The sequence below is a fragment of the Saimiri boliviensis genome, chromosome 9, assembly GCF_048565385.1.
Source record: "Saimiri boliviensis isolate mSaiBol1 chromosome 9, mSaiBol1.pri, whole genome shotgun sequence".
NCBI lineage: Eukaryota > Metazoa > Chordata > Mammalia > Primates > Cebidae > Saimiri > Saimiri boliviensis.
In genome coordinates this window covers 120,660,596-120,720,390 of record NC_133457.1, presented here as the reverse complement: position 1 = coordinate 120,720,390, position 59,795 = coordinate 120,660,596, and the positions used below count along the sequence as shown (strand labels likewise).

General features: G+C 45.8%; 1 protein-coding gene across 2 annotated transcripts; it reads right to left on the bottom strand.

Moving 5' to 3' along the window:
• Positions 1–3,686: 3,686 nt before the first annotated feature.
• SPO11 (SPO11 initiator of meiotic double strand breaks) lies at positions 3,687–17,924 on the bottom strand. 2 transcript variants are annotated; one of them, XM_010343141.3, is made up of 13 exons: positions 17,729–17,924; positions 15,819–15,932; positions 14,479–14,567; positions 14,002–14,068; positions 13,684–13,792; positions 13,256–13,342; positions 12,635–12,671; positions 12,188–12,297; positions 10,077–10,176; positions 9,103–9,140; positions 7,999–8,075; positions 5,169–5,280; positions 3,687–4,335 (listed from the first exon to the last, which is right to left on the bottom strand). In XM_010343141.3, the coding sequence occupies exons 1-13, from the start codon at positions 17,857–17,859 to the stop codon at positions 4,216–4,218; spliced, it is 1,191 nt and encodes a 396-aa protein (XP_010341443.1). In that variant the 5' UTR covers positions 17,860–17,924; the 3' UTR covers positions 3,687–4,215. The 2 variants fall into 2 exon arrangements, with proteins under 2 accessions (XP_010341443.1, XP_003932664.1); XM_003932615.2 differs by lacking the exon at positions 15,819–15,932.
• Between the last annotated feature and the right edge of the window lie 41,871 nt (positions 17,925–59,795).

Genomic DNA, 59,795 nt, shown 5'->3' with positions numbered 1-59,795 from the left:
CAGAAGCCTCTATTATGATACAGATTCCTCTATAATACTGGTTACTCAGCAGGCTCTATTCAACTATATAGCCCACTGTTTAGGGTTATATAGTTGACAGACTTCTTTTGCATATACCATCAGTGGAACCACTGATTTGCTCACCCAAATATTATAATTAATATCCCAAGACTCTTCTTACATGAATAATCTCATTTATTCCTCACCATGACCTTACCAAGTCATTGCTGTTATTGTTCACATTTTATGGTTGATGAAACTGAGATCAGGTTGTAACTTGTCCCAGCCACAGGGGCAATGAGTAGAGCCAGAACTGGAATGCAGGCAGCCTGCCCCAAACCTACCTCTGCACCTCCACAGGTGGCAGATTCTGGTGATTCATGTTTCCCCCGCTAGAAACAAAAAGGGAGGTCAGTAAAATTTTATCCATGGGTGTGGCTATTGAGCCATACAATGTAGGGGAAAAATAATTAAACAATAGAAAAATTAAATTTTGGTAGTGACTATCATTCAAACTGGTAAACTTTTCTGCCAGTTTTACACAGGGAGTATTTATGAATGATTACAGTTTCTATTTAATTGCTAGGTGAATAGAAACTGAACATGCCTATAATTTTAGCATTAATTAATTTTCATTTTGAAATTTTAATTAAAGAGATCTAATATGTTGGCTTAAAAGTTTTGTGAATAGTTTGATTGCAAAGAAGCACACATTAAGTGTAGCTTTACAGGGAATCGGGCATCCAAAGCTGATTAACAAAACGGATTCCTGTCGAGTGTATCATACAGAAACCTTCCTGGTTTTCCCCAAACCCTTTTGTTGTGTCTCAAGACTCTTCCCCGCCACTCATTAAGATAGTGACTTGAAAACATTGCAAAGAAATTTCCACCCACAATCGTGGAAGGAGAGAACAATGAGTGTTTGCCAGCAGAGGGCGACCCTGGCTTGTTTATACAGGCTTGTTTCCTTGATACCTATCTGTGTAACAGTGAACAGAAGTTCATTTAGCAAACAAAAGCACACGTTTCTCGATATTTCACTACAAAAATATTCCATTGAAAATATTTTAATGTACATGCAGCTTAGAGAGTCTGTTCTTTTCAGCTTCACTGAACAGATTATCTACATCAACTAGCAGTTCAACTGAGACACTCTGTAAGGAAGTCACAGATGGAAACCCTGGAAGGTTTTCCCTACTTTTGTAAAGTACACTATGCTTTTTTCCCCCCATGAACTCATGACTTCTGAAATCACTGTATCACCAATGATAATAATCATATCTCTAAGAAAGCTGGGGATATAACAAGCAGCTTTTACTTGGTTAGGGTCATTATGAGGAGCCTTAAGAGAAAACCAAGAGTCTCTGAGCACCTTCTTCTTGTACTAGCTGTTGTTGTTTGAAACAAGGTCTCACTCTGTCACCCACGCTGGAATGCAGTGGTGCAATCATAGCTCACTGCAACATCCAACTCCCGGTCTCAAGTGATCCTTCCACCTCAACCTCACAAGTAGCTGGGACTATGGACGTGTGCCACCATGCCCAACTTGTTTTTAAAAATTGAGATGGGGTCCCATTATTTTGCTCAAGCTGCTCTTGAACTCCTGGGTTCAAGCAGTCCTCCTGCCTCGACCTGCCAAAGCTCTGAGATTACAGGTGTGAGCCACCATGTCTGACCTTGTTGTATTAGTTTTTATAAACTTTAATTATAAAGACTCCTGGAGGGGAATATCACACACCAGAGTCTGTCAGGAGGTGGGAGGATGGATAGCATTAGGAGAAATACCTAATTTAAATGACGGGTTGATGGGTGCAGCAAACCACCATGGCATGTGTATACTATTTAACAAAACTGCACATTCTGGGCACGTACCTCAGAACTTAAAGTATAATAAAAATAAAATTGAGATTCCAATCTAATGTGCTTTCTTGATTAAAATTATGTAAATGTCCAAATTAGATACAGTAGATGGTGGTAGATGGCAGGATTGTTGTCAGTTACTATTTTGAATAGCTAAGTATTATGGTAATCCTTTTTAGAAATAAATCTTTAGAATTAGAATTCTAGATGGCTCCCAAATAGCTACTAGCATTAATTTTTCATCTTCATCTAATAAAGATAGGTAGTAATACCAAACTATAGTGTATTTTGCTCTCCTTCCACTTCCATTTCCCAAACAATTGGAAATTATTTTAAGTAAATTTGCAGTAATTAACTTGAGGTGACTTAATTATCCAAACTGGATGTGTCTTTTTCACATTTATTTTAAAATTTGAATGACTATTGTAGATTTGTCACTCCTTTCTATTTTGATAGTATATTCTAATCCAGATGTGTTGTGGGTTAAACATATTTTAAGTTAGTAATTTCTTCCTTTACAAAGCATACCAAAGTTCAGTGATATTGTTACATGTTAAAGGAGTAAGTATGCTGTAAATTCAGGGAAAAATTTTTCTTATGTATAAGAATGTTTTTAGAATTTTGGATAGTCTCACGAGTAAGTAAAATTAACAGTGTACCAGATATGTTCCCTACATGTTTGGTTCCAAAGTGACCAGGGAATGTAACATATTCGTTAGCCATAGACATGGTGTCTGGGGATCTTATTTGACAGCAGCCAACAGTGAGACCTGCAGACCTCTCCCAGCAGCGTGACACAGACCATATGTGAAGCACTTTACCTGGAACCAGCGCCATGCTACCCAGACTCTCTGGATTTAAGTCCCAGCTCTATTGCTTATTAGTTTTGTGACCTTGAGAAAGTCATTTAACCTTTCTGTACCTTTGTTTTCTCACCTGTAAAATGGGGTGATTTTTTAAAAGTATGTAGCTCATAAGGTTTCTGTGAAGAGGCAATGAGTTATTGTTTGTAAAGCACCCAGAAAAATACCTAGCGCATAGTAAGTGCTATGTATGTATTTTCCATAATTATTATATTACCTTATTTAGTCCTTACTACATACAAGTTTTTGGGCAGGGTCAGCCTCACAGGTATCCAACCTGCACAGTCACCCAGGAGCCCAAGCTAAGAAGGCCTCGTGCTTGGTTTAATTCTCTGCTGCTGTCATCTTGAAATTTTTCATAACAAAGGACCCCACATTTACATTTTGCAGTGAGACCTACATTTTCTTGAGGTAGGGAGTATTATTATCCCCTAATATTATTGTGGCTTTGGACAAATAACATCCTCAGTGTTCTCACCTGTAAACTATGGTGTAGTTACCGAGTAATCATAAGGTCCTTGGGAGAATTAAATGAGATACTGAATCAGCAGTGATTGGTATATACAAGTTCTCAGAAATAGTATATATTATTATTCTTGTTGTTACCATTTCTCTTTATAACTAACTTAATATTTCTGTGCTTCTATAAATTCTTATTCTTGCTTATAAGTAAAAGAAACCTTCAGTGAAGTTAAAGGTTTACTGAAAGTACAGAATAAAATCATAAAACTCAACTCTGGCAAAATTAAAATAGGTTTATGAAGGGAAAAGGTCACATCTTTACTGTTAGAGAAGTACCTTATTAGAATCTGAGGCTTCTGTAGATCTTAAAACTGAAGACGTTTTTTGCTCTATAGACCTAGGCTAGAGAAGCATTCAAGACCTTGAAAAAACTTTTCAAATAAATAATATTATCAACAAAAAGTAGGCTCAATACAAAATAAAGCAAAACACTGAAGACTGCATCAACCCAAATATTTATTCATATTGAATTTTACTGACTTAACAAATAAATTAATGGAGTAAGACCCCTACAATATAAAGGCAAAGGAAAATGTAAGAAGAAACTACTGGAAGCCACAATTCACTTGCAACATCTCAAATTCAGATCATTCATATTTTTGTTACCAGTAAGATACATTATGCTTTAAAATTAGTTATATCATATAAGGTAAATAAAATATTTTTGTAGGATGACATGTATAAAATATTATTTTTTCAAACATAATTTGAAGGTCAAAATAACATATTATTTTATAATTTATTTTAGAAGATAGGATTGAACTCTGTCTCTACAGAGGATAGACTAAGGCCTTCTAAAGAAAATTGGAGTATAACATTTGTTTTAACAAAAAGGTATAATTAATGGAAAATTATTTTATTTGATCTTTACAGAATTAAGAATATAGTATGTTCTTTCCACAATAGTATTTGCCAATCAAAACAAAACTAATGAAAAGCTCTGGCAATCAAAAGTTCTTCTGACTTATTTTTATATCCATCCTCCAAATTTTAGTTTGTTAGGTAAGTACACTCTAGAAAGATAATCTGATGATAGGAAAGTCAAAGCTTGAATTTCTGCCTTCATTTTAGAGTCTGCCATTATTTCCATCTGTCAATAAAAGTAAAATATACTCATACCAGAGTTCTTATCTGCATTTCTGTCAATTCAACAAACTAGTAATCTAGAATTGCTTTATTCTCCAAAACCATGGACAATAACCTTAAGGGTCAGCCAGAATATTCTAAAGCTGATACAGCTAAAAGTATCTGGAGTGAGAATACTCTGTATGCTGTCTTCATTAACTAGGAATAGTCTGAGATCTTTATGATGATTTCTTCTTCCTTTTCTTAATCCCACAAACTATGACACAGCCATCAAGAATGTGTATATAGGCCGGGCACGGTGGCTCAAGCCTGTAATCCCAGCACTTTGGGAGGCCGAGGCGGGTGGATCACGAGGTCGAGAGATCGAGACCATCCTGGTCAACATGGTGAAACCCCATCTCTACTAAAAATACAAAAAAATTTAGCTGGGCATGGTGGCGTGTGCCTGTAATCCCAGCTACTCAGGAGGCTGAGGCAGGAGAATTGCCTGAAACCAGGAGGCAGAGGTTGCGGTGAGCCGAGATCATGCCATTGCACTCCAGCCTGGGTAACAAGAGTGAAACTCCGTCTCAAAAAAAAAAAAAAAAAAAAAAAAAAAAAAAAAAAAAAGAATGTGTATATAACTATGATAAGGATAAAAACCGGCCAGCTCCATTCACTGATCTCATCTATTAGCATTTATATTACTCAATTTCAACAACTATTTACTGCCAAGCAACACTTACGTTAGTCCTGTCATAAAATTTCAAGAGATCTTTTCAAAATACGACATGAATAGCCACCACTAAAGTCAAGTCAATTAAACATACAACACTTGAATTGTAAAAAGAAACATACTTCTTTTCTCCAAAATGGTTGGCAGGTAACATAAGGTCTCCTCAGGATACTGTCAAGTTTCATTTGGTCACTTTTTGTCAATGGAATCAAACTATCTTTAGGTACATTTAACCTGGAAAAAAGTACGTTAACAAAAATCAGTAAAAAAGTGTTCCTGTAACTTGAATGTCATGTATTTTGCCTATATTTATTGTACTACTTTAAGAAACTCCAAAATAAGAAAATTAGTACAGGTCTGCCTCTTACATCCAGGATTAAGGGGGTCTGTCATGTCTTAGACCAAGGGATTTTGACCATGACACACATACACTTAATTGAACACGTTCATAGCAGAAGTTTGTGTTTCCACAGTAAGTAAGGTTCTCAAGTTTTTGTTTTCCTTCATGTCATACCCGGGGGATGGTGACAGGAAAACAGATGTTGATTATTAAACAAATGCCAATAACACTACCATCATGTATATAGGTACCAGGGAAATTTAATAATGTACAGTTAAGTCTCTCAGAGCTTCACACTCTTCTGGCAGTGAGCTACGACATGCATGGCCAGAAGCTGAGATTCGCTGAGGGACTGTAGGTTCCACTGAATATTTAATTCTTCATAATTCATTGAAGATTCTGGGCCATGGAAGTTAGTCTCTCACTTTCATTACTTTGCACACACCCACACCCCTCCTCCCTACACACTCTTACCTATCTAGTTTTAAACTTGAAAAATGTGGAATATAACTTTATCATGGTATGTGTTTTAAAAATAGAACATGAAAGGTCCTGGATTTATGGTCTGGTTTACCTTTTGAAGTCACAAATCCTAGATTTCCCAGGAGAGTCTTTTTCAATGTGTCCATAATTATGACCATTTGCCAGTGGCAGCTCTTGGACAGGGGTGACAATTTGATTGAAAGGGGGGCCTAGAAGATTTCCTTTGCAGCCAGGGTTCCGTAGCTACCACAGTGTTTTTCCTTCGATCGTATATTATTTTGGAGTGGCTTTTGCATGCACTGATAGAATTTATGAGATGCAGCTAGAGCTTCTTGAAACCATTCATCTAATAATTATCAGATCTTATGTCTTGAATTTGTGTTAAAATGGTTTTTATACGAACGGATCACCCCCAACGGATTTTGATGATGACACACATACACTACATTGAACACATTAATTCACTGGAGTGTAAATATTCAAAAATAAAAAATGAAGTGTTTCCTCTTGCACCCTCGTTTTGTGGGGAGGTGGCTGATCACCCAAAACCTGTTCCCATTCCGTATTTAGGAAACGAGCGCCTGTTATCAAGGATTGCTCACTGCTTAAAGAAATTCAACAAACACCTTCGAATTCATTCTTGCTGGCCAATTACAACAATGAGAAAACATTTAAAAATATCACATTAGCAGAGATGAAAACAAATGTTAATGCCGTAAGCTGAAAGACAGGTGGACTCTAACTCTTCAGGGAAAGCAAGCTCCTTAACCTATCCAGACAGCAGTCAAACCTTCAATATGGGGATCCTCTTTGACCCACCAGTTCTTCTGGGAATTCAGCCTAAGGGACTAATTAAGGATGTGGGTAGAGATTTAGTTACAAGAGACTCCATCAAAGCACTACCTATCAGAACAGAGATTTGGAAACCACCTAAATGGCTGTGAGGGAGTGGCTGGACAAACACTAGCATATCTAGAATTAAAACTCAGCACCAAAAGATGCTAAAATAAGAAATGTACTTTATTGACACGGAAAAGTGATCACATTGTGTTGTGTTTTTAAAAAAGCAGATTACAAAATAACAAGAATATAATCTCAGTTTTCTGAAAAAGTTATGACTATGCACAGAAAAAAAATCTACAAAGGTAAGGCTGCTGATCCGTAGGTGATATTTAACTTGTTACTTAATATTTTTTTCTATAATGAACAAATATAATACACTTGCCAAATTTGATGTTCTCAAATTTTAATAATCTTAAAATGAGATTTTTCTTTTGAAGTTAAAAATTTAAATCTAAGACAAAATTGATTCATATGGCAAATGATGTTGTCAATGGTTATGATTTAATTTGATTTAATGTAGCGTTCCTTTTTTTTTTTTTTTTTTTTGAGGCAGAGTTTGGCTCTGTCAATCAGGCTGGAGTGCAGTGGCGTGATCGTGGCTCACTGAAACTGCTGTCTCCCAGGTTCAAGCAATTCTTGTGCCTCAGCCTTCCCAGTAGCTGGGATTACAGGCAAGCACCACCACACCCAGCTAATGTCTGTAATTTTAGTAAAGACTAAAAATGTTGCCCTGGCTGGTCTCAAACTTCTGGCCTCAAGTGATCCACCCATCTTAGCCTCTCGAAGTGCTGGGATTACAGGCGTGAGCCACCACATGCCCAGCCTACAATGTATTGTACTTTTAAAGTATAAAAAGTGTTTAATAGCTATTCAGGAGGCTGAGGCAGGAGATTCACTTGAATTCAGGAGGTGGAGGTTGCAGTGAGCCGAGATTGCACCACTGCATTCCAGCCTGGGTGATAGAGCAAGCTCCATTTCCACACACACACACACACACACACACACACACATACACAGTATATAAAATGTTTTAATCATAAGAGTAAAACAAAAAGACTTTTGAGATAACTGAAAGTGTAACACATTAACCAAATTAATGTGTTATTTTAGTAGTTGAAACAGAAACATTAATGAATTTAATTCATAATTATATAATCATAAGTTATAGTGGACAATATAAATAAAAAACATTAGGAACTTTTCCTTGTAGTGACTTTTTAGGCTTATTATTACATATGACAGTGAATTGTCATCATAAATATCCTAGTTCTGCTATACTATCTAACCTTTTAAGATCAGAAGGGAGAAGACCAAGCCATCGAATAGCTGGAACTGTGAGATGATGAGCTTCAAAAGCCATAGACTAAAATGAAAAACATAAGTATATTAGGTGAGGCTAAGTTGCAGAAAACTAGCATTCTTGTTTTTCAGCCAAACTGTTCACTTATTAAGAACGACAAGTACTAAAGCTGGCTGCACATGCCCAGAGCCCACAGAAGAAAAAAAATCATCAGGAGCCACACCAAGCTAGGCTTTCAGTGAAGGTGTTAAAACTTCTCTGGGTTGGGTGCAGTGGCTCACGCCTATAATCCCAGCACTTTGGGAGGTCAAGGCAGGAGGATAGCTTGAGCTCAGGAGTCCAAGGTTGCAGTGAGCTATCACCGCACCACCGCACTCCAGCCTGGGTGAGAGTGAGACCCTGTCTCAAAGCAGCAACAAAACAACTTCTATGTAGTGTTTCTGTATTAATTTTCTAAAGCAAAACTATAAGTGAAGCTCTTTGACCTACATTTCTTATTGTTTGTAACTCCCCATCTTACGCCCTGCTCCACCATCCTTTTCATCTGCTATACATTTTACCATGCATCATAATCCCTTGAAGAAGCCCACCCCGTGAGATTCTGGCTCAGTAGTTCTGGATAGGGACTGAGACTGGCATTTCTAAGAATTTTCCAGGTGAGGCTGTTGCTGCTGGCTTAGGACCATACTGTGAGACCACTGATATATGGTAACTGTAGACACTAGTGGTAACAGTCAGAATTCAAGGCTCTATGCAATATTTCGAGTATATTTGGTGATCAGACAGCATTGTTGTTACCCTGAAGCCTCACAGTTACTTTGGCATGCCCAGAGTGCAGGATAATAATGCCTCTTGGCCACAGCTAATCCCACTCTGTCATCTGCGGTTGGATTGGTCTTGCTGGGAGCTGGAGTCACAGCCACCGACACACAGCCTGCTCCTAGAACAGGGTACTAGGCCCTCTGGTATACTTTGGGTACTCTCAGCCTACTTGGGGGTGTAATCACTTGGGGGTGTAAATGCAGAAATCACCCCAACGAATAGAAAATATCTAAATAATAGAAAAGGAAAGTTGCTTTTCTATACTTACCATAGATCCATACTTATAGATGAACATTATTTCTATGCCTGTTAAAAGAAAGTTAACTATAAAATTAGTCTTTTTGCATATTACAGCTGAATTTACAGTATCAAATTTCATCTGCTATCTACAATTTTAATTTTGTGAACATCAATAAAAAATTTATGGTTCTCAGTTTAACATGACGAAATAACAATAAATTGTCTCAAATAATTATAGACCTAATTTTATTTTGGGTTTTTTTTTTTTTTTTTTTTTTTTTTGAGACGGAGTTTCGCTCGTTACCCAGGCTGGAGTGCAATGGCGCGATCTCGGCTCACCGCAACCTCCGCTTCCTGGGTTCAGGCAATTCTCCTGCCTCAGCCTCCTGAGTAGCTGGGATTACAGGCACGCACCACCATGCCCAGCTGATTTTTTTGTATTTTTAGTAGAGATGGGGTTTCACCATGTTGACCAGGATGGTCTCGATCTCTTGACCTCGTTAATTTTAAAGTAATCATTTTCTTTTGAAATGTTTTATGAAAGTGCTCTGAGAGTAGAAAACACAACTCCAAGCCAGGCGCAGTGGTTCATGCCTGCAATCTCAGCACTTTGGGAGGCCAAGGCGGGCAGATCACCTAAGGTCAGAGGTTCGAGACCAGCCTGGGCAACATGATGAAACCTCGTCTCTACTAAAAATACAAAAAATTTACTAGGCGTGGTGGCATGTGCCTGTAGTTCCAGCTACTCAGGGAGCTGAGGCAGGAGAATCATTTGAACCCAGGAGGCAGAGGTTGCAGTGAGCCGAGATTACGCCACTGCGCTCCAGTCTGGGTGATAGAGGGGGACTCAGTCACAAAGAAGAAGGAGAAGGAGGAGAAAGAGGAGGAGGAGGAGGAGGAGGAAGAGGAGGAGGAGGAGGAGGAAGGAGAAGAAGAAGAAAACACAACTGCAAATATGATTTAGTTATGACTATTGTTGTAAATAGTCTAATGATAAATTACCATGTGGATCAGCATCTACAAGAGTGAAAACAGGAATGTGAAATGTATCCCACAGTTTCTTGACTAAAAGTCTTGTGTTTAGATCAGGAACTCCCTTTCCCTAAAAGCAAGATGAAAATTAAGAATTTTAAATTCAGTAGAATGAAATGGTTACAACTACACCCATTAATAATTTAAAAATTAGGCCAGGCGTGGTGGCTCACTTCTGTAATCCCAGCACATTGGGAGGCCGAGGTGGGTGGATCACCTGAGGTCAGGAGGTCGTGACAGTCTGGCCAACGTGGTGAAACCCTGTATCTACTAAAAATACAAAATTAGCCAGGTGTGGTGGTGCATGCCTGTAATCCCAGGTACTCAGGAGGCTGAGGCAGGAGAATTGCCTGAACCCAGGAGAAGGAGGTTGCGGTGAGCTGAGATCATGCCATTGCACTCCAGCCTGGGTAACAAGAGCGAAATTTCATCTCAAAAAAAAAAATGACAAAAACAAATATAAATAGCCAAAATATCTAACAACAGGGGTGCGGAGAGGCCGCGCAGTACAGTGGAGATCTGCAGTTGCAGGGCTACGCAGCCTGAGTGCCCCCAACTCACCAGTAGTTTCGTTACTCATTCAAGCTCGTGCTGCTAATGAATAATTTAATAAGGAATTAAATTATTTAATAATCACAAAGCACTTAGAAGAGTACCTGGCTTAAATTTAGGGTTTAATAAAACTTAAATGGTGAGATAATATTATGAAGTCATTAAAATAATAATTATGCAGCAAAGTAAATTGAAGATTGTTACAACAATGTTAGGGAAAAGCAGAAAATCAGATAAAACAGAGCAGAGGAAGAACTCAGAGTAGCCCTAGAGATTAAGAATGGGCTTTGGATCAGGCAGCTCTGGGTTTGAATTCCCTCTCTGCCCATCATCAGTGGTGTGATGTTGGACAAGCTGCTTAGTCTCTTTAGGACATGGCTTTACCTATAAAATCAGCGTAAATATGCCTGTCACACTGAGTGATGGCATTATAGCAACATGCAGTTCAACCATTCAAATCCAGTCCTGGTTTTGAGCAGTCATAGAGATGTGGTAAAATACGTCCAGCATTCCAGAACCCCATTATTAAAGTGGGGATGATGTTAGTACCTACCTCATAAGGCCGTTGTGAGCCTTTACAAGTTGATGTGTGATAAACAGCAATAAATGTGAACTCTTATGGCAAGTGCTTAGCAGGGCTCCTAACTCATCATAAGGACTTAGCGTATTTTCATAATGTTCTTTGGGAAAAATAATAGCACATGAACACGGTAGAGGAGTCAGATGGTATTAAAGGACATATGGTCAAAAATGGCTCTTCCTAATGTGGCCCTCGAGTCCCAGCCCCCTCTTGAGGGGGCTTTGTGAGGGACGCTTGTGGAAGCAGTGAGGAGCGCTGCCCTAGAGAGGAGGCAGAACGGAGTCTTAGACCTAAGGACTGACCAATTCCACAGAGGCATCCCGATTTAGAGCAGAAATATCAGACAAAACCGAAAGTTTTTGAATTGGCAAGGAAGGAAATGACTAGTACTGGTGTCGCAGGGAATCAGTTAGGTACAGTGAGAGATCACTGGAATCACGGGCCTGTCTGGAGGCTATCAGGTGGTTGTCTTGTGTAAGAATGAAAGGGGAAGGATGAGGGAGAAAGGACTGAAATTGGAAGAGATTCCCAAGGCCAATTCAGAAGGACTTGCTGATCACAAGAGGTGAGGAGTGAGCCAAACTGACTCTGATGTGCAGGCCTTGTTGCAGTATCCGCAGTGATAGCCACAGGACAAGTGGCAGGAACACTCAGCTCTTCAAGTAAGACAGATTTTGAGTATGGTTTTAGAAATATGAACTTCTCATGGTTATAGTGCTCTATGATTATACCACGGTATTCAAGCCTGGGCAACAGAGGGAGGCCCTATCTCTATTTTTTTTTTTTAAATGAACTTGAAGTGATAGCCAGATTTGAGGATTTTAAATAAACACCTTGGAAATTCCCATTCTATGATCCCAAAGGATGCATTCTATTGAAAACAGGAACTGACCAATCACCGCAGCAGCACATGTTAGTCCTGGAATGGTAGTAAAGTTAGATAATATACCGTAATCATGATGCATGGAGACATTTTGTTGCAAAAGTTGTCGTCTAGGAGCCGCTGAAATGTTGCATCTTTTTCTACAATTAGTATGAACTTTGCATCTGTAACTAAATCTGTGAAGTTAAGGCTGATAAATTGAAAGCATGAGTATTTCAGTTTAATCACCAACTAAATTAAGGGGCCATATAAATAATTCAAAAGGAGTTATAGATATAACATTTTAATTTGTGCCTTCAAATACAGAAACATATCTGTTCATATATTCAGATATCTGTCTCTGCCACTAGATGGTGAGCTCCTAAAAGAGTCCTAAAGAAGGGACCATGGTGCGTTCATCTTGACAGCTATGGGTCGAACTTGTTCCTTACACATTATGAAGGCTTGGCTGATCAAAGGAACAGATGAATGAGCATTCCAAAAATTTGCATAGTTTTCCCACTTAAAGGATACTCCAAATTCCTTGAATATTAGATGGCACAGCAACAGCCTATTTTTTAAAAAAAATAGTTTTTATTTTACATAAAAAGCAAAATAACCACATTTTTCAGTTTACCACAAAGCCCTCTGTTTTCAGTTTTCCTTGACCATACCAGTCATCAGACTTATCCTTCAGTTAAAAAATAGTAGAAAACAGCTTTACCCCTCAGTAGAAAACAGGCACGTGACTCACAGCAATTCTCCCAATAGGAATACTAAGTCTAGTACTATGGGCTCTCTGTACCAAAGCCCAGCAGATAGTTTAGTATTAGAAATATTACTCCCAGAACCAGAAAATTTTATGAAGATTACTAAATAACCATGTTCAAATAATCAAGCCACACTTTACCTGAAAATAGTAGTGCATTTTTAAAGAGTTGTATATGTATGTTTATTTCAATCTGGCCTTTGACGATTAGCATATTTTGAAACTATGTAACGTACAGTTCCTAAAGCATATGGCTATTCATCTTTCAGTTTTATTTTGAAATCTTAAGCTCTAAGTTATATAAGAAAGCAAGAAATAAAATCATGCTTCAAAACTGAAGGAGCTAGAAGAGTTAAAGCTATGAAAACATTAATGATGCTTCTCACTGTTGCACCACAGGTACAATTCACTTTGGTACCGTCTTCCTCGATATACCTTAGGTTGCCAGCAATTAAACCTTTCGATGTAGATAACTGAAAAAAAACAGACATATTTGAAACCTGTTTCACTAATTTTATGCTATTAAGTCGCTCTTTGTGCTTATCTACTAAATTATTTGTATTTTTGCTCAGATTGAAATGTAAGAGTTGAAAGAGAAAATATGTGAAGATATTTAGGAATTAAAAATATTTGGGAATTCATCAGTTTGGTCCATTCACCCAAAGGAATATACTGAGAATATATGATTTAAATTTATAGTGAGAAAAACCCAGCATCAAATAATATCAAAAGAAGACAATATTATGTTTTAAAATTATGTTTTATACAAATATTTTGTTTTAAAATAAAACATTTTGTATTAGGTACTACTTACTATATGCAGACTCCTCCTTGACACTTTTAACATACAAGAAATGTCATTGATAATATTGTCCACAACAGTCTGGTTACCAAAGAGTTGGCTGTCAGTGTAATATATGTCTCTATGAAAATGTAAAATACATATTTTTAATTAACCATATTCTCTTTGAATATGACAAGTATTAACTGGATGAAAACACAACATATAAAGAAAGTAAATTATGAGCCGCAGTTTAGTCTCATGTAATTTTTCAAAGCATATAATAAAAGTGAATCCAACTAATTATCACATGACATTTGAAAGAGCAATTTACTAGAACAATATATTTACCTTTTGGTTGCATATGTGTTGCTTTGTACTAATTTATAAATCATGGACAATATTTTAAGGATTAGAGCTGGAAAATAAGATTCAACAAACAGGTTACTCATTATTTCTCTTACTGATTCAAAAGATACTGCTATCAAGGATTTTAACTTAACTTCAGTTAACGTTTAAAAAATTATCTTTCCAAAATGGGAAGGTTAAGTACAGAATAAATTACCTGAAGAATCAGTTAAAATGAATTGCTCGCTGCATGACAGCAAAACTGAGAGGATAATTTTCCATTGAACCACATACCTTGAAAAATATGTTTATGTTGATAACCTACTTCCATTGGCAACAAAAAATTCTAGAAATTTATTTTATGTACAAAAGTGGTCTATTGAAAACAAGTAAAATTATTCAACTAGGAACAAATAAAAGTGAGAAGATAACAAACTGTATTTATTCTTTATTACCCAAAGCTGAGAACAATTAACTTACCAAATTTTTGAACTGATTTTGGTGAATCACTTTTGATTTTTCTTGTGGTGCAATGGGATGCCATCTGAAGACCCACAGAATCTTCAAACCTGTCATTTTGTTTAAAAGCAAAGGAATAAAGTGAAAAAGACAAACAATAATACTTAAGGTCTTCTGCTTATCATTTATAACCCGCATTTCTTTTCAAGGTAAGCACTGAAGCTTTAGGATCAACTGGTTTGAAAGCATAGATCATTCCAGGTGATAACTAGGAAATTAGATTTGTGACCTACAGAGGCACTAAGATAAACTGTTTAACATAAATGAGCTAATACCTTTGATGAGGGGGTGTGGGAGTATGTTTGTATGTGTGTGTGTGTGTGTGTGTGTGTGTGCATAATTTTTCCTGGGAAGACATTTTAGTGTATGTAAAATGTTTTCAAATATTTCACAATTTGTATTTTACTCATTTAAATAATCTACTCATTTAATAATTTTACTCAATTTAATAAGCTTTGAAATGCTTCATTTATGATTTACCTGCAAAATTACATTACATAAAATAACAATTTTATTAGGTTGTTAGGTTGAATTGCCAAGCTTCTCCTAAAGGTGGCAGAAGGCACCAGGTGGATATGTCAGGTGTAAGCGGCTTCAAAGCTAGATAAAATCCATCTTTCAAAACATGATTCAAAAGTATACAGCTTATATTACTTATATAGGTCATAAAACAATAGTGATGAAGGAGACTGAAAACTCCTTTCATTTAGTTCCTGTATCTCTTACAAACTGTGAGAGGCTGAAAGAAGCCTATGTAACTAGGTTCAAGAACTCTGATAAAGTTGTTTATCGATTTTACCTTTTTTGGACACATGACTTAGCAGGGGTAGAGGCTGTGCCAGGAGAAAGCCTTGAATGTGCTCTATGTTCAGGATACTTTTATTTTGGTCTGGTATCAGGATTGGTTATACTTCCCCTGAGCAAGCGGTTTGCTTTTGCAGTGTAGATGAGAACTGCACCCAAGATATCTCCCTCTCTGAGTGCTAGAAAGCTTAGCTCCAAGTTGGGTGCCTATTTTTAGCAAGATTACGAGACTTTATCGCATGCATTTGGAATTCTAACCTCTTCTGGAGCTCCACTCTGTTGGTGCTAGCATTGTTTTTCCTTTGCCTCATCTTTCACACCTACTTCTAGTTGACATGACCTCTCTGTATGGGATGTATTTGGAAACTTCCTAAATCCTTTTTTTTTGGCAAAGTAAAGGCAATAAAATGAATAAAATATGACCAGAACTCTAACTCAAATAATTAGAATAATGACACAGATACTGTGTTTAAAATATAAAAATGCAAAATGCCCACTTTATGTTTTCCCAGCTTGATCTGTTTTCTATCATGAATGCAGGTGCTTCGTTTCTTGCCAAGCTTGTGATTATGTCTTGGATAATATTTTCTATGGATGCAAGAACCTCAGAACTGAAACAACAAACACAGCATGATTCCACCTTAATTATACATTTTGACTTTGTAATATGTAAGATTTTCCCAGATCGATACTACAGTGACTTTTTATTTTACTGTTTTTTAACACTAGGTAATTGGGGCAGGGCTTACACAATGAAAAAGAAAAGACTAGGTACTTCGTGTCAATAATTATCTCTCCCACTAAACCTTTAGTACTGCATTAAAACAACTGTATTTCATTTGCTTGTAATTTTACTTCTCAAGCAATTACCAATTGAAGATCTCCCATCTACATTAATGACTAAATTTACAACCATATTTTTATCTACACTACATATTAACCTACTGTAATCGAGCTGAACTTGAGTACAAACTTGACTTGAAATATTACCAATAAATGTTTTAATTAAAAAGTGATACAATATTAGCTTTGAATTTCTTTCCCAAAAATGCAACAAGAAACACCTTTTGTGGCTACACATCACCCTAGTTGATCTTATGGCTTAAAATCGGCTCTTTGGAAACTTAGCGATACAAAAAAGAAAATGTCTCATCACTACCCTGAAAAGAATAAATTGTGAGTTCTGCAACAAACGGTTGACTTGGCAGCTATACAGCACTCTACAGCAAAATGCGAACACCAAGCCCAGTTTTCTGTCAGCTGACTGTTAATTTCTCAAGCCCTCAGCTTCAAAAAATGTTGTTCTGCTATAAACACGATTAGCCTTATTGTCTAGGAAGAGCAATCAAATAAGCTCAAGAAAAAGGGTAAACTGTTGAGAGTTTTAATTTCCAAAGAAACTTCAGCGCTTTTACTGAAAACTTGTGTATCAGAAAATGAATTTTAAAACATTTAATCTATTCTAAGGTTGGGAGGTAAAAACTGACCCAAATACTCATTTTTCCCAATTTCAAGAAAAAAGTGTTCCAAGACAATACTGTAACCAACTCTGAGATATAATCAGATTCTTCTACATCTGCGATATCAACGAGGGACTTCCCATTCTCCTCCTCCCTCGCTGTCCCAAGTTCTCCCGCAAACTAAGTTCTTTTGTCAGATTTGGTTTGCTTGTAGGTTTTTCAGGGTTTTTTTTTTTTTTTTTTTTTTTTTTTGGCGGTTTGAGCTTAAAAATAAAAGGCTGCAAACCTTTGCTGAGCAATCAGCCAAGAAAGCAGATCAAGGAAACAGAACAACGCATTTCTAAGTGAAACAACTTAGACTTGGTTTCTGTGGATAATTCCAACATGGGTAGCTGGAGGCTTCCTGGAATTGATTTTAAGTCAGTCATCTAAAATATGTTCATTCTCTCCTCTTCCAAAACAATTATTATAAACCACTTAAAATGTGTTGATGTCCTTGTTAATTGAGAAAACCATTCGCTTACTGACAGAAGACATACAACACTCATTTTCTCTTAAAAAAAAAAAAAATTAAAGTTTAACCTAAAATTTTATCAGAAAAAAAAAACATTAAAAAATACAAAGCCCACTGGACCCCAAGCTCCCTAACCTAAAAGGATCTTAGGAAACCTTCCCACCCAGCTGAAAAGAGCCTCCTGGAACATTCTTGAAGGGGAACATTCTAGAAGCCACGGAAGGGAGGCTGCCACCTGGCTTTCCCGTTCGGATCAAAATAACGGTTTGAAGCAGGTGGCGGGTACTCGGGAAGGATCGTTTTGGGGGTTCCAGGCTGGCTGGCCATGGGGCGCCTCCCCGGCCTCAACACCAGGAGGCAGCCTGGGGCCGGGACGGGCGCTGGGACTTCCCTCCAGAGCTGCGGCCTCGTGCCTCGGCTCCAGCTCCTGTACCTGGAGGCCAGGCGGCTTCCGCCACCGGGGGGCTCCCCACCACCTCTCCTCAGGGCAGCCAGCAGGGACTCCCTGTGTCGGTCCAAAACCTCGAAGAACGAGGCCTCGGGCCCCATGGGCGCAAAGGCCATGAGGGCGGAGGGCTGCCGGAAGCTCCAGAGGCGGCTGTCCTAGGCTCCACCCTGGAGGCGTGGCTGCTCGCCTTTCCCGCGCTTTCTGAACAGGCAGGCGCGTGTGCACGCCACGCCCCCTCAAGGCAGGGCTGGGCCGGCGCATGCGTAGAGGACGGCCTTGGAATGCGCAAGCGCAGAGCTCTCAGACGCGATCCCACCTGCGAGGCCCCGAGGCCGGCGCTTCGCTGAGCTGAGCGGGGGTCGTGCAGGCGAGGCCTCAGGGCCTTGCGTGGCTGAGCTGAGAGATGTCTCCGTGGCCTGCTGGGGATACTGGACCCAGAGCCCCTCGAGATGGTTTAATTATTTTGGGGGTGGGCTACTTAGGGACAGCACTATCAGCGATTTGGCATTAAAACGCATAGTGATGAGGATCCAGCCGTATGAGATGACAGTTCTCGACGCTGGGTTCAGCTGTGATGGAGGAAAACGCAATTCCTGCCCTTACGGACGGTTAATAGCAGTTGCCTCCAGAGCCCTTCCCACTCAGGTCCCTTCTTAATTCCCTTAAGAAGCCCAGGAAGTTCCTGATGCATCATCCTCATTTTGCGAGAGCCAGAAGGGTCTGGTCAGGGCAGCCAGGCCCGGGTTCGAATCCCAGCCCTCCCACTCTGCAGGGCAGACCAGTTTAGCAAACTAAAATCCAGGACAGCCAGTTCAATTAGAATTTCAGATAAACAACAATTTTTCTTATTTTTAGGGTAACTACCTCTCCTGTAATGTTTGGGATATACTTTTACTAAAAAGTCATTTCGTAGCCATGCACAGTGGTGCTCCCCCGTAGTTTCAGCTACTTGGGAGGCTGAGGCAGGTGGATGGATTTAGAGGCTCCAGATGTTGGAGGCTGCTGCATGCTAGGATTGTGCCTGTGGATAGCCACTGTACTCCAGGCTGGGCAACACAGAGAAATCCCTTCTCGGAAAAAAAAAAAAAATTGTTTATGTTAAATTCAATCTTAACTGGCATCTTGTATTTTATCTACTGCCTCTCCCTCTGTACCCTGTCGTCCTCTTGCTCCAAGCCTTCTGGAGCAGAAGATGGGAATTCTGAAGTCCCAGGAAAGGAGTCCTGATTCTGGGGAGGAGAAGCCAGTGGCGTGAGACCCGGAACAATGTGTCTCCAAGGCCTTTGGGGGCTGGTCCTGCATGGGTGGGATGCTGGGGGGCTTGGCCCCAGAAGAGCCACTCAAGAACTGTTTTGTTCCTTCCGTTCCTGGTAATTTGTTAGTTTTCCAACTAAAACTAGTTTCCCATCATAAATAGTGGACTCCTTCTGTTCACAGGGGTGGTTGCCTGACTTGATGGCTGTTCTGCATGTGTCACGCACGGTGTCGAGGGTCTCACGTTGCTGTTATCACAAATACGTCTTCACTGTCTGACTTGCACCAGGCAAGGCTTATTACTGAGGACACAGCTGTGAACAAAGCAGCTAGACCCCTTCCTTTTAGGGAGCTCAGAGCCTAAAAGAAGGGAGAACTAAGGGCAATCAGGTGTTTTTTTTTTTTTTTTTGAGATGGAATTTCACTCTTGTTGCCCAGGCTAGAGTGCAGTGGCACAATCTCGACTCAACTGCAGCCTCCACCTCCTGGGTTCAAGCAATTCTCCTGCCTCAGCCTCCTGAGTAGCTGAGATTACAGGCGAGTGCCATCACACCCAGCTGTTTTTGTATTTTTAGTAGAGATGGGGTTTCACCATGTTGGCCAGGCTGGCCTTGAACTCCTGACCTCAGGTGATCCATCTTTCTTGCCCTCCGAAAGTGCTGTGATTACAGGAGTGAGCCACTGCGCCTGGCCAGGTGAACTCTTAAATAATTAAGTTGGCAGGAAAAGAAGCGCACTCAATGACTTTTAAGAGGTGAAAAATGCTACACCCAGTTCACACCAGAAGAAACTGAGGCTTGGAGGAATTGAGTCATTTGTGCAAGATTGCACCTCCAATAAGTGATAGAGCTGAGACTTAATTAACCTTGACTTCAAATTCATACTGTTAACCACTTGGCTATGAGGCACCTCTAGGGGTCTGGCTTGGAGTATATCATCATTTTGTGGGGGCTTCCTTGGTGGTGGTTTTAGTTTTCTCATCTTTCAAATGAGGGTGTCGTGGTAGGTGGGTTCCCAAGGAGGAACAAATGAAAGGCTGTTGCAGGCCGGGAAGTCAGTGACGCCGTCAAGCCTTGTCTGCTGGAAGGTGCCTCTCTCCCGGGACTCAAACCAATTCTGTTCACTTTTCCCTGTCCCCTGAGGACAGAGCCTTTGGTATCACTTAGCATTAGACTCAACCAGAAGCCAGCAGCCTTGCTAGATCTGACACAGAATGAAAGGTCCTGAGCTGGGTGGGGGAATAGGGAGAGGATCAAAACAGTGAAGTGAGCAAACCCGTAATAAACCTGGCATTCCTGAGAGGAGAAACCGCAAGGTCCGACTTGAAAGGGCTTGGCTGGGGTTCCCACTGTGCTGACAAAAGCAGGAGGGGCCGCTCCCCCTCCAGCAGCTGGGCTCTGCTCTTGCCCTGCAGGTAGCCTGCTCTGAGGCAGGACTCGCAGGCCCGCCCCCAGCAGCTGTGTGCACCACCTTCACTTCAAAGTGAGCAGTCGCAGCCCCAGGCTGTGAGCAGGAACCAGAAAAACATATTCTGCTCCTAGCAACACATTGCAAATGAAACTGGCAGATGCCAACTTGCAGGGGAGTCTCAATACTGAGTTCTCCCTGTGGGCCGGGAAGCTTACCCCCAGGACCCCACTAGCCCGTGTTTCCTCCAAACCCAGCCTAACGCCCAGAAACACAATCGAGGGCCAAAACCTCTGTGCAGGTTGGAAAGGAGTATTGTTTAAATTGGGCGCAAAGATCCACCTCTAACACATCAAAAAAGGGAAGAAGGGAGGCAAGGATGGGGAGGCCCTTTCAACAAACCCGATAGGAGAGGACAGCATACTTCTTACGTTTAAACAAGGTGGCTGCTTTAGCAAATATAAGTGAATTTTAACGTTTTGTAGATTCACAGCAGGACGCGGTGGCTCATACCTGTAATCCCAGCACTTTGGGAGGCCAAGGCAGGTGGATCACTTGAGCTTAGGAGTTTGAGACCAGCCTGGGCAACACGGTGAAATCCTGCCTCTACAAAAAACACAAAAATTAGTCAGGTGTGGTGGCCTGAGGTGACAGGATCGCTTGAGTCCGGGAGGCAGAGGTTACAGTGCGCTGAGATTCACGCCACTTTACTCTAGCCTGGGCTACAGAGCAGACTCTGTCTCAAAAAAAAAAAAAAAAAAAGAGAAAAAAACCCAGTAGATTCTTGTTAGACAAGAAGTAGAGAAAATGCCATAATATTTTATTTTCTTTACTTCTTGAGGGTTTATAGCCATTTTTCCTTTGCACTTTTTGGTTTTTAAAAAATTATAAGACACTACATGCTTCTCATAAGGTATTTACATAATTCAGAAGTGTGTGAGGTATAAGTGAAAGAGAAAGAGACCTCCCCTCCCTCTTCCCCATCACTGCAGCTGCGCTAGCTCCATCTTCATGGGTCTTGCTTTATTGTTTTTTTTTTTTATTATTTTTTTCTTGAGATAGGATCTCCCTCTGTCACCCAAGCTGGAGTGCAGTGGTGCCATCAAAGCTCACTGCAGCCTTGACCTCCTGGGCTCCAGGGATCCTCCTGCCTTAGCCTCCCAGTGTGTTAGAATCACAGGTGTGAGCCACTGCTTCTGGTCTGGTCTGCTTTTTACGCTGCAACCTTTGGATCCTGGAATTGCTCCTTCCTGCTCCAAGTCCCTTGCACTTCCCCTTCTCTTAGCAGCTTGATCCCCCCTTGTCCTCTTTCTTTCTGTACTCTCCTCCCTTCGCCTCCCAAATCCAACCTGGCTAACTCTCCTGCAGGCTTCAGATCGCCCTCTGAACATCTTCCTCGGCTATACCCCTGTGTCTTGACTCCTGGTTACCATGTGCCCACAATTCCACATGGCACGTGGAATGACTGAACGAATGAATGACTCCCCATGGGGTTCTCTCTGTTACCTATTCCTTGTATTTTATCCCAGGTACCTTTCTATTCGTGCCCAAATTAGCAACATGTCTGGACTAAGACCTCACTCTGCAGACTGGCATTGCTGTCTTTGGTAATAATAGGAACTGAGATTTGCAGACAGTCAGACACTGGGCCCAGTGCTCCAGGCACAAAATCTCATTTACCCCCTCCCATTTTATAGCAGAGAAAGTTGAGTTCCGAAAGTATAAAAATGGCTGGGTTTTGTAGAGATGCAAGTGACAAGTACCGACGGGAAGGGTTTCTTTGATTTAAGCTGCTATATGATATTGCCTCAAAGTCAAGGTAACTTAGCATTGATGAATTAATTTGCTCTTTGTTTTTGTAGCCAGTGGTCATGTACCAGGATGTGTGATGTAAACCATATAAATAAAATAAAAATAAGTCTAATGTTAAGAAGATCACCAAAATATTTGCAAACCTATGGGTCATCTTATTAACAAAAGCAGGATGTTCGTTCATTTTTAGAGAGAGTACTGTCACGCAGGACCACATACCCAACACCAGCTAGCATGACTGTCAACTCATGGCCAACTTTTTTCATCCACATCCATCCCCTTCTCTACCCTCACACCAGATTATTTTGAAACCAATCCCAGGAATCATATTGTTAATAAGTTTTTCAGTGTGTTTCTAAAAATAAGGACTCAAACACATTCTAATTCCATTATCACACTACACTGTATGTTAGCAATCATTCTTTAATATTCTTTCTGTTGAAACTGCCCCAATTGTTTCAGAAATTGTTTTCTTCTCATGTAAAGAAATTATCTATTCTTAATTGACAAATAAAGATTCTATATATCTATCCTATACTACATGTTGTTTTGAAATATGTATCCATATTTAGCTTGATTAGCTAAATCAAGCTAATGAGCATACGCCTTAGCTCACACACTTATCATTTTTTGTGGTGAAAACACACACAGGTGGTCCTAAAATCTACTCTCAGTGATTTTCAAGAATATAATACCTTGTCATTTACTGTAGGTACCATGTTGTACAGTAGATCTCTTGACCTCATCCAACCTGTTAAGCTGGAATTGTATCTTTAGACTCCTAACTCCCCAGAACCCTAGCCCCAGACTCTAGTGCCCACCATACAACTTTGACTTCTTTGAGTTTGCCTTTTGTAGATTTCACATATGAGACCATGCAGTATTTGTTTCGTTTGTTTAATTTGTTTTCATCAAGATATGAATAAGGCTTATCCACAGACGGCTGTTGGTTGATATGTCTCTTAAGGTTCCTTCATTCTATAGATCTTTTCCATTTTTTTTTCCTTGCAATTTACTTCTTAAAAGAACAGAGTCATTCTTCCTAGAGAGTTTTGTGCAATAGGGATTCAGGGATTGCATCCCTGTGATATTATTCAGTATGTTTTCCTGTTTCAGGTATTCCTTATAAATTTGGGTTGGATTTGGAGGCATAACTGTTTCTGGTGTGATTTTTTTTAATATAAAAATATTTCATAGGTGGTTTGAAATATTTATTTTTTATTTTTAGGCAGAGTCCTGCTCTGTCACCCAGGCTGGAGTGCATCGGAGTTATCTCGGTTCGCTGCAACCTCCTCCTCCTCAGTTCAAGTGATTCTCCTGCCTCAGCCTCCGGAGTAGCCGAGATTACAGGCACCTGCTACCACGCCCAGTTAATATTTGCATTTTTAGTAGAGAAAGGATTTCGCCATGTTGGCCAGGCTGGTCTTGAACTCCTGACCTCAGGTGATCTGCCCACCTCAGCCTCCCAAAGTGCTGGGATTACGGTGCCTGGCATAGAGTTGAAATATTTAGAACCTCCATTATAACCTTCCAGAACTTCTGTGGCTGGGGCTTCCAGGTGGAGAACTTCAGAGCTGGCCTTAGCCTCTCGTTCACTGAAGTAGCAGCCAAGCCTGGGAGGCTAAGTCACGCTCAGCAAAATCCCTGCAGCCTGCAAAATCCCTTCACGGACGACTGACCCAGACAGAGAAATCTGCGGAGGGCTTTAGCAGAAGCAGTTTACCTCTTCTGCACTGAATCGCCCTGGGGATTTGCAGGGAGGTTCCCGACCTGGTTTGCTTTCTGCTTGCTAGCACGCAGGGTGGCTTTGTGCCACGGCCCAGCCTGACTCATCCTCTCTGCTTTTTATTTCTTTCCTCCTCACACCCTCGCTGAGCTGCTAATTGCTCTCCTCCACCCTGCCCCTTGGTCGGAATCCTGAGGCCCTGACCCTGAGACACCCTACCGCAAGTGTTTTCCAGCCGGCTCCAAACCTCTCTGCTTTATTTGAAAATCAGTCAACGTGAAACAGAGACTTGCTGTGATTTAAGGAGACTTTTAAAGCTCTAATTTCCCTTCTCTCCCTTCACTTCTTTTTCTTTTTTATTGTTTGTTTTCCATTTTGTAAACACTTCTTGGCAACTGGTTTTGAGAGAAAACGACCCTTTTGCAAAGGACCAGAAGGCATGTCCAGTGTTCAAACCCAAGGTGACGAAACCCCAGAGGTGTTCCCTTTCGCATCTCTGTCTTCCACTCCCAGGCACACAGCAGAAAGGCTGCCTGATTTACACATCGGCAGGTTTATGATTCATCCAACAAACGGTATAAGCACCTTCATGGTTCCCAGGGCCCTTCTTAGTAATGGAGATTCAACCAAGCTCAGCATCACCAAGTGTCTGCATTCACATTGCTGGGGAAGGCAGATTAAAAAAAAAAAAAAAAGTCCAGGAACAGTGGTTCATTCCTGTAATCCCACCATTTTGGGAGGCTGAGGCAGGAGGATCAGTTGAGCCCAGGAGTTTGAGACCAGGTTGGGCAACAAATGCAAAACATTTTTTTTTTAATTAACTGGACATAGTGGCTCATTCCAGGAGTTCTAGCTACTTGGGAGGCTGAGGCAGGAGGATCACTGGAGCCTGGGATGTTGAGGCTGCAGCAAGCTGTGATCAAGTCACTGCACTCCAGCTTGGATGACAGAGGGAGACTCCATCTCTAAAGAAAAACAAAGAAAGAAAAAAATACACAATTTAAATTCAATCATGATGTGTGAATTTAAATACACAATTTAAATTCAACCTGGATGGTAGGAAAGTGGGGACTGGGCAGGAAAGTGCAGTGAAGCGGGGAGAAAGGAGGGCAGAAGACCCCTGTCTCAGGGGGGGAGCTTGGAGCCAAAGCCTCAGCTATGAGGAGGATCCAAGCTGATGAGCTCCAGGCAGAGGGAGCGCCCCATGGAGAGATTCACTGGGACGGCTTACGGTCAGAGAGCAGGCCAGCACTGCCGGAGAGATGGGCGGGGGCCTATCGGCCACAGTGAGGAAATAGGACTCTTTTCTAAGGCAGCGATTTCAGTGGGGGCGATTTTGCCCCTCAAAGGACATTTGGCAATGTTGGGGAGATCTTGGCTCACTGCAACCTCTGCCTCCAGGTTTCAAGCAATTCTCGTGCCTCAGCCTCCCAAGTAGCTGAGATTACAGACATGCACCACCACATCCAGAGAATTTTTGTATTTTTTTTTTTTTTTTAGACGGAGTTTCGCTCTTGTTACCCAGGCTGGAGTGCAATGACGCGATCTCGGCTCACCGCAACCTCCGCCTCCTGGGTTCAAGCAATTCTCCTGCCTCAGCCTCCTAATTTTTGTATTTTTAGTAGGAATGGGGTTTCACCATGGTGGCCAGGCTGGTCTTGAACTCCTGGCCTCAGGTAATCCACCCACCTTGGCCTCCCAAAGTGCTGGGATTACAGGCATGAGCCACCACCCCCAGCCTCTCAGGAAGCATTTTAAAATCATCTTTATTGAGATCTAATTCACACGTCATAAAATTCATTATTTTAAAGTATGCAATTTAATGGTTTTTGGTATATTCACAAAGTTGTGCAAGCATCATCACAATCTAATTTTGGAACATTTTGTCTTCCCTGAAAGAAACTCTGTACTTATTAGTAGTTTCCTCTCAGTCTCCCTCCCCCAGCCCCTGGAAGCCACTCATCTCCTTTCTGTCTATGATTGTGTCTGTTCTGGACATTTCCTATAAATGGAGTCATACAGTGTGTGGCCTTTCGTGATCGGCTCCTCTCACCGGGTGTAGTGCTTTCAAGATTCTCCCGTGTTGTAAGTATATATCTGTGTTTCATTCCTTGTTATGGCCACATATTTTTCCAGATGGACCACATTTAGTTCATCCACTCATCAGTTGGTGGACATGGTTGTTTCCATCTTTTGGTTGTTAGAAATAATGCTGCTATGAACATTCATGTACAAGTTGTAGACAGAGACATGTTTTTATTGCTCTTGGGTAGATACCTAGGAGTGGAATTGCTGGGTCACATGGTGAGCTCGGTGTTGAGCTTTTGGCGGAGGAGAGCACTCTGCGATCTGGGGATGCTGTCGTTGGCTTGCTCTGCCGTTTCCCTTCTTGTCTGGCCTCTCCTGCTGGCGTCCTAGGTGCCAATCAGAACTTTGCCCCTTCCCAACTGTTGGATCTTGAGCAAGCGATTTACACTTCTTGGAGCCTCCATTTTCTCACCTGTAGATGGGAATAAAGATGAAATGGGATTATTCATAAAAAGAACTTGCTCTAGAGCCCGGCAGTTAATGGGTTGAAGCCCTGTTGTTGCTAGTGGCATCTGTGAGTGCGCATTGTGAGATCTTCTTGATATAATTAAATGTACTGGCAGATGCAATTGCCAGCAGTGTTGTGATGAAGATTCCTGTGCTTGTCTCCTGGGAAGGACACGGGAAATGCACATCTTCACCCCCAGTGGAGTTTGTCAAATGAATCTCTCAAGCAGCGAGCCAATGCACACTCCCAGTGGAAGAGTTTTCACCACATCATTCTTGCCGAACCCTGACAATGCCAACGGCCCTTACCTTCAGCACATTTGGTGGGCGTGACAGTGCCACCTTATGGTTTTGATTTGGATGCCGGATACTTTACCTGGATTGTGTTACTTAGCATTTGTAGACACTTTGTGAGTTTCATACTAATGCGATCTCCATTTTGCAGAGGAAGAAACAGGCTTTAAAAAGTAAAGGGCTGGCCCATAAGATAGGAAGCCAACAGTCTGGTTCCAATGCCCAGGCTCTCCACCTGAGCTTTACTCGGCCTCCCCTGGGGCCTGAGGCTGACAAATAAACGTGAAGAAGACCCCAGGGTGACTACTGAGATGATCAAGGAATTTAAGAACTAGATTCATGCTTTTATTCAGCAAACACTTATTTGTGCCTGGCTCTGTGAACAAAATAGTCTATTCCCAGGGCTTCCAGTCCAGTGTGGAGAGACAGCAAATAGAGCTATGACATCACATAAGCTCTGGGAGAAAAATCAAGCAGGTGAAGGGGCTGCAGGGTGATGTTTATATGAGGAGGTCAAGGAAGGCATCTTGAGGAAGGGACATTTGGACAGAGACCTGGACATTTGGACAGGAAGGGACATAGTGAGGGTGTGAGCCACGTGGCCAGCTGCAGGAAGAGCTTTCTGGCAGACACAATAGCACGCCTGCATGGGGGCGGGGAGCATGATTGGGGTATTCAAGGAATACCAAGGCAGCCATGGTAGGCAGAATTCTAGAGCTGGCCCCTGATTCACATTCTCTGATTATCCAACCAAATAGGAATCCAGGTGCTGCTGCAAAGGGTTGGCAGTAGAAATTAATGTCCCCTATCCTAACATTGATCTTCAGATATGAAGATGACCCTGATGGGCCTAATCTAATCAGAGGGGCCCTTTAAGAGTAGAGGAGCCTCTCTGGCTGGTGCGGGAGAGGTCGGAGGGTTTGGAAGCATGGAGAGGATTCCAGGTGGCTAAAGATAGAGGAAACCACCTGACAAGGAATGCAGGTGGCCACTCCAGGCACTGAGAGCTGCCCCCAGCTGAAAGCCACCAAGGAAATGGGGACTATAGTCCTGTAACCACGAGGACCTGAATTCTGCGATTAGAGAAATTAGCTCAGAAGAGAAGCTGAGCTCCAGGTAAGAACACAGCTGGCAACACGTGATTTCAGCCTAAGCAGAGAACCCAGATGTACTGTGCTAGATTTCTGACCTACAGAGCCCTGAGCTTATAAAACAGGTGTTGTTTTAAGCTGCTAAATCTGGGGCAATTTGTTACACAGCAGAGAAAACAAATATAAAAGTTATATAGCTAGGACAGAGGGCGCAAGGGGCAGAAAGAAGAGGTGAGGCTTGGGAGGGACTGATGGCCATGGTGAGGGTTTTGGTTTTCATGCTGGGCGAGGCGGGAAGCCACCAGAAATGGGTGACTCTCAGGCAGCCTGGCCCTCTGCCAGATGCTTGCCTTCTCGAAGGTTCCATCCTATCCAGGTTTTGTTCCACCATCACAGCCTGCTTCCCTACATTTGTCCATCTATCGATTGATGTGTGTACATGAGTCAGTCAGGCCCTGTTGATTGCAAGGGGTGGGAAACCAGCACAAAGTACTTATTCTCCAAATCCAGGGACTTCAGGCTGAGCTGGATCCAGGAACTCAACTATGAATTTCCAAAGCCTGTGTCCTTCCCTCCCTGCCCTTTGCCCTCTTCTTTGTGCCTGCATTTTCTGGTGGGCTTCGCACACGGAGGCCTTCACCTGCCATCCCAGTGATCCAGGCAGAGAGATCCCACCTTCTCCTCCATGGCTCTTCTAAATGTCTTAGAGATGACATGCCTTGGCCCAGCTGGGTCACAAGGTCACGGTGAAGCCGGTCAGGAAAGCTGGGCAGCCGCGGGGAGAATACATTTAATGGCTGAGCCTGAGCCTTGTGCCTCTTCCAGGAGGCAAGCAGGGCAGAGGGCTCTAGGCCCACCCTGAAACCCCCCGGACTGTGGAAGTGGAGAACGGTTCTTTAGGAGGTCACTGGGGTGCCACCTGTGGCAGGAGAGGAAGCAGATGCTGGTGGCCAAAGCAGCAGATGCCCCTGAGAATGGCCAGCTTGGTCCACGCCTCTGGATGCCGTGCGTGCCCGCACTCAGGCATGGCTTAGAGATTTCTAGAGTGTCGCCCTCTGCTGCGTTCTGATTACCCCCCTTATCTCTGCATCCTATTAGGACTTGGCACAGTCAGAGGGACTTGTGGAAATATGACAGAGCCCTGCCTTTGACCCAGTTGTTTACTGGAGAAATAAATCGAGAAAATCAGCCGAACAGATACTTGGACAGACAGAGCAGCCCAGGGAGGCACATGCAAGACTGGCCTTCGTAAACAAACGTGGCTGGGAAAGTCTGTCTGAGCCCCAAACAAACGAGAGCTGCAGCCAAGCCTGAAGCCCCCTGGAGGTTTCCAGACAGCGAGGATGAGGCCCCCCTGGAGCCGCAGGCCCACTGGGGCTGAGGGTTTGCCCAGGATGACTCAGCCTGTAGGGGTGGTGGGGGTTGACCCTGCCTCTTGCATTTTCCCCTTGCTGTTTTTAAAATGCACTATTGGAAACAGTTCTGGGAGGGGAGGGACTGGTTGGCTTGGAGACGCCCCTTCCCAAATACCAGTAATTATTACAATTGGCCTTGCAAGGGCCTAAGGACTTCATCGGGTCCCCTTCTCCCCGGCACACACATATGACTATCTCGGCATCTTCTCTGCTTGAGCTCCAGCCATAGGGGCCTCCTCGCTGGTCCTCAAGGATGCCAGGTATGATGGTGTCTCAGGGTCTGCGCACCTGCTGTTCCCGCTGCCTGTGACACCCTCCCCACCCCAGCCCTGTGGCTTGGCCTCTTGCTTCCATTAGGTTTCTGCTCAAGTGCTCCCATAAAACCCAGGACTTGTATCAGGCTCCATCTTGATACAGCAGCAAACAGCAAGTACTCCATGCCCCGACACACCAAACGTTTATCTCACACACACAACACCCCCAACTGCATTCCGGGGGCTCTGAGACCCAGGCTGATGATCTCACACACACACAACACCCCCAACTGCATTCCAGGGTCTCTGAGACCCAGGCTGATGGTCTCTCTCACACATAACACCCCCAGCTGCATTCCATGGGCTTCGAGACCCAGGCTGATGGTCTTTCACACACACAACATCCCCAACCGCATTCCATGGGCTCTGAGACCCAGGCTGATGATCTCTCACACACACAACGCCCCGAACCGCATTCCGGGGGCTCCGAGACCCAGGCTGATGGTCTTTCACACACACAACACCCCCAACCGCATTCTGGGGGCTCCAAGACCCAGGCTGATGGTCTTTCACACACACAACACCCCCAACCGCATTCCATGGGCTCTGAGACCCAGGCTGATGATCTCTCACACAAGCAACACCCCCAACCGCATTCTGGTGTCTCTGAGACCCAGGCTGATGATCTCACACACATACAACACCCCCAACCACATTCCGGGGGCTCCGAGACCCAGGCTGATAGTCTCTTGCACACACATAACACCCCCAACCGCATTCCGGGGGCTCCGAGACCCAGGTTGCTGCAGACTCCATCTTCACTTTCACAGCCACGGAGTCAGAGGAAAGGGAGTGTGGCAAGTCACACAGTGACACCTGTCACTTCCATGCACATTTTGTTGGCCAAAGCAAGTCACAGGTATCTGGGAGGAGAGCCAAAACTATGAGTGACTCGCTTAGTGTCACCTCCTTCCTTAGTCACCCTCAGTAAGCAGTACCGCCCTGCTCTAATGCCCTTCCTGCACTGCTCGCCGCCTGACGGTTTGGGTATTTAGCTGTTGTCCCCTCGCTTCCCCCTAGAATATGATGTTCCTGAGGGTGGGGCTTTGTCTGGTTTTGTTCACTGCTTTGCCTGCAATATTTAGGACACTGCCTGGCATTCAATATGCACTCAAATAAGTGTTAGCCAAATGAGTCAGAAGCAGTATGAATAGTTAATATCGATGGGTGCTTACCACCTGCCAGCTGCCATGCTAAGAGCTGTTGGTGCATTTACTCATTTGATCCTTGTCTCCACCTTATGGGGGATGTAGGTCTATATGACCTCCGTTTTTTATATAAGGAAACTGAGGCTCAGAGAGGTTGAGACACTTGCCCAAGGTCACACAGCAAGTGAATGGGCAGAGCCAACCTCTTGACCTACCTCTGAGGGGCCCTCCAACCCAGCCGCTTATGACCAAGAGGGTAGCGTCACTATGTCCAAGCACAGACGTGGAGACGGAGCCTGGTGAGCATTTTCAGAGGGCAGAGGAATAGTGGCAGAAAACAATAAAAGTATCTCAGTTCTTAGGCACCAGGCACGGTGCCAAGGGAGGCACATGCACCTTCTTATGGTCACAAGCATCGCTGGAATCCCCATTGAACAGAGGAGGAATCTGGAGGTGATGTTCCTTTCCAAGGTGCTGCTAGTCTTCGAGAAAGGCTGGGGCCCAGCCGTCCAGAGGTGGAGGCTGGAGCGCTCACCACAGGGCCATGCTACCTCTTTGCTGACCTGTCCATCCAGAGCATTGCAAAAGAGGCATTGATTTCCACTGTCACTGTGCCCAGGGCCCCTCAGCGAGTCAGCGGGCTCTGCTTTCCTCCGCTGTGACTTTCCGAGGCTCCTTGTTGGGGACATCATACAAGCCATTGCCTTATTGCCTAATAGTTTATTACATTCTGTTTTTCCAGCCCAGAAAAGAAGGTGAACTTTGGTGTTTTCCCCCTGTGAATGCTTGTACGTCCAGCCGGGCCTGTCCCTAACCTCTCCCTGGGTTCTGTCTGTCACTCTCCACCCACTCCTTGCCTTTTCTCTGAATGGCTGAGATGAGTAGAAGAGTGTGAGGGCTTCCTGTACAGATGCTGGGGTTTGGCTCTCAGCCCCATCATTTTCCGACTCGGCGCTCCTGAGCGTGTTTCTCAGCCTCTCTGAGCCTCAGTTTTCTTATCTGTGAAGTGGGGATAACGACCGTTCCTACCTCATAGGGTTGAGAGCTAAATGCATCAACCGTGTAAAGACAGGAAATGCGTGCTCCGTCAGTGGAAGAAACCATCATTTCTGAGGCCTCTGGAGGCACCAAATGTCTCTTCTAAAGTGTTTGGGGTCCATGGAAGTTGGCACAATATTACTCATGCCTCACTGTTTGGAAGAGCAAAAAAATCACAAACACTCAAATATTCGCCGATACAATACAAAATTGACTCAATCAATTTTCCCTGTGTCTGCAATGGGAGCCTCTACAGCCGATAACGGAACCACCATATTGCCTGGGGGTACTTCACCTGAAAAAGCTGGTTGTGTCACACACCACATTAGTAAGGTAGATTTTGGGGACGTCACCTTCTGTATTACATATTTCTGAAAAATTTACATTCTTTTATAAGGTAGAGGTTGTTTTGTAGTCAGGAGAAGCGAAAGAGGTGTGAGCCTCATGTAACAGGGTCCACAGGGAGCTTGGGATGTCTGTGACTTTGTTTTTCACTTTCCTTGACTCAGCTTCAAAGAGTTTGGGGCTTCTTAAAGAAGAAACCACCATTACTGGTGTCTTTGGAACTCTTGATTTGCTGCTGAATACAGAGTTCAATGGGTCTGGTAGGTTTGGTTATTGTCTCCTTGTAAGGGCACTGTGAATTTCCCTTCACGTACCCTATACAAATGCTCAGCCCACCGGTCTTCAAATTAAGTTCTGTGCTGCTTAATTTAGTGGCACAGGTGGGAATCACGCCCTTAGCTTCTGTTCGGAGGTAGCAGTGATGGGACTGTGTCCTTCCCATCGCCCATACCGCTTTCTTCTGACTACCTTGAAAACCATATCCATGAAAAACATGGATTTTCATGTAAATCCATGAAAAACATGGATTTACAGTGTCGCCGGCGTTTTTGAAAAGATAGTTATATCTTTGTTAAATGTCAGCAGCATTTTTATGACAAATCACACTGTCTATTTGTCTAAGTGCCAATAACACATTGCCATAATTAGCTTTATAGTAATTTATAGTAATCTTAAAATTTGGTAGTTTAACTTCTTTAATATTGTTCTCATTTTCAAGAATATCTTGGATAGATTATTTTTCATATAAATTTAAAAATCAACTTCTCAATTTCCTTAGGAAAAAATCCTGCCAGAATTCTGTTTGGGGTTAGGATTGGGATTGCACTGAATCTGTAGTTCAATCTGTGGGAAACTGACATCTTTAGTTTCCTTATCCACGAACATCACAAACCTCATCACACACTAGGGCCTGTTGCGGGGTGGGGGGCTAAGGGAGAGATAGGAGGGAGTGGGGGGATAGGAAAGGAATAGCATTAGGAGAAAAACCTAATGTAGATGACAGCAGGATGGTTGCAGCAAACCACCATGGCACATGTTTACCTATGAAACAAACCTGCACATTCTGCACATGTACCCTGGAACTTCAAAAAAAAAAAAAAGAAAGAAAAGAAAACCATATCCATGCGCTTTGCCATTATTTTCTTAGCCCTACACATGGAGGTAGTGCTGGCAGTGGGCAGCCCCTTGAGTTCGATTATTCCGATGCCACTCTGACCCCTACACATTTCCTGTTACGTGGGTTTATCTGCTAGTGCCAGCTCTTCCTTCTATTGAGCAAATGGGTTTCATTAAGAAGCACCATTGGCTCTGAGACCCAGGCCGAGGCAGCCTCCACTTCTGCTTGTACTTTTGGGGTCACGGCATCAGAGGAGAGGGAGTGTGGCAAGTCACATGGTGACACCTGTCATTTCCATGCACATTTTCTTGGCCAAAGCAAGTCACACATGTCTGGAAGGAGAGCCACACAACAGCAATTCAGGCCTTCTCAATTAACTCCTTAGTGTCTTGTTGAGACAGGATAACTTCTGGAAAGAAAATAGCAGGCAAAGGGGACTAGTCACCAAACCTCTTACTGGAGACCTCTGGGATGATGGTTCTATAAGCACTGGGCTTGCAGCGATCAATCGCTTTTATCTCTACCACGTTGGATGGGGAGTCGGCTTGGCAGATCTTTCAAACGATTGGTTCGGGCTACAATCCCATATGCCCCAATCCTAGCAGATGAGACCAGCCGTCATGACCAGGGTCCCTGAGATTAACTCCCCTTCCCAGCTACAGACAACTCATGTTGTTCCTGGTGGTTAATGGCACAGAATCTGCAGCCAGTGTGCCTGATTCACACCCGAGTTCTGCCTCTCCCTAGCTGTGTAGCCTCGGGCAAGTTCTCCATCTCCTTGGGTCTCAGTTCTTCTATCTGTAAGATGCTAATGGTAAGGTTCTCACCTCACCATTACTGTGAGGACTAAGTGAGTTCACACATGCAAAGAGCTTAGACCTAGCACATATTAAGTGCTCAGTAAACAAACATTAGCCATCGTGATTGTTAGTACTGTTATTGTTGTTTTTTGTCTTTCTGTTGTGGTGACGACGCTGGTCACTACAAGCTCATGTTCAAACTCTGCTCACATCTTTCTATGTCCATTTTCATCAATTTAACAACAAGGTCTGTCTGTATTGGCCAAAGGTGACATTCACCGCCTTTCACGGTCCTGGAATTTAACTGCAAAATCAGTTTTGCCTCCCTAGAATGTGAGAATGCCACACACTTATTCGGCTTCATCCATTGCCTGTGATCTCCCGTGCCAGGCCCTTGCACCCTCACTTCGAATGCCGCCCCCCATCCTCTGCTTTGATGGGTGCTGCTCATTCTTGGGGATGACCTCATCCATGCACCCCTCTGCACCCTCACTACCTCTGCCTCTCATGCCCACAGCTCCCAGTGACTCACCACCATCCCTGTGAGCACTTGGATAGAATCTTCTACTGACAGCCAACCATAAACAACTGTAAATAGGTCTCCTGCCTCTAAATAAGGCCATTGGATCACACGGTTGTTAAGGTCCTGTTCACACCAACATGAGTCTTTGGAACATAGCTAAGAAAAGATTGATGATACCTGCATGGAGGAAATCTCAAAACGTGATTTAAGGACATGAAAGAAGACCAGAATCAATTGAGATATATGGCCATATTCATGGATGTGAGGTCACTATTATAAAGATAAGAATGTATCCACATGTACTAAAATTCAGTGAAATTGCAATAATGGCTTTTGGATGTCACATTTCTCTTTTAAGTCCAGTCAAGTGAAGCAGTGGGAGTGGAGAAGGAACAAGAAATCTGTAACTTGCTGTGATCAATTAGTTGTAAACACCGCGGCACATCCTGGACCAGCCAGGATGTTGCATTTCTAGTGGAACTTAACAAGTGGATTCCAAAACTCATTTGGAAAAACAAAGGTGAAGAATAATTCACACAATTTGAAGAAGAATACGTAGGGAGGACATGCCAGGCATCGAGTTGTTTACAAAACTCTAGTTGTTGAGAGAGGCTGATACTGAAATAGTGATAGAGAAATAGATGAATGAAACATAATGGAAACTTACTCCATGACTCAGGTAGCCTTGAAGACAAGGGAAAATAATGAATCATTCAAGAAATAATGCTGGGACAGCTATTTTTTCAGACCTTAAAAAAATTGATTCCAGCCATGTATCATACTCAAAACTCAGTTCAGGATGGATTAAACACCTGTGTGAAAACCAAAACTTCAAAAAGAAAATGTTGGAATATAACTTTTGGGGAGGGAAGGATTTCTTAAATACTTCAGGTAGGAAAGGTAAGGAAGATAGTGGGCAGGCTGTGGGTTCTGGAGTCATCCCAGCTGCCACCTACCAGTAATGTCACGTTGGACATGCTCTTCATCTCTCTGTGCCTCAGTTGGTAAAATGTGGGTGTGCATTTCGGAAAACTAAATCTACTGCTGCCTTTCCCCATTCTTTTTTCACCAGCAAAGTCAGTCCAACTCCCACTGTGTAAGATCAGTGCTCTGGCGAACTTTTTTCTAGTGAACTGTGGAGCCGCATCAAGGCATATCCCCCAATCCCAGCAGTTGAGACCTGAGGGCCTATGTACCATGGCCTATGCTCCCTAAGAAAGAGACACACAAGAGCAGACACTTTTACCAGCAGGTCGTCCAGACTAAACACAATACCTGGAACTGTAGCAGCTCCCTGTTTCCATGAGGGCTTCAGCTGGTGGCATAAATCGGGGAGCACAGAGGTGGAAAGAGCCTGGGTCTCTGAAGAGTTTATGGGGACACTGGTCTTAGCTGGGACTACATGGACATCAGACATCACATTCTGGGAGAAGATACATTGTCCTTATCGTTCAATCCATGAATGCATGATCTGTGATCTGCTGTTAGATTCATTCTGACTGATGTATAACAGTCCTATGTCATGATTCCTTGTAAGAATTAAATGAGGCAGCCAGGCCAGATGGCTCATGCCTGTAATCTTAGCACTTAGGGAAGCCGAGGTGGGTGGATTGCTTGAGCCCAGGAGTTCGAGACCAGCCTGGGAAATGTGGTTGCCCATCTCTACCAAAAATACTCCCCCGAAAAATTAACCAGGCATGGGGTGCAAGCTCATAGTCCCAGCTGCTCTGGAGGCTGAGACAGGAGGATTGCTTGAGCCTGGAGTGTCGAGGCTGCGGTGAGCTGGGGCAACTGCAGTCCAGCCTGGGTAACAGAGGGAGACTCTGTCTCAAAAAAAAGAAAACAAGAATTAAGTGAGGTAACAAATGTTTATAAAGCACTTAGCACAGTTCCTAGTGCCTCCGAGAGCTTGCGAAATGTCAGCTGCGTGGTTGCTGGAACATGGCAGCCCCTCACCGTGGTGACTAAGGCTAACGGTCAGTTAGAGGCACTAACTGCAGAAAAGCCTCCGGCTGGTGTTCAAGGGGCATTACCCCACGAGTCCTCATAAAGGTCATACGAGGTTGGAACTATTATCATCTCTATTTAAAACACCAGGAAACTGAGGCTCAGAGAGGTTAAAGAACTTGCCCAAGGGTCTGCAGCAAGACTGCGGTGGAGCCAGGACTGAAATCCAGGCCAGGCTGAGAACCCGCAGAGCTTATTCGTCTGCTTCAGGACACGGTTTCTGCTAGGACAGGAGCCTTGATGTTCCTTCACGGGGTGCTGGGGAGCATTTTCATGTCATCAACAAATCCTGCTGCATGGAGCGCCCCCCCCCCCCCAGCTCCTAGAGAACCCAGCACCGGCCTCAGCCCTCTGCCTCACTGAGTCATGGCTGGCCCTGGTGCACTGGGAGGTGAGGAAAAGCCAAGAGCCCCTGGCCCAAACGCCTCACTAATAGAATTAGAATGTTCTTGTTAAGAAGGATTTCTTTTTTTTTTTTGAGACGGAGTTTCGCTCTCGTTACCCAGGCTAGAGTGCAATGGCGCGATCTCGGCTCACCGCAACCTCTGCCTCCTGGGTTCAGGCAATTCTCCTGCCTCAGCCTCCTGAGTAGCTGGGATTACAGGCACGCGCCACCATGCCCAGCCAATTTTTTGTATTTTTAGTAGAGATGGGGTTTCACCATGTTGACCAGGATGATCTCGATCTCTTGACCTCGTGATCCACCCGTCTCGGCCTCCCAAAGTGCTGGGATTACAAGCTTGAGCCACCGCGCCCGGCCAAGAAGGATTTCTTTTGGGTACAGCCAAGCAAGCAACATGCTCAGCTTTTAGAAGCAAAAGGACAGACATGACACCTTGGGGACTCGGCTGCGGCAGCTGCCACTTCCGTCTTCACAGCAGGGTGTGCGAAGATGGGCCTGTTAGTTGCACATGAAATCCAGCTTCCCTGGGGGAGCTTTGATGATTTCTGAACACTCTGGACTTACTCGCTATGTTTCTGTCATTTTCCTCTTAAGACTTCGGTGGGCAGTCCCAGTGTCAGCTCGAAAAGACCTGGATCCCCAGGATGGCGAGTGGTGGGATGGCCCCTACCCTCCTGGGGAGTTATTGCAACCCATCAGCCCATGAAGGGGAGGGTGAGGTACCTGAATTTGAGGCAGGGACCCCTGGTGAGATCCTTGCCCGTCTCAACACTATCCACAGCCCGAGCGAGAGCCCGGAGTCAGAAAGTGTTGTTTCTGTTGCTTTTAAATCCTAGCCCGGGCTCTCCATGCAGATTTCCTTAGCCAACTGCAAACTGGACACTGCCCAGCGGAGTCCGTGTGGAGGACTGGAGCCGGACGCTAATGAAGTCGCCACTGAACTCTTGGGAGTCTTCAGAGAAGACAGAGAAGCCGGGAGGCAGCAACTGAGGCCACCAGCCAGGGCCATCAGCCCACAGGTCACAGCCTCCTGCAGGCCAGGGGCTTGTGTGCCTTGTGATTCAGTGTCAGGAGATAATTGCCCAGAGACCTGTTTTCCTTTTCTTCTTATCCATTTATCTGCAACACTGAAACTCCCATCCTCTTTTGCATAATTTATGCAATGAGGGAAGCTGTCCCCATGGTCAGGTGCTTGTGAATGGCCATGTGGGTCAGCTTGTCTCACTGTGCCTGGCTGCCATTGCCGGGGGTACAGCATCTTCGCTGTGACCCTGCTGAGATTCCATTTTGGGGTTATGGGTTCTTACGTGCTGGTCACAGATGAATGACTTCATATTTTAGGCTGTGCTGGTCTTTTTACTGCTTACTCAAAAGTAGGCAAAACACAGATCCAAGAGGGCCCTGGCTGAGTCAGCGAAGCTGCTGGTGAGGGGCATGTGGGGAGCCCCTCCAGGGGCCTGGCCTCAGTCCTCATGCTGAGCCCTAGGCTCCGACAGCCAGGGCGAGTGGATGCGGCGTAAGCACTCCAACCCCGGTGCAGCCTCACTGGCCATCTCTTTTGGATGCCATTTCAAAATCCTAGTATAATTTTCACTGCTATATGGTGGCAATTTTATCAAAGTATGACAGACTCGCAAATATATTCCCTCTGGGGCTTTTCTCACTCCTCCTCCCATTTTAAAACATAAGGCATTTGAAACAAACTGTAAATGATTCCCCTTTCAGCTCCTGTCTATGTCTTTCCCTTTGGGCTCTTTATGTTTCTTCGGACGTGTTGTGATGTCTGATGTTACATTGGCCTCTCCAGCTGCTGGCGGCAGTGGCAGCTTGCCGGGGACAGAGGCTTTGCAAGTCTCTTGCTGCTTCTTTCCCTGTGTCTAGAAGAGCGAGTGTCTGGTGCCTTGAAGGAACTCAGTCAGGATTTGGTGACCACTGGCACTAAGCGAGCCACTAAATATTAAATTATTGGACATCCTGTGACATGTGTTGAGTGCTGTGGAGGACATAAGTCATGCCCAGATGGCTACAACCGATGGACGGCGGGGTGCAGAGGCCGCGGGATACCTCCACATCTGCTCGGGGTCGAGCCAGGGAGCAGTGGGGTGTGTGGTCAGAAAGCTGGGCTCCAGTGACCAACCGCCTGAGTTCATTTCTGCCTGTAGCACTTGGTAGATCTGTGACCTTGAGCAAGTTCTTTGGGCTCCCTCTGCGTCAGTTTCCACATCTGTAACACGGGGATAATAGGAGTACCCATCTCATTGCGGTGTTGCCCAGATTAAATGAGTTAACGCACGCCAAGCACTCAGACACCCTGCAGGACACAGGCTTGGGGAAGGCAGCGGTCACTAAGCCGCCCTTTGGCAGCTGAGGAAGCAGGAACCATTAGGATGCCCATTAGCAGATGAGGAAACCAAGGAAGCTGTGACAGCACTCAGCTGGGAAGCGTCCGGCCTCAAAGGGGACCCGCTGTGCCCTCAAGAAGTTTACAGTTTAGCCGGGAAGAGGACACAGTTGCACAAATAACCATGGTATGCAGCGCACTTTCCAGAATGCCAAATGTAGACCACGTGATTCAGTTCCGCTACTCGGATCTCTTCCCTACAGAAGGACCAGATCCAGGGCCTGCGTACCCCAGTCACACACCTGCGCCCTGTGACTTCCAAATGCCTTGAAACAATTCCCCTGCCATTTCAGGGGAATCTTCAGTTATGCAAGGATGCGGGCTGGGATGTGATCTCATGTCTTGTGGGGTTAAACCTTTTACACGAATAGCAGGATGTCTGAAGAGTGTTCTGTGAATAGAAAAAGTTTCAGTAATCTAGATCATAAGCCGATAGCATTCCCAGTGATGGTTGAGGGTGGGCAGTGCTATTCCAATTAACTCACAGGCTAAATTCATTATGGGACTGACTAGTGCCCTGTAGCAAATGTCCATGCGTTGACTGCATTATTTCTGCTGTGAGAGTGCTGAGCCTGGGGACCCAGGACACAGACAGTGTGGCTCCCATGAGCTTCCTATTCCTTAAGCCAGACTGCTCCTTGCAAGGCGAGGCTACTGCAGCCTCACTAAGGAAAGCCCCATTCCTTGCATAGCAAGCTGAAACTTGCCTTAGATTGAAGGCCCATTAGGAGTAGTCATTAGCTGGTCTTTGCTTTGAACCTTGCCAATGCTGGTAAATATTCTTTAAAACGGGCCGAGCAGGCAGGCATTTCATTGGGGTGGACCCTGCTTGAGGAATTAAGTCACCGGCTAACAGAGTCTGCAGATGACTTCACCGCAACTTCCAAGGAGCAGGCCACGGTCTGGTAGCCTCCATTGCTCAAGGTCACCCACAGCAATGAGCCTCAGTGGCAGATAGGCTGTGTACTGCGGAGAGAAGGTAAAGCTTAGCAAAAGTAGTCAGTGTGAACGAGTACTCCCTGTGGGCCAGGCACATGCGCGTAACTCACTGAAAACTTCTCACGAATAGGAATTATTATTATTATTATTTTTGAGACGATGTGTCACTCTGTCACCTAGGCTGGAGTGCAGAGATGCCATCTCAGCTCACTGCAACCTCTGCCTCCCGTGTTCAAGCGGTTCTTGTGCCTCAGCCTCCGAGTAACTGGGATTACAGGCTGCTCGGGATGCTAACTTTTGTTTTCTTTCGTAGAGATGGAGTTTCACTATGATGGCCAGGCTGGTTTTGAACTCCTGACCTCAAGTGATCCTCACACCTCAGCTCCCAAAGTGCTTGGATCACAGGCATGAGCCACCATGCCTGGCCATGAATAGGAATTATTATCCCCATTTTATGGAAAAAAAGCCTGAGTCTCAGAGAGATTAAGAAATCTGCTCAGGTCCAGCAGCTAGAGTGCTTGGTGTCGTGTTGATGATGTCTGGGCTGTCCGGCTCTGGGTCGTACACTCAGACTCAACTAGTCTGCAAGTCTCCCTCAGGAGTGAGGAAGGGCTCGCAGAGAAGAAGAGGGAGAAGAATGGAAGGGGAGAGGAGGAGCACAGGGAGAAGAAAGGGTAGCAGGCGTTGGGGAGCGAATTTGGGCAGCCATGATGATTCGCCCCAGTCTCCCCCGCCACCCCGCCCCACACCTCAGGAGCCTGACCCGCTGGGCAGGAGGGCCAGCTCACAGCCATCTGCAGTACACCAGGGGCAGATCTAGGGGCGTGGCCGCTGGAGCGACTTCAAAAGCAACTATGCGTGTTTTGCCTTTGGGTATGAGTGAGACTCTTTAGTCTGCAAGTGACAGAAAACCTAATCTAACCAGCTCGACAGAAAAATAAACATTAGCTCAGGTAACTGAAACGTGAGAGTAGATGGCTTTATTCAGGCCAGGCTGTGTCCAGGTGTTCACACAGTGCCTCTCCCCATGCTGTCTCCTTTCTCAGGCAGGCACTCTCCCAGGAAGATGGTGGTCTGGAGCTCCAGGTAGGCCCAAAGCTCCCAGTAACCTCGGCAGAGAGGACTGTGTCTCACAAGACTTCCGGAAGGAATTCTGGGACTGAGTGGCATTGACTCTGAGGAACTTGGCCTGGGTCACGTGTCCGTCCTTGAGCCGTCTTTGACCCACCCTTGTCCATCCTTGTGGGTGGGAGGATGCAGTACCCTCTGCCCGGCTCCACCCAGCCCTACCAGACCATGTGGAGAGAGTTTCAGGGTTGGATGGGGGTCTCTGTATTCGCCTACTTGGGCTGCTGTAGCAAAAAACCGTACACCGGGTGGCTTAAACAACAGAAATGTATGTTTTCACCATTCTGGAGGCTGGAAGTCTCAGATCCAGGTGCCAAAATGGTCAGGTTCTGGCACGGGTCCTCTTCCTGGCTTGCAGACGGCTGCCTTCTCACTGTGGCTCACACAGCCTCTCCTCAGTGTGCACGGAGGTGGGTTATCAATGAGAAAACTCTCTGGTTGGTGTCTCTTCTTAGAAGGGGACCACTCCCATCACATCAGACCAGGCCCTCACGGCATCTAACTCTGATCACCCCCCAAAAGCCGCATCTCCAAATGCCCTCACACTGAGAGCACAACGTTCAGTTTATAGTCTCTGAGGAAAAGTTCTAGAAGAAAGAAAGGGTTAACATTCTGAGAAGAGAGGACAAAACCATCGAATGTCCTGTACAAAGATCTTTCTTAGAAATCTCTCATAGTGGTCACCTTCTCCCTTTCTGCTGTCACAGCAGTGGCCCAGGAGCTCTGGCCACTCCCCACCCCCGACAGCTCCCTCGCTTGCAGCCCCGCGGAAACCTACAGGCAGAACACTCTTTCCCAGGGCTGTTCTGGTGTTGTTCACCCCTTTTGACAATGTTTTCTTCCAGGATTATAAAGTAAGACATGACGTAGTGGAAAATATAGAGAAATTGCCCACAACCTCACAATCTCACAGTTGGAGGAAGGCATATTTTTTTTTTTTTTAGACGGAGTCTTGCTCTGTCGCCAGGCTGGAGTGCAGTCACGTGATCTTGGTTCACTGCAATCTCCGCCGCCTCCTGGTTCAAGCAATTCTCCTGCTTCAGCCTCCGGAGTAGCTGGGACTACAGGCATGCACCACCACACCCGGCGAATTTTTTGTATATTTAGTAGAGATGGGGTTTCACCATGTTGGCCAGGATGGTCTCAATCTCCTGTCCTCATGATCCACCCACCTCAGCCTCCCAAAGGGCTGGGATTACAGGTGTGAGCCACCATGCCAGACCCCTGCCAGCTCTTTTAAATGCACCGCAGATAGTTTTATGCAACTGAGGTCTTTGTACTTACACAATTGTATGTGTTGCTGCTTCACTTAAGCAGTACAACTGTTTCCCTAGGTCATTAAAATCTCTTTGTAAAGAACCAAACCCATGGTGGCCGAGGGCTGTGAGTCTTGTGCCCCACACCATGGCCAGGAGATCTGGTCACAGGGATTGGCAGCTGTACCAGGACCGTGGTGGGAAAGCACCCCAGAAAAAAATCAGTTCTCCTGATGGAGAGTGGGTCTGTTTTGCAGATAAAAAAGTACCTGTCAGTACCTAACCTTCCCACTGGCCCACCTCCGTACCCAGCTTCCCACCTGGCCAGAAGACACACTGCTCACTCAGCCTCTCCTGCTGTGCCCCGGCTGCCCCATCCCTGTATTTTTCCAAAGCTGGGGTCATTGTGATGCACTCCCCAACGCATGCCCTGTGTTTCCTGGCTGGGAGCAATCTCACTCTTTCTCCCCTCTCCCTAAAGGCATCATGTATGGTGAGGACTGCTTCATCTCAGGGTTATCTAGGTCCAGTCCCATCTTTCCCCAGCGCTGTTCCTTATGCAGTGGTTACTTAAGGAGAATTTATGAGGATGGGGACTGTGCTCAGGGCTGGTATGCCATGGACAGCCAACAGGCATGGTCTTGCTCTCCTGAAGTCACAGTCTTGAGAATTAGCCTGTATCAGTCTGTTCTCATGCTGTTAATAAAGACATACCTGAGACTGGGTAATTTATTTTATTTATTTATTTATTTATTTTAAGAGGGAGTTTTGCTCTTGTTGCCCAGGCTGGAGTGCAATTTGCAATCTCGGTTCACTGAAACCTCTGCTTCCTGGGTTCGAGCAATTCTCCTGCCTCAGCCTCCTGAGTAGCTGGGATTACAGGCATGCACCACAATGCCCAGCTAAATTTTGTATTTTTAGTAGAAATGGGGTTTCATTCACCATGTTGGTCAGGCTGATCTCAAACTCCTGACCTCAGGTGATCTACCCACCTCAGCCTCCCAAAATGCTGAGATTACAGGCATGAGCCACGGAGCCCAGCTGAGACTAGGTAATTTATAAAGAAAAGAGGTTTAATTGACCCTCAGTTCGGCATGGCCTGGGAGGCCTGAGGAAACTTACAATCATGGCTGAAGGGGAAGCAAACACGTTCTTCTTCACATGGCAGCAGCAAGGAGACGTGCAGAGCAAAAGGGGGAAAAGCCTCTTAAAAAACCATCAGATCTGCGAGAACTCACTCACTGTCATGAGAACAGCATGAGGGTAACCACCCCCCACGATTCAATTACCTCCCACCAGGTTCCTCCCACGATACATGGGGATTATAGGAACTATTAATCACCTTAATACAATTCAAGATGAGATTTGGATGGAGACACAGCCAAACCATATCACAAACACACAAATAGCAATGTGACAAGTGCCCAGCCATGTGACAAGGGCATCCCTTGAGGAATTCCCCTTGGGCAATCGGGGATGGCTTCATGGAGGAGGTGATGTCTGAGCTGAAGTCTGACAGATGAGAAGTTACCTGGTCTGAGTGGCAGAGAAGAATTCCAGGCAAAAGAGACTGCAGGTGCACATGTTCCAAGGAAGCACGGTGACTTCACAAGTGGGTGAGGCTGGAGAGAAGGACAGGAAGCAGGGAGAGGAGGCTGAAGAGAACCGTGGACCAGAGCAAGTGGCACTTGTAGGCCTGGTGCGTGCGGGTGGCGGTCCTTGTCTAAGGGTGGTTGTGAGGTGGGGGTTGAAGGGATCAGTATGCCTCAGGCCTCAGTACTGAACAGCGGTGGATCAGAGGTTAGCTACTCTAGGTACTCCAAGTTTGTAGGGTTTAATCGAGGAACTGGAGGCTTTTGTGGAAGCAGAGGTAGTGAAGGATGGAGATGCTGCCGGAAAAGATCATGGTCTCCTTCACAGAGGGCTCAGGAAGAAGCTCCAGGTGTGCGGCTGCCAGGAGATCACTGGGAAGTCCCTGGGAAACCTCTCGTCTCCCGCCTGGCTGCAGCTGCCTTGGAGATCAGCGGCTCCTTCTTTTCTTCCACTTTCCAGGTTTTTCACAAGCACCTCTCCTTACAAACACTAACCTGAAGCCCATGAAAGAACGATCCTTGGAAACACAGGTCCTTCCTCTGCAAAGCCAGGTTAGCTGGGCATGGACGCAAAGAGAGCCCCAGACAGCCTTCGCGCATGGTGTGCGGTTCACAGCAGGTGGTTTGGAGTCTGAAGATTAGGGTTCAAGTCTTGCTTCTGCCACTTTGGAGACATGGAACTAAAAGCACATTACTTATTGTCTGGGTCTCAGTTTCTTCTTCTGTACCATTCGCTGTGGGTTGGTTAAGAAGCTGAATGAATTAATATACACAATCCCTTAGACCAGCACCTGGGAGTCGCTGTGATTGGCTGCTATTCATGATTCCATAGGTGGTTCTGGCCACAACATGGAGAATGGATAGCTACAAAAGTGATCACAGAAGAGGGACAGCTAGCTGTCCAGGAGGGGCAGCACTGGCCGGGATGAGATGGTAATGACAGGGCCAGAGCAATGCCGATGCCTCTGGGGGATCCTTGGGGGATGAAATTGGCAGAGCGTGGTTGCAGATGGGAAGTGGGGGCAGGAGGGGGAGAAAGAGGCTTCAACGCCAGTTCCCCGGGCTCTGCCTCATGCAGCCCCCACGTTGGCTCTGGATCGCTCTTCCCTTTGAGCACCCAGCTCTTGCTGACAGACTGCTTGGAGCATGGTGGGTGCCACAGTCCCCAAGGGGGACAAGCTGCAGATGTGGCAGCAGGGAACAAGAAAGCAGCCGTGGCGCCTGCCAGCAACACTGTCACAAGAGGCCTGCGTGAAAGAGAGTCATACAGGGTCCTGTGGCAGATGTGAGGGAGGGATTTCTGAGAGCCTGTGAGCAGCTGCCTCACAGCTGGGGCGGGGCATGCCTGGGGCGCTCTCTGCAGCTGGGGGAGATTTGCAACCTCAGGATCACAGCTCTGGACAGGCTGTTCTTGGAGCCTTCCGGAGAAGATGCAGCCTGACCCAGAACGTATTTGTGGACGATTTCGTCCAGAGAGGTCCAGCGTGAGATGGAATCCACATGGGATTACCTTTCAGCTCAAACACGCTGCAGGTTTTAGGGTAAATCCTCCTCCTAACAGGGCCCTGGCCTCCAAAGTGGGGTTGGATATAGAGGACTGACGTCACAACAGGCATGAGTTTAATTCATGATATTCAGTTGTAGGCACTTGGAAAAAATCAAGGTATTTGGTGATTCCTGTTGTTGTACTCAGCGAATGTCCTGTGGGACAGAGAGTGGGAAAACTCAATCTCTTGAGGTCTCAGGATGGCCCAGTTATGTTCTAAGAGCCTCACTTGTCCTAACCCACCTCATTCTGTTTGACTCAGTGAGGTTAGCATTGTTAGTTTTCCTGTTTCATGCAAGGGGCAAAAGAAGCTTAGAGAGAATAAGCACCTTGACCCTGATCACTCAGCCAGCAAGCTGCAGAGGTGTGCGGGGCTGTAAGCCTGGGAGAAGAGCGCACATACAGTGTCCACAGAGCACTGTCCCCGCCGCACCTCCTGTGTGTCCCCTGATGCTGCCCACACTTTAACATGGCCCCAGGTGCAGGGCCATGAGCTTGGTGGACAACACACTGTCCTTTCTCTTGCTAGAGGAAAATCTGGCTGTACCTGATCCCTGGGAGACAGCAAATTGGGTTTTCAACATTGAAACTTCCTGGGAGATTTTAAAAAATGGTCTTTTTTATTTCTTTTTAAAAACCTAGGTGATAGAACCATCTGATCTTTGACAAACCTGACAAAAACAAGCAACGGGGAAAGGAGTACCTGTTTAATAAATGGTGCTGGGAGAACTGGCTAGCCTTATGCAGAAAATGGAAACTGGACCCCTTCCTTACACCTTATACAAAAATTAACTCCAGATGGATGAAGGGCTTAAATGTAAAACCCAAAACTACAAAAACTCTAGAAGAAAATCCAGGCAATCCCATTCAGGACATAGGCACAGGCAAAGATTTCATGATGAAATGCCAAAAGCAGTTGCAACGAAAGAAAGAAAAATGAGATCTAACTAAACTAAAGAGCTACTGCACAGCAAAAGAAACTGTCATCAGAGTGAACAGACAACCTGCGGCGTGGAAGAAGATTCTTGCAGTCTCCATCTGACAAAGGGCTAATATCCAGAGCCTACAAGGAGCTTACATTTACAAGAAAAAAAAACAACCCCATTAAAAAGTGGGCAAAGGACATGAACAGACACTTCTCAAAAGAAGATATACATGTAGCCAACAAACATGAAAAAACAGCTCAACATCACTGATCATTAGAGAAATGCAAATCAAAACCACAGTGAGATACCATCTTATGCCAGCCAGAATGGCGATGATTAAAAAGTCAAAAAACAACAGATACTGGCAAGGGTGTGGAGAAAAAGGAACGCTTTTACACTGTTGGTGGGAGTGTAAATTAGTTCAACCATTGTGGAAGACAGTGTGGTGATTCCCTAAAGATCTAGAGGCAGAAATACCATTTGACCCAACAATCCCATTACTGAGCATATACCCAAAGGAATACAAATCATTCTGTTATAAAGATACATGCACACCTATGTTCATTGCAGCACTACTCACAGTAGCGAAGATATGGAATCAACCTTAGTGCCCATCAATGATAGACTGGATTAAGAAAATGTGCTATATAGACATCATGGAATACTATGCAGCCATAAAAAGGAACAAGATCATGTCCTTTGCAGGGACATGGATGGAGTTGGAAGCCATTATCCTCAGCAAACCAATGCAGGCATAGAAAACCAAACACCACATGCTCACACTTATAAATAGGAGCTGAATGATGAAAACATATAGACACGTGGCAGGGGGACAGTACACACTGGGACCTGTTGGAAGGCGAGGAGGGACAGCATCAGGAAGAATCGCTAATGGATGCTGGGCTTCATACCTAGGCAATGGGATGATTTTGGCAGCAAGCCATCATGGCATACATTTACCTATGCAGCAAAACTGCACCTCCTCTACGTGTACCCCTGAACTCAGAATAAAAGTTGGAGACAGGCCAGGCACAGTGGCTTACGCCTGTAATACCAGCACTTTGGGAGGCTGAGGCGAGAGGGTCACTTGAGGTCAGGAGTTCAAGACCAGCCTAGCCAACACAGTGAAACCCCATCTTTACTAAAAATACAAAAATTAGCCAGGTGTAGTGGCAAGCACCTGTAATCCCAGCTGCCTGGGAGGCTGAGGCAGGAGAACCACTTGAATCCAGGAGGCGGAGGTTGCAGTGAATCAAGACCATGTCCCTGCACTGAAGCCTGGGTGACAGAGCAAGACTCCATCTCAAAAAAAAAAAAAAAAAAAGTAGAAGACAAAAAAAGGAAATTTTACAAACCAAGGTGAAATTTACATAGCATGTAATTAACCACTTTAGAATGTGCAATTCGGTGGCATTTAATACATTCTCGTTGTGTATGTATCACTGCTCTGTAGTCCCAGGACACCTTCATCACCCCAATGAAAGCCCTGCACCTGTTACCTAGCCATGCCTCATCCTTCTCCAGCTGGCCCCCGGCAATGACTCACCTTTCTGTCTCTTCCGATTTGCCTGTTCTGGACATTGCATGTCAATGAAATCATAGATAACCATGTGCCATCTTTGTGTTCACCTTCTTTCATTTATCATGTTTACAAAGTTCATCCGCATTGCAGCATGTATCAGAACCTCATTCCTCTCACAACTGAATAATATCCGTGGCCTGCCTATGCCACAGTTGTTTATCTATTCATTTCTTGATGGACATTTGCGTTGTTTCCACCTTTTAGCTCTTATGAATAACGCTACCATGAACATTTGGGTACAGATATGTGTCTGGGCCCCTGTTTTCCATCTGTCTGTTACATACCTAGGAGTGGAATTGCTGGGTCATATGGTAACTGTTTAACCTTTTGAGGAACTGTCACATTGGTCTGATGAATTCTTTTCATTTGTTATTGTATTGTATTGTATTGTTTTGAGATAAGGTGTTGCTCTGTCACTCAGGCCAGAGTGCTGTGGCATGCTTATGGCTCACTGCAGCCTCAACCTCCCAGGCTCAACCGATCCTCCCATTTCAGCCTCCCTAGTAGCTGGAACTATAGGCATGTACCACCATGCCCTGCTAATTTTTGTATTTTTTTGTAGAGACCAGGTTTCACCCTGTTCCCCAGGCTGTATTTTTTTAAATGGAGTTACAGCGTTTACATCAAGCACACCCATTGTTAGAGAAATAGCTTGATGAATTTTTCCATATATATGGACTAAGAGATAGCACATTCCCATGACCCTGGAGTACTTTCTTGAACCCTTTCCAGGCAGCCCTTCTCCCTATTCCAGCAGAAAGGTAACCGCTGTACTGAATTCTCTCACTGTCAATCAGCTTTGGAAGCTTATGTAAATAGAATAACACAGTAAATGCTCTTTTGAGTCTGTGGAGTCTGGCTTCTTTGTCTCAACACAATGTCCATGAGATTCATTTATGTTGTTGTGGCTATTTTTTATTGCTGTGTAGTATTCTACTGATGAACATACCATAATTTTTTTTTTGGAGACAGTCTTGCTCTGTGGGCCAGGCTGGAGCGGAGTGGCTCCACCTCAGCTCACTGCAACCTCTCCCCACAGGTTCAAGCAATTCTCCTGCCCCAGCCTCCTGAGTAGCTGGGATGACAGACACGGGCCTGTAATCCCCAGCTAATTTTTGTATTTTTAGTAGAGATGGGGTTTCATCATGTTGGCCAGGCTGCTCTTGAACTCCTGGCCTCCTGATCCACCAGCCTTGGCCTCCTAAAGGGCTGGGATTACAGGCTTGAACCACCTCACCCTGCCTACCATAACGGATTTACCCATTCTATTTTTGATTTATCTGTTTGAGTTGTTTCCAGTTGCTGGCTCTAAGGAACAAAGCTGCTCTGAGCGGTCCTGTGTGTCTCTTCGAGCAGATGTGTACGCACTGCTGCTCTGAGCGGTCCTGTGTGTCTCTTCGAGCAGATGTGTACGCACTGCTGCTCTGAGCGGTCCTGTGTGTCTCTTCGAGCAGATGTGTGCGCACTGCTGCTCTGAGCGGTCCTGTGTGTCTCTTCGAGCAGATGTGTGCGCACTGCTGTTCTGAGCGGTCCTGTGTGTCTCTTCGTGCCAATGTGTGTCCACTTGCCTTGCTCTCGCCCTCTAGGAGAGTGTGCACTTAGCGTGAGTAGGTGCTGCCCGGCAGCTGCCCAAGGAGCATCCACCCTGAAATGCAGGAGGGTTCCAACTGTGCCAGCTTCTCATCAACACTTGGTATTTTAAGCTTTCGATTTTGTTTTGTTGCAGCTATCCTAAAAGAATTTCAATAAACTTTCAATACAATTCAACTAACAGAATTTCAATACAAATTATTTAGTACTTTGAGTGGGCAAAACATTCAGACAGTTTCTAGTTCAAAAAGTATATAAAAGTAAACACTGAGAAGCCCCCTCCCACCCCTGCTCCCGTCCATCCACCCTAGCTCCCATCCCAATAGGAAAGCCCTATTAATAGTTCATTGTTTATCCTTCCAGATATTTTTATAGATAAAAGGCAATGCAAATATGTAGATATTGTCTCCATTTTAACACAAAAGGAAGACTATTATGCACACTTTTCTGCATCTTGCTTTTTCCAGTGAATGGTCTTTCAAAGCTCCTTTTACTTTGACACATAAATTCATGAGCAGATATCCCGTGATAAGGCCCCCTTGCTGGAAATATTTAGGTGGTGGTTGATTATTTGCTTCCACAGAGAGAATTGCAATAAATAACCTTGTACGAAAATGATCTTGGTCCCGCTCAAGAGCAGAACTGGCCAGACACGGTGGCTCATGCCTATAATCCCAGCACTTTGGGAGGCGGAGGCCAGTGGGTCATTTGAGCCTAGAAGTTCAAGACCAGCCTGGGCAACATCATGAGATCTGTCTCTACAAAGAATCAAAAACTTAGCTGGGTGTGGTGGTGCACGCTTGTGGTCCCAGCTACTCAGGAGGATGAGGTGGGAAAATCGCTTGAGCATGGAAGGTTGAGGCTGCAGTGAGCCATGGCCACGCCACTGCACTCCAGTCTGGGTGACAGAGCGAGATCTTATCTTAAAAAAATTATATTCATATTTGCTTATTCATTCTTACGTTCATTCAGAAATACCAGATGTACCAGTTGGGGTCCTAGTTAGGTGTCAGGCACTGTTGAAAGTACGAGGAGGGGACGTTTGCAGTGGCTCACGCCTGTAATCCCAGCACTTTGGGAGGCTGAGGCGGGTAGAGGATCTGAAGTCAGGAATTCGAGACCAGCCTGGCCAACATGGGGAAATCCCATCTCTACTAAAAACACAAAATTAGCGGGGCGTGGTGGCATGCACCTATAAACCCAGCTACTTGGGAGGCTGAGGCAGGAGAGTCACTTGGTCCCAGGAGGTGGAGGTTGCAGTGGAGCCGAGATCGCGCTGTTAAATTCCAGCCTGTACAAAAAGAGCAAAACTCCATCTTGGGAAAAAAAAAAAAAAAAAGAAAAAAGAAAAAAAAGAAAAAAAAAAGTACTAGGAGGTATCTCAGGACCTAGAACAATTGGACAGTATGCTGTGCATAAAAAATGCTCGATCTCTTATCCGCTGGGCAGTGACATGAGTCTCTGAAGAGCTTTCCAGCAACACCATTCTTGTTTGCTGGCTGGTTGATTTGTTGTTTGTGACGGTTTCAACACAAAATGAGTTGAAACTCCAGCTTTAACAGTTTGTGAAAATTATAATCTGTACAAACAGTGCACAACTTTATGAGACTTGCAAAATCTACAATGTATTACTTGTCTAACTTAGAAAAAATTATTGAAATTTCTGAGCTTCAGGCTCTGGACTATATGAAGGGGGATAATAATATAACCTACAGGCTTATTCAGGAGGTAGAAGAATGTGTGGCCGGGAGCAGTGGCTCAGGCCTGCAATCCCAGCACTTTGGGAGGCTGAGGCTGGTGGATCACCTAATGTCAGGAGTTCAAGACCAGCCTGGCCAACATGGTGAACTCCGTCGCTAGTGAAAATAGAAAAAAATAGCCTGGTGTAGTGGTGCATGCCTGTAATCCTATCTACTTGGGAGGCTGAGGCAGGAAAATCGCCTGAACTCGGGAGGTGGATGTTGCAGTGAGTTGCATTCATGCCTCTGCTCTCCAGCCTGGGCCAGATTCTGTCTCAAATAAAATAATAAAATAGTGCTTAGTGTGCAGTGCCGTCCTGCAGAGAGCCCTTGACACTGCTATACTGCTATCACTGGTTATGCTTAGGACCTGGATGGCTCTGTGACATCTCGTGAACCCTGAATGGCTGAGGAAGAAGTTGTGTGCAAGGGAGAGGGGAGGAGAGGAGGCGTGCCGCCTTGGCTTTCTGTCTCCCGATCTGCTCTTTCCTCTTTCACTTTGAAGTGGCCACATCTCAAGGAGGCAGAATCTCATCTGTTGCTCCTTAGGCCAAAGTCTCCCTGGTCTGAGCAGCTGGCAGATCTCTCAAGGTGTCCTGAGGGACCTGATGGAGACGCAGATCCCACTCCTTGCCTGCCTGCAGCTCTGATTAGCAACGCATCCCCTAGCACAGCCCTCGGGTCACCTACCTACAGTCACACTCGATGTCCTGAGATTCCTTTTGCAAAGTATGTGACAGCCCTTTCCAGGTCACTGCAGTGGAATTTGACCTCTGGAGCTGGGCTCTCCCCCTTTCCAGAGTCACAGTATTCCATGGTGTGTTCCCACCCACCTCCAAGGACAGCAATCACGGCCACATTTCAACATGCGCTTCTTGGTATGGTATTATTTGTCAACTACAAAAGTCATATGTTCTCATTACAAAAATATAGGAACATAAATGGAGAAAGTAATTCACTTTCTCCAGAAGTGAGCAGTTTATGAAAATTCCTTTAGGATGTATTTGCCTACCCTGACCATATTTTTTAAACTAAAATGGAATAAAGTCATGCATATCGTTTAGTCACCTTCTTTTTCTTTTTCCTTTTTCAACTTTAGGCACATCTTGGACTTATTCCAAATAGAGTCATCCTTTTTTAACAGCTGCAAAGAATCCCATCCTATGCATAACCTGTAACGGGTCTCCAACCCCTGGAGGAGGATTTGCACCCATCTGTGGCCTGTTAGGAACCTGGCTGAACAGCAGGAGGTGAGCGGCAGTGAGCGAGCGGGACTGTCTGAGCTCCACCTCCCGTCAGCTCAGCAGCTGCATTAGAATCTCCTAGGAGCATGAATCCTACTGTGAATTGCACATGTGAGGGATCTAGATTGCGTGCTCCTTATGAGACTCTTAACTAACGCCCGATGATCTGAGGTGGAAAAGCTTCATCTCAAAACCACCTGCCCACCCCAACCCCCCACCCCGCCCAGTCTGTGGAAAAATAGTCTTCCATGAAACTGGTCCCTGGTGCGAAAAGGTTGGGGACAGCTGATCTACAGTCGATTGTTCCCACCCCATGGGTTGATATTTAAGGGGCTGACAATTCTTTGTTATTACAAATAACTCTGCAGCAACAAGCATCATTATACACATATGCTACGACGCTTGAGGAATTGTAAAATTGGAAGTTGAAATGACAATTGCAAAAATAGAATCTGGGCCAAATAATAGCCATAATGTCCATCCAGTGCCCACTGGATCCAGGCTTGATTGAATGTGCTTCTCATTGACTAATTGATTTGATCCTTACAGTGATCTATGAAACAGGCACTGTCAGCCCCATTTCCAGGTGTGAAAACAGAGGCACTGATAGGTTAAGTAATTGAGATCACATGGCCGATAAGACGTATGTTTTGCCTTCTGACCCAGATTCCAGTCCCGACTTCTCCAGGCGTGCTGTTGCCAACCCGGCCTTTCTCCCTCCTCTACAGCAGAAGTAGAACTCAGAGGCCCGAAGCTCACAATGACCGAACACTTTGCGAAGATTCTGCCATTGCAAACCTCACAACCACCCTGTTAAGTAGGAACCCTCGTGACCCCACTTTACTGATGGGGAAACCAAGGCACAGGGGTTCACTTGTGATCAGCCTGCTGGGATAAGCAGATTTGGAGTTATGATCTGTTAAATTAAAGAGAACTCACAAGAAAGTGGTGTAAGAAGTTAATGGGCACCCAGGGCTCCTGGTCTGCTAGGTGACCCCTCTCCCCCAGGCATCCCTTTGCACATTGTTGGTGGATTTGGTGTCATTTGTGGATGGCAGTGACAGTGCCCTTGGAGACCTATGGGGGTGGTTGGGATGACTTCAGCACAGATGTCACAGCTGAGCAGGCTTCCATCTGTGAGAGGGCCAAACTGTCCTCCAGGTGAGTCTTGGACACTCCTTAGTGGGAAGGGAGGGAGGGCAGAGATTCCCCCAAAGGTGAGAAAGGGAGATGGGAGGGATCCTTGCTCGGAGATAGCCTGCAGGTGGGTCCCTTCTGGGGCAGCCACCTGTGTGCCTGTCCCCATCGGCTGTCCCCTCCCCTGCACACTGGTCTGGGTCCTCAGCTTCACTTGAGGCCTGTCACTATCCAGCTCCAGGTGCAGCCGGGGGCCACTCACAGCTTAGTGCCGATTGCTTCACTCAGCTAATTAGGTCAGCACCTCGGCCTTCCCGGGTGCCTCTGGATGTCCAGATGTGGGCTGGAGGCTGGGGAGAAAGAAGGACAGTCTTCTTCCCTCAGGACTTATCGGGAAGGAGACAGACTTATTTCTAAGGAGAGACAACACAGGCCTGGATAGAGTTGGGAGTGGCCAACTGATAATGGGGACAAAGCTGTCTCTGAGAGGGACCTCTGAGGAAGAGCGGGCCAGGAAGGAAGGGGAGAAGGGCAGCTTCCTGGTCACTGAAGAAGGACGATGGGGTGGCGTCAGCCCCTGAGGGTAGCCTAGAGTGCTCAGACACCCCCCCACACACACCAGGGGACCACAGAGCCCTGGGGTGCTGCCTTCCTCGCTTGCAGAGGGCTGCCCCAGCTGGGATGTGACCCCAGCCCCTGTTCATGAGTCTGGTCCTGGGACCCTGCTCCTCTGTGCAGTCTGTGCATGTTGCGGACCCTTTGCTGACTCCTTCTCCATTTTCTTAGAGTGAAGACGCCATCTCCGAGGTGCAGGGAGGGCCCTGAGAACCTGCCCTGGTCCCCTGGCTGCAGCATCGTGCAGTTGCCAGGGCCTGTTCCCCTTTTGTCTCCTGCTTCTGCTACAGCCCCTCATGCCACCCACAGCTCACAGTGGGCACAGGCTCTTCTGTCTGCCCAGAACGACTTTCCCCACTTCCGGGGTAGGGGAGGGTTATCGTCCTGGGAAACTCACCCATCCTTCAGATCTGAGGTGACATTTTCCCCTGCCTCGTTCTGAGTAGAGGGCAGCTGCTAGCCCTCAGCTGAGTTTTAAAAAAGATGCCCCGGTAGGTACCATGATTATGCAAGACGCTAACCTCAGGGGACGCTGGGTGAAGGGTAGACAGGAACTCTGTGCTGGTTTTGCAACCTTGCTGCAAGCCTAAAATTATTTTCAAAATGAAAAAATCAGTAAGCAAAGATGCCCATTCCTCCCGACAGTCTTAGGGGGCTTGATCTCAGCTCCCACTTTCCCGTGCGCAGGGCCGCCTGTGTGGCGGGACCTACCGGCCCTGTGGGTAAAGGTCCCGCTCGTGTGTCCCCCATTAACATGAAGCATGGCCGGATGGGCTGCTCCCCAGGATGCACACAGGTAGGCGCACTCACGGGTGCCCTGGTCTTAGCCTCCGCAAGCTTCAGCACAGGCTGTCTGACTCCTAACCTGCTGTTTAAAACCACTTTGCTAAATGTCTTGGCCTGAGAGCGGTTTCCCTGAAGCAGAGCCAGAATCGCTGATTCACAGGCTGGTGGTTTACTGGGGAAGCGCGTCCAGGAGAAACCGCTACTGGAGTCAAGAAAGCAGAACCGAGAAGGGAAAAAGTCAAGGAAATCTCTGCAACTTTAGGCACAATCCCAGCCTCGCTGGATCCCAGGGAGCTCTGGGCTGTGAATGACACCCGAGCTTCGCCTGCCTAGAGGCAGGGCTGGACTTTCAGTCCCTGGGGAAGGGCTTCGGGGCTTCGGGGAGGTAGGGGCCAGGTGTGTCCTGCTCCCTGCACCTACAGGGGGAGCACCAGGCACGGGTTATGGAAGCTGAGAGAATAGAAAAGCAGAAAGGGGGCCCAGAGGAGACCTGGGCAGGTGCAGGTATGTGGAGTCAGGAGAATGGACAGTTGGGAAAGGAAGATGGATGCAGAACGAGGAGAGGAGGGAGAAGCTGGAGGGGAGGGAGAAGCTGGAGGGGAGGGAGAAGCTGGAACCCACAGCATGAGCTGGTGCCCCGAGGACAGACCGAGGCCCGCATCCGTTCTTGTTGCCTCTCACTGTGGTGACGAGGATGTCTTGCAGCCCTGGGCCCTTTATCACAGGACTGAGCACACACCTGGGCTTGGAGAAACTGCAGGAGGAGGCCAGGGCCAGTGGAGCAACAGCAGGCTGGTGGCTGCCCCGGGCATGCAGTGGCGGTGGAGAGCAACCGAGTGTGCCTGCGAGTGCCCCAAGGGGCCGAGGTGACTTCACCCTCCAGGTCTCACTTGAGTCCCCTTCTCGTGGGTTGCATTGTGTCCCCCAAAAGATTTAATGAGATGCTAAGCCCCAGGATCTCAGAATTTGACGTTATTTGGAGCGAGGGTCATGGCAGGTGTAATTAATGGAGGTAATGCGCTCATTTAGAATAGAGGGGGCTCCTGATCCAGTAGAACTGCCCTTATAAGGAGAGGGAGACGTGGACACAGACACGGAGGGGGAAGATGGTGTGGAGACACGGAGAAGACCGCCGGGTGGAGACGGGAGGCAGAGATTGTGGTGATTCGGGTCAGCCGAAGCCGCCTGGGGCTGCCAGGAAGGCTCCTCCCCTAGCGGTCTGGAGGGAGTGCTGCCCTGCTGACACCTTGATTTTGGCCTCCAGGCTTCTGGAACTGTGAGAGACATTTCCATGGTTTTCAGCCATCCATCCAAGGATTCAGCACTTTGTGACAGCAGCCTGCAGACACAGGCCTCGCAGCAGAAACCCACGTGGGAGGCAGTTCTGGAGGTGTGGCTCAGCCGGGCCCCGCAGGAGATCAGAGCCACCCCAGCCTGAGATGAATGGTGAATGTCTCCTCCTCATGGAGTTTTGCTGAGCTCCTCCCATGTCAGTCCTCTGCCTGTCTCCTTCCTGGTGCCAACCACGGTGGCGATTGCACTGGGGCTCCCTCAGCAGCCCGTCACTCCCTGAGGACAAGGGTAAGGTCTGTTCCCTTCTTTTCATTGCCCCAGGGTTCAGCAAAGGGCCAGATTCCTAGCAGGGCCTTCTGTAACTGATGGGAGGGTAGGCACTTGCAGGGAGAGAGAAGCGCCCATCGCCGGGGTGGCAGTGCAGCCACAGGGGCCCGGCGGGTGGCAGTGGGCGTCCCCTCATCTACCCACGCTGGTCAGCCGACCGACTCGATCAGAGAAAACCCAGCTTTTCTTTCCCAGTCCTGTGGGACAGACAGCTCCAAACCCTGGCCCACAGGCCCACCTTTCTCTGAGTGTTAATTTATCAGGACAATAATAATCCTCCTATGATTTAGGGTTTGGGGGGATTACCAGGCTGTGGTGCTGGAGCTGATAGGCATTTATTACCTACTTAACCATTTAAGTAGAACAAAAAAGAAAATCCTTGTTGCTCAAAAGGTGATGAATGTTTCTGTTAAAACACTCTATTAAAATGATTCATTAACAGGACAAAGAATTGCCCCCTCTCCAGGTACCCTTGAGGAGGTTGGAACATCTGACCAGACAAGTGCTTCTGGGGGACTGCAAGAATTTGGGATTTGCTTCTACTCTGCATGGGGCAGCGGGTGGGGAGCGCCCCCCACCCCAGGCCGAGGATGTCCCGCTACTCTGTGGGATGTGGGTTTTTAAGAACCCAGACCCGTGTTCTGTGACAGGGCTGCTGCGAACCATATTGCTAAGGGAACAGCTATGAAAGAATCCCAGCGGGTTTCCCCAAGTCTGCTACGTATTAGGTCATTTGCTCTCCTGTCCCTTTTAAACAGCAAAGGTGTCAGCTCAGCACGCCACCCCTGTGCCGTCTGATGATAGTGTCAGGTCACTCCGTGGCTGACGCACAGTAGGTGGGTTCTAAACTTTTAATGAATATAGCATGGCAAAAAGCGGCTGCCCCGGAGTGATGGACAGCGGGGTCGGGAGGTGGGGAGGGGCGCTTTGGACTCCTCACTGCCCCACCCTTGCTGTGTAACCTTGAAGAAGTGACTTTTCTCTCCAAGCTTCAGTTTCCTGCCTGTAAAATGCAGCTCACACCTGGACCTTGGTCCTAGGGCTGTTGCAGGGGTTAAACGAGAGCTCAGGGGCAAGGCTCTTGGGCCAGTTCCTGGAAGGAGCATAGCATATTGCCGGGCACAGAGCAAACACCGAGGAAAGTCATTTGGGGCTGTCTTCGGGCTGCGTCGCAAAATTCCTCTTTCAGCAAAGACTCCATCTGGCAAGAGCCCTGCAGTCTCCACCACCCTCTGTAGTTCCGCCAGCTTATTACTGTTTTGTTTTAAAAATATAGATGACATTTATCAAGTACTCACTGTTATTTCTCCCTTAATTCTCACCACAACCCCACGAGGTAGGCGTTGCCATGAGCCCTATTTTCCAGATGAGGAAAATTGAGGCTTAGAAAGAGTTAAGTGACCCGTCCCCAATCACATGGCCAGTAAGTGACGTGTGCTCAGTTTGAACCCTAATCTGTCTGAATCTTTGCCTTTGGTATTTACAAATATGTCTTGCCAGTTGGGAGAGGCAGGAAATGGGTGAGTGTTTCTTCAGGAATCATGCACCAGAATCTTCTGTGCCCTTTATCTCATTGAACCGCCACGGCAGCACTTCAAAGTCGATGTTTGATTTGTTTTGATTTATGGCTGCTTGCTCATGTTATTCCTCTGGTGAGGAAGGAGAGGTCTTGGGGGAGGCAGGCAGGCTTTGGAGGCAAAAATGCCTTTGGGTTCAGCTTCACGATGGAGCTGTGTGACCCAGGGGACGCTGCTTAACCTCTCTGAGCTGAAGCTTTTTCAATGGTATTCTTGACACCTACTGAATAGTAGTAGGTGGTGGTCTGGGGCTCAGGGTCTATGAGGGGATGTGCCCAGTACCTGCCCAGTGTCAGGGCTCGGTACCTGTTGCCTGTGGTTATCTGGCAGGAGCATGCTGGCCTCCCTGGACACTCTGTGGGTGGCGATGATCTATGGGGTTTCCACCACTGCACGCTGTTCACACCAGCTTGACCCTGCTGATAACTCCTGTACTCCCAACGACAGAGCTGCCTATTTTCCTTTTAGTTGAAGATGAAGTTCATATTTCTATTATCTACGATAGGTGTGTCTGAGAGCAAAAAGGGGGAAAAATGTGATTTAAAGCCTGGAATTCAAACCCCTCAAATCTTTGAAGCTACAGCCAGCTGAAAAAAATTCTAGTCAACTGCAGTCGTTCATGTTTATCAGGGGGAGAAAGAAAAAGTCCCACTCCAAACAAAAGCCCTTACCAGGGAGAGGGAAAATATGAGAAGTATTTGGTGAGACGCTTCATTTGCTCCAGAGCCCGCCTCGGAGCGGCTTACCCAGCAAGCCATTCTGCCCACGGGGGACTCGACCTGTCCCCCCACCCCAGGACGTTATTAAGTTGGAAATAATTAAGGTTGCTAAGTGATTTCACCCCTTGTGAGACTGCTGGAAAGGAATCCTGCCACTGTTTAATTAAAAAATGAAGAAAGAAGAGAGACTAAGAAAGGTGAAAGAAAAGGAAGGAAGGAGGGAAGAACGGAGTAGGGAAAGGAAGAGAGGAAAGGAAGCTTTGTGATGTGCCGAGGGAACGGGCTCGGAGGCTGGGCAGGGGCGTCCCCTCCTGCCACACAAGACTCCATCTCCTGCTCAGCAGTCCCTGCCACCGCCTGCCCCTGTGGCCAACCATCCCTCCTGGCACCAGTGCCTAGGCAGCTGCCTCCTCCCTGCTACCAGGG

Excerpts from the sequence above, each read along its gene's own strand:
- SPO11 (XM_010343141.3), bottom strand. The coding sequence starts at position 17,859 with ATGGCCTTTGCGCCCATGGGGCCCGAGGCCTCGTTCTTCGAGGTTTTG. Across the intron at positions 14,568-15,818 it reads TCAAGCTGGGAAAACATAAA|GTTTGAAGATTCTGTGGGTC; the intron begins GTGGGCATTTTG and ends ACAAAATGACAG. Across the intron at positions 12,298-12,634 it reads TAATATTCAAGGAATTTGGA|ATTTAGTTACAGATGCAAAG; the intron begins GTATCCTTTAAG and ends TTAACTTCACAG.